General features: G+C 38.6%; 1 protein-coding gene and 1 pseudogene across 1 annotated transcript; one reads left to right on the top strand and one right to left on the bottom strand.

The window, feature by feature from the left end:
- Nucleotides 1-40,273: 40,273 nt before the first annotated feature.
- Nucleotides 40,274-59,629, bottom strand: LOC122010869 (annotated as a pseudogene).
- A 1,922-nt stretch (nucleotides 59,630-61,551) lies between these two features.
- On the top strand, nucleotides 61,552-63,110 carry LOC122010868 (cytochrome P450 71A1-like; the record flags this gene model as incomplete). The annotated part of the gene is made up of 2 exons (XM_042567338.1): nucleotides 61,552-62,400; nucleotides 62,493-63,110. Coding segments are annotated over 2 exons (1,467 nt in total), but the record flags the coding sequence as incomplete, so codon positions are not given.
- Between the last annotated feature and the right edge of the window lie 8,979 nt (nucleotides 63,111-72,089).

Raw genomic sequence — 72,089 nt, 5'->3', positions numbered from 1 at the left:
TGAAGCAACTAAATGTGCAGAAATTGTCAAGGTGAGTTGAATGCTAGAACAATTTTAGTAAAAGTTCTTAATTTATTAAATTGTAAATGAAAAAACATTTTAAGTATTTATCCTACTAATTTTGTCCATGCATTAGTAATATCCTACTAATTTTGTCCATGCATTGTTTCTATCTGGGTTGCAAGATGAGTTACTTCCCCCTTTGCAAATGCAGATGCTGCACTCTAAATCTATTATTGAAAATGAAATCCAAGAAACAACTTAGAATATTGCCCTGTAATAAATTCCATGAGATATCCAAGAATCGCAATTGAGATAATTGCCCAAGACTGAAAGGGATTGACCCACTTAACTTATTGCCATGAATGTTAAAGTTCAATAACTGAGATCCTTGTGGACATTTAGACAAACCATCAAGTATATTTGCTAGTTCTCCACCAATATTATTCAAAGACAAATCAAGAGTTTCCAAGTTGCATAGATCACCCAAACTCAATGGTATTTGCCCCATCAAGTTATTCATTGATGCATCAAAATACCTTAAGTTGTGAAGATTACCCATGTTTTCTGGTATTTGATCAGAAATATTATTTTCAGATAGTAATAACTCCTCCAAATAGATGAGATTGTACTCCCAAGTCTAACTCTCCTTAGTAGTTCTATCTGTTTCTTGCATAATTCTTAATCCAACTTTGCATTCATTATCAAATGCTACAAGACATTGCTTCCTGATGCATAATTTAATAGTTAACTTAGATTTGCATGCAGATTTGAGAACAATTTTTTGAAAGAAATAAAGACAAGCTATTGTTTCATGTCATCTTTCTTTGTTTCCGGGTATATCTTCTGACTATGCTACAACAATTAGTTGCTGATTTGTATTCTGAATCAGTCTGAGTCTCTAGGCTAATAACAACTGGCATTCTGGGGCCATCTCAACTCTCTGTGGTAGTTGTGCTATTGAGACGAAAGAAAACAATTTAAAAGTAATGCTAATAAAGTTCGTTTGAAATTATATCATATTCATATATATTATTTGTGATATGTTCAACGCATCTACCAAAATTCTTTAAGAAATAGCTTACGTTTGCCTTATTGTAATTTGCAGGCATGCAGTAGTGATGAAGATGGTTTGCTTGGTTTTGACGTACATAGTGATGGCCATGGCCAAAGGTGCTGCCTAAACTCATGATTTTTGTTTTGACGCCATTAATTCCACCCAATTCAACGGATATGGTGTTTTATTGCAGGCAACTAACTGTTCTAGCAAGAGATGAGCGAATGGAGATCACCTCAAGCATGAATGGTGCTCCTCTGTTCCCTCCAAAGAAGAAATATTTTTCTTGTATCGAAATGAATGGTTTTCTGCCATTAATAGTAATTTTGTCAATCTTCATTTCTTGCTCTATGTATAGTTGCCTTGATGTATCCTTACTATCTTGATTATATTTGGTTTGTCAGGTTATTACGTCTCAAGACTAGCTCGAGGTGACAAAATATGTTGGATTAGTCTGTGCTCAGGCCCATCAAGAAATCCTACAAGTTGAAGATTGTGATGGGACTTGGGTTGACAATAATTAAGTGCAATCCTACATGGCATGAATCACCATCACAAGTTTCTAGTATTTTAGCTATTGTTCATTAGTTGTAAATGGAGTTTATTTGTATTGGGATAAATTTTATTTAAACATGAGATATGTTTCTTCTTTTGTGATTGTAATTCTTGTATAACTAACATTTTGAATGATATTAATGTGGGGAATATTCTTTCTTGATTATGATTATTTATTATATATTTAAATTGAAATTTGATATATTGGTATTAAAAGATAATAATTTAAAAGACAACGGTTTAAAACTGTTATTTTTATCTATCACCCTCAAAGACAACGGTTAAAAATCGTTGTCGTAGCCCCAAAAATGGTTGTAACTGCAGTAAAAATGCTCTAAATAACAACAGTTTTAAACCGTTGTCTTTTCATTCAAAGACAACGGTTTAAAACCGTTGTCGTAGCCCCCCACTTTTAACAACACTGCCAATTACAACGGTTTTAAATGGCCTACGACAACGGTTGTTAACCGTTGTCTTTTAATGTTTTTGTTGTAGTGCCTATACTTGGTCGGCCCCCTTGTTCCAAGCCCATTACTTGGATAAGAAGTGAACTTAGTGGATACAAGGTTTTATAGAGGCTACAACAGGGACCAAGAGGACAAATTGGTTTTGGTCTCCCGATGAGCTTAAGCTTCCTGTGTTCGCCCCGAATACTTAACTCAAGTTCATCAATAATAACTCATACCACTAAAGAATTATTATTGAACTACCGCATCAATACTAAATTACATTATGAGCTCCTTCTTATTATGAGTGCATTAATCTCCCTGTGTTTAAGATATCGAATATCTATTAATTAAATGAGTTACTGACAACTCACTTAATTAATGTCTAGCTCCAAGAGTAGTACCACTCAACTTTATTATCATGTCAGACTAAGTCCACCTGCAGGGTTTACATGGCAATCCTTATGAGCTCCTCAAGGGGACATCATCAACCTAGATTACTAGGATACAGTTTCCTTCTATAACCAATAACACACCATATAAATAATATTATTTCCCAACCTATCAGGCCTTTTGATTTAACGAGCTAAATCTCACTCATTGATAAGTCAAAGAAATAAATACTAAGTATACGTACTTGTTGTTATATCGAGATTAAGAGTACACACTTCTATAATAACTGAGGTTCTGTTCTTTTATGCAGTCAGTATAAAAAGAACAACCTCAAATGGTCCTGCTCAATACACTCATAGTGTACTAGTGTAATTTTATAGTCTAGATAAACTAATACCTAATTACACTACAACCACTCCAATGGTTTATCCATTTCATCTTGGTTGTGAGCTACTATTTATAATTTATAAGGATCTGACAACATGATCTTCTGTGTGTCTCCTCACACCATGTTATCTATAATATAAATTAAATAGATAATCTACACTTAGCATAAATGTAGATATTTGACCAATGTGATTCTTATTTCTAAATAAATATTTATATAAAAAGCTAGGCTTTTAGTATACATTCCAACAATCTCCCACTTATACTAAAAGACTATGCTGCCATATACATTGTCATACATTTGATTCCCAACCCATCAACATGCCCATCAAAAGCTCTTGCCTTAAGGGTCTTAGTGAGAGGATCTTCCAGGTTATCATCTGATGCAATCTAGGCAACAACAAATTTTTCTCGTTTATACGATGTCTCATATTAGGTGGTACTTGCACTCAATGTGTTTACTTACCTTATGGACTCATGGTTTCTTCGAGTTTGCTACTGCACCACTATTATCACAATAAATTGTAATAATATTTGGGCGAACCAGGAATCATATTTAAGTCCATCATGAAGTTTCCGAGCCATATAGCTTATATGGCTGCCTCAGAGACTGTCATATACTCAGCTTCCATAGTGGAGTCTGAAAAAGCACCAATGCTTAACACTCCTCCATAATTATGGCTTCACCTCCTAAAGTAAACACAGAACTGTTGGAACCCCAAGGTTGTTTTGGTGTGATCAACAAGTTAAGTTAGGTCCTGTGTGTTTCTAACCTTGTGTCTGTTAGCTAGAGCCCTAGAGCCAATTATTTGATGATTATATTTTGGACTTGTTGTATTATATTCTATATAAATAAAGGCATTTGGTTTTTGGTTATTATACTTACTTGTATTGGTGCCAAATAAACTAAGTATAATAACGTCCTTGAGTAGACGGTTCTCACCTATATCAATCGGTTAGTTGAACCGATAGTGAGATGATATAGGGAACACTACTCTTCATCATTCCTAGTCGAGTATTAACATTCAGGGACAATGTTAATGCAATAAGACTAGCATGTAGGTCAACTCGATGACTTGATCTCACAAGTCATGGATATAAAGATATCAAGTTGACACATGGGTATGCATTGGAGAATGTATACTGAATGACCCGCCATGAGAAAGTATCATGGATCGTTATATGAGTGTCATATACTTTCTCATGTGGCTATTAGTATGACTACTGGTCCTTAGACCTGAAGTCACCATGGATCCCTACATAAGGAGTTATGTACTTTGGTTTCGTCAAACGTCACCCGTAACTGGGTGGACAATAAAGGCGATTACTGGGTATGTAACGAATTATGCAGAGGGATGTGAGTGATGTAGATGGGATCTATCCCTCCTATATGAAGGGAGCGACATCGATATTCTTGATAGAGTGAGACCACGAAGTGCATGGCCATGCCCAAATAAGTCAATATAGGATATTGAGCTCATTTGATTGAGTGAGTCTACTTGGAGTTCAAGATTTAGATTGATTAGAGGATGACACGGTCTATGCCTCACATTGATCAATCTAGATGTCTAGGATAGAAGGACACTTGTCATATTTCGTGAGGAGTCAAAATTAGTAGTCACAAGGTGATGTTGGATCTCAACATTCTTGTAACTTGGGTAGTAATGATGTGTTGCTAGATATCGCTCATTACTTATGCTCCTAAATGGGTTTAGGGGCATTGCCAACGTTACAAGAACCTATAGGGTCACACACTAAGGGCAATTAGATGGAGATTAAGTTCATTAGATGAACCTAAATGATTACGTTCATATGATGAACCAAATTGGATTAAGAGTAATCCAAAGTAGGCTAATTGAGTTGGACTCAATTTGGTTCATGTGTTAAGTGAGTCTAATTTGGACTTAGACTCATTTAATTAATTTAATTCAATGAATAGAGATTCATTAAATTAAAATTGACTTGAACCAATGGTTAGATTAGATCAACCAAGGGAGAGAAGTGGTCAAGTTTGACTTGACTTAAGTAGGAAGATGAAGAGTCAAGTTTTGACTTGACTTTGACTTGACCAATGCCACATCATCAAGGCTTCTTCATTTGGTCAAGTTTGACTTGACCAAATGCCACCTCATGGAGGAGATCAAGAGACTTGACTCTTGATATTCCATGGGGGTTACATACCTTGAAGTGGCCGGCCACTTTTAGGTGGAATGAAAATTTGATTTTTTTCATTCAAGTGGTTGTAACTCCATCTTCTTCCTCCTCCTAAGCTCTCTTCTTGCTCCTTCTCTTCTCTTGGTCGTGGGTTTCAAGCAAGGGAGAAGAAAGGAGAGTGAATCTAATCCAAGAAGAAAGGTTAGTGAAAGTCACATAGAGATTTTAGAGGAGTGTGTTCTCTTCTTTTCTTTTCTTCTTCTTCCAATCCCATCCGAGAGCATCAAGAAGTGCTAGCACACTTGTGGTGTTCTCTTCTCCATCCTTGTGTGTTAGAGAACACATCTTTCTCATGTGGATACTTCTAGAGAGTTGTCTACTTTAACAACTAGAGATCCGGCATCTCCTTGGACAAGCGGGACTCGTGAAGGGCACACATCGAAGGTATAAGATTTTCTCCATGTAGATCTAAGTGTAGATCTAGGTAAATTCGTACTCATAGTTTTTCGAAAATTTTTCTTTGCACGGATCCGTTGGCTAGGGAGTTTCAGGGTTTCCGCGACACTAAAAAGCGGTTTTCGCGGCCTGAAAAACCCAACAGTGGTATCAGAGCCACGTGCGAAGACGAATATGAGTTTATTTTGGTTTTTATGAAAAATAAACATTCTGTAATATTCTGTAAATTTATGATTTTTATAGTTTTTATGGGTATTTTTCTCGTAGAAGTGAAGCACAAGTGTTTCAACACTTGTAGGCTTCGACTACCGAGAAGTTTTTCCCAAAACGGCCAAGTTTCGCCCCAAAACTTTTTTGGACAGCGGGCTAAGGCGCTGTTAGATCGCAAAGGAACCCTCGCGATGGTTAGATCGCGGGTAGGGGCGCTGCCCCTGGCCCCGCAAGGGGATTCGTTCCGCGATTGCGCCCGAAAACTACTAAACGGGACCGCCGGAAAATTTTACTCATAAAATTATAAAAATTATGAAAAATTACAGAAAATTCTGAAAATGTATAATTTTGAATTATATATTATTTTTGTGATATCATGACCTAAAAAGACCCAATATGATTGGATTTGTGTTGTAATTTATAATACGGCCTGCGTGCCGTCATATGTTTGTGTGTGCTGTATTTGATACGCGACCTGTGCGTCGTGCCTCCCTATTTATATTCTGGTTGTAAATTAGATTTAGACTCGAATGTAACTCGAGTTTCAAAATTGTAATGTAAGTTTTGAAGCGGTGGAAGGTCCACTCGAGACGGAGTTACGAGGAGGGCGCAAGCAACACGAGGTGGTCAAAGGAAGGAGCTTGAGAAGCTGTTGACCTTAGGTTGACCATCCGATCTTCTCATTGGCTTGAGAAGATCGTAGTAGGGCCATGACATAATCACAAAATTTAATTAATTGCTTTTGTGTGTATGTGATGCATGCTAGTTAATTAAGTAATTAATTAGTGTCTAACGATTAGATTAGATCTAAGTCATGCACATGATGCACCCTTCGATTAGATTAGATCTATCGAGTATATGATACGCATCATCATTTAGATTAGATCTAAATCGTGACAACTCGTAATGCCTACCATGCCGTGATACCTACCACTACCTCGATCGCATGTTGTTGTTGAATCTGCCAAAGCAAAGCAACACATACTATCTTGGTAGGGTACGGAGGGACAATCTTGGTCCCGCCTATCAACGCATGGGTGAGTATAACTCAATTAGATTGAGTATTCCTAGTTAACTTGGTTGGATCGAGTATAACTATAGGCATTCTTCCAATGGTTGGAAAGTTAGGTCAAAATCACATATATATTAACTCTCGGGCATATTAGCCAAAGCTAACTCAAGTTTTAATATAAATGCGGATTTTGATTCTATAAACAAGAGTTGCATAGAGATGTAATTGGTAATCGTTACCTACCGATCATACTAAGTCTTGGGCGTACTAGCCAAAGCTAACTCAAGGGTTAGTATGATGTGGATCTTGTCCCACATGAATTATAGAATTCAGTGGGAGCATCATTTAGTTAAAGGCCTAATTAAATGATTAAGAATATGATATTTATTTCTGCTTTTATTTCTGTTGTAGATTACCATGACGTCAAATACGAACACCTTCTCCCTGCGATCTATCCTTGAGAAGGACAAGCTCAACGGAGCAAACTTCCTGGACTGGTACAGGAACCTGAGAATAGTTCTCACCCAAGAACGTAAACTGTACATTCTGGAGCAACCCATTCCGGAGGCTCCTCCTGCCACTGCCACGCGAGCAGACCGAGATGCTTACAAGAAGCATCAAGATGATGCATTAGATGTGTCATGTCTTATGCTCGCGACCATGAACTCTGAGCTTCAGAAGCAACATGAGTTGATGGGCGCTTACGATATGGTTGAACATCTTTGTCACCTATATCAAGGACAAGCAAGGCACTAGAAGAGGAACTCCAAAGAATACCTGGAAGATCTTACGAAGAAGAGAAATAAGATTTCTACTTCAGGTATACATGTTATAGAAGTCAACCTCTATATTTCTTCATCGTGGGTACTAGATACCGGATGTGCTTCGCACATTTGTACTAATGTACAAGCGCTGAGAAATAGCAGGGCATTGACGAAGGGTGAGATAGACCTACGAGTAGGCAATGGAGCACGGGTTGCTGCTATTGCTGTAGGAACTTACCATCTATCTTTGCCCTCTGGGCTTGTACTAGAATTAGATGATTATTGTTATGTGCCTGTATTAACTAAGAACATTATATCAGTTTCTTGTTTGGACAAGAAAGGTTTCTCGTTTACAATAAAGAACAAATGTTGTTCCGTATATTTAAACGATATGTTCTATTGTAGTGCACCTCTGATAAACGGACTCTATATTCTCGACCTTGAGAGCCTATCTATAACATAAATACCAAGAGGTTCAAGTCAAATGACATGAACCAAACCTACCTCTAGCACTGTCGCTTAGGTCATATAAATGACAAGCGCTTATCCCAGCTCCATAAGGATGGTTTGTTGGACTCATTTGATTTTGAATCATATGAGATATGCGAGTCATGCCTACGAGGTAAGATGACCAAGACTCCCTTTAGTGGGCACAGCGAGAGAGCAACTGATTTGTTAAGACTCATACATAGTGATGTATGTGGCCCTTTCAATGTTGCTGCTAGAGGCGGTTATAGATACTTCATCACATTTACTGATGACTTCAGTAGATATGGTTATGTGTACTTGATGACACATAAGTCAGAATCCTTTGAAAAGTTCAAAGAATTCAAGAATGAAGTACAGAACCAGCTTGGCAAGAGTATTAAGATACTTCGATCCGATCGAGGTGGAGAATACCTTAGCCATGAGTTCCGTGACTATCTAGCTGAGTGTGGGATTCTATCTCAACTCACTCCTCCTGGAACACCACAGTGTAATGGTGTATCCGAAAGGAGGAATCGTACCCTATTAGATATGGTACGATCTATGATGAGTCACACAGATCTTCCGACATACCTTTGGGGCTATGCTTTAGACACGGCAGCTTTTATACTCAACCGAGTTCCATCCAAGGCCGTGATAAAGACACCATATAGGATATGGACTGGGAGAGATGCCCAGGTGTCTTTCATGAGGATTTGGGGTTGTGAGGCTTACGTTTGACGTCAAGTCTCAGACAAATTAGGACCCAAATCTGACAAGTACTTTTTCATTGGATATCCCAAGGAAACTAAGGGATATTACTTCTACATTCCCAGTCAGCACAAGGTAGTTGTGGCAAAGACTGGGGTCTTTCAAGAAAGGGACTTTGTTTCTAGAAAGACTAGTGGGAGCGCGTTCGATCTTGAAGAAGTTCAAGATGCGAACAATAGCACTGATGCCTCGATGGAAATTGAACTGGAACCACAAAGTGTTGTGGATGATGTTGTTCCACAAGGAGTTGAGGAATAACAACCAGTTCAAGCAGACATACCTCTTCGCAGGTTTGATAGGGTACATCGTCAGCCTGAGAGATACTCATTTCTCTTGTCTGACCATGATGACGTTATGCTCATAGAGGATGAGCCTACCACCTATCAGGAAGCTGTGATGAGACCAGATTCCGAGAAATGGCTAGAAGCCATGAGATCTGAAATGGAATCCATGTACACCAACCAAGTATGGACTTTGGTTGATCCACCTGAAGGGGTAAAACCCATTGGGTGTAAGTGGGTCTTTAAGAGAAAGACTGACATGGATGGACTTATCTATAAGGGTCGCTTGGTAGCTAAAGGTTTCAAGCAGATTCATGGTATTGACTATGATGAAACCTTTTCTCCAGTAGCGATGTTTAAGTCCATTCGGATCATGCTTGCTATTACAGCCTACCATGACTATGAGATATGGCAGATGGATGTCAAAACCACATTTCTGAATGGAAACCTGCTCGAGGATGTGTACATGACACAACCTAAGGGTTTTGTAGATCCACAGCATACTAGCAGAGTATGCAAGCTGCATAGGTCCATTTATGGACTAAAGCAAGCTTCTCGGAGCTGGAATCTTCGATTCGATGATGCAATCAAACAGTTTGGTTTCATCAAGAACGAAGATGAGCCTTGTGTCTACAAGAAGGTTGTAGGAGATATAGTTGTCTTCCTCATATTGTATGTGGATGACATACTACTCATTGGGAAGAACATCCCTATGCTTCAGTCTATCAAGACCTGGCTAGGGAGTTGCTTCTCAATGAAGGACTTAGGTGAGGCATCCCACATTCTAGGGATACAGATCTATAGAGATAGATCTAAGAGATTGCTTGGCCTAAGTCAGAGTACATACATTGACAAGGTACTCCTACGGTTTGTCATGCAGAACTCCAAGAAGGGATTTCTACCGATGTCACATGGCGTGAGTCTTTCGAAGACTCAAGGTCCCTCTTCTAGAGAGGAGAGAGACCGCATGGATCAGATCCCTTATGCCTCAGCCATAGGATCGATCATGTACGCCATGCTATGTACTCGACCTGATGTCTCGTATGCTTTGAGCATGACGAGCAGATACCAGTCAGATCCAGGTGAAAGTCACTGGATAGCGGTCAAGAATATTCTAAGTACTTAAGAAGGACTAAAGAATATTTCTTGATATATGGAGGCGATGATGAGCTAGCTGTAAAGGGTTACAGTGATGCTAGCTTCCAGACCGATCAGGATGACTATAGATCGCAGTCGGGTTTCGTATTTTGCATTAATGGTGGTGCTGTCAGCTGGAAGAGTTCGAAGCAGGATACAGTAGCTGATTCTACAACAGGAGCCGAGTACATTACTGCATCAGAGGCAGCAAAGGAGGCAGTTTGGATCCGCAAGTTCATCACTGAACTTGGGGTGGTTCCTAGCATTGCTGACCCCATTGAGCTCTATTGTGACAACAATGGAGCTATAGCACAAGCGAAGGAACCTCGCTCACACCAGCGGACCAAACACATATTACGGCGCTTTCATCTCATTCGAGAGATCATCGAGAGAGGAGATATGAAGATTTGCAGAGTACCTACAGAGGCTAACATTGCAGATCCCTTGACCAAGGCTTTGGCATAGAGGAAGCATGATGGTCACACTAGGTCATTGGGGCTTAGAGCCTACACTGATTGGCACTAGTGCTAGTGGAAGATTGTTAGCTAGAGCCCTAGAGCCAATCATTTGATAATTGTATTTTGGACTTGTTGTATCATATTCTATATAAATAAAGGCATTTGGTTTTTGGTTATTATACTTACTTGTATTGGTGCCAAATAAACTAAGTATAATAACGTCCTTGAGTAGACGGTTCTCACCTATATCAATTGGTTAGTTGAACCGATAGTGAGATGATATAGGGAACACTACTCTTCATCATTCCTAGTCGAGTATTAACATTCAGGGACAATGTTAATGCAACAAGACTAGCATGTAGGTCAACTCGATGACTTGATCACACAAGTTATGGATATAGAGATATCAAGTTGACACATGGGTATGCATTGGAGAATGTATACTGAATGACCCGCCATGAGAAAGTATCATGGATTGTTATATGAGTGTCATATACTTTCTCATGTGGCTATTAGTATGACTACTAGTCCTTAGACCTGAAGTCACCATGGATCCCTACATAAGGAGTTATGTACTTTGGTTTCGTCAAACGTCACCCGTAACTGGGTGGACTATAAAGGCGATTACTGGGTATGTAACGAATTATGCAGAGAGATGTGAGTAATGTAGATGGGATCTATCCCTCCTATATGATGGGAGTGACATCGATATTCTTGATAGAGTGAGACCACGAAGTGCATGGCCATGCCCAAATGAGTCAATATAGGATATTGAGCTCATTTGATTGAGTGAGTCTACTTGGAGTTCAAGATTTAGATTGATTAGAGGATGACACGGTCTATGCCTCACATTGATCAATCTAGATGTCTAGGATAGAAGGACACTTGTCATATTTTGTGAGGAGTCACAATTAGTAGTCACAAGGTGATGTTGGATCTCAACATTCTTGTAACTTGGGTAGTAATGATGTGTTGCTAGATACCGCTCATTACTTATGCTCCTAAATGGGTTTAGGGGCATTTGCCAACGTTACAAGAACCTATAGGGTCACACACTAAGGGAAATTAAATGGAGATTAGGTTCATTAGATGAACCTAAATGATTATGTTCATATGATGAACCAAATTAGATTAAGAGTAATCCAAAGTAGGCTAATTGAGTTGGACTCAATTTGGTTCATGTGTTAAGTGAGTCTAATTTGGACTTAGACTCATTTAATTAATTTAATTCAATGAATAGAGATTCATTAAATTAAAATTGACTTGAACCAATGGTTAGATTAGATCAACCAAGGGACAGAAGTGGTCAAGTTTGACTTGACTTAAGTAGGAAGATGAAGAGTCAAGTTTTGACTTGACTTTGACTTGACCAATGCCACATCATCAAGGCTTCTTCATTTGGTCAAGTTTGAATTGACCAAATGCCACCTCATGGAGGAGATCAAGAGACTTGACTCTTGATATTCCATGGGGGTTACATGCCTTGAAGTGGCCGGCCACTTTTAGGTGGAATGAAAAATTGATTTTTTTCATTCAAGTGGTTGTAACTCCATCTTCTTCCTCCTCCTAAGCTCTCTTCTTGCTCCTTCTCTTCTCTTGGTCGTGGGTTTCAAGCAAGGGAGAAGAAAGGAGAGTGAATCTAATCCAAGAAGAAAGGTTAGTGAAAGTCACATAGAGATTTTAGAGGAGTGTGTTCTCTTCTTTTCTTTTCTTCTTCTTCCAATCCCATCCGAGAGCATCAAGAAGTGCTAGCACACTTGTGGTGTTCTCTTCTCCATCCTTGTGTGTTAGAGAACACATCTTATTTGTGTGGATACTTCTAGAGAGTTGTCTACTTTGACAACTAGAGATCCGACATCTCCTTGGAGAAGCGGGACTCGCGAAGGACACGCATCGAACTCCATGTAGATCTAAGTGTAGATCTAGGTAAACTCGTACTCGTAGTTTTTGGAAAATTTTTCTTTGCACGGATCCGTTGGCTAGGGAGTTTCGGGGTTTCCGCGACGCGAAAAAGCGATTTTCACGGCCAGAAAAACCCAACAGTGTCTAAGTGTGCAAGAGCTTAGGAGCACAGGTAGTTTAGTGGAAGATGCAGCTAGTGAGAAGGACGGCACGTGGTGCATCCAAGGGACGAGGTGCTGCGGAAGAATACACCGGCGGATGAGAAGGAAGCGTGCGGTGGTTCCGAGGGACGAAAGCCAGAGCGGAAGACTACTCGAGGAGCAAGAGACGCAGCTAGCGAGAATGATATGGCACGCGGTGCGTGTGAGGGACGAAGACTGCGGATGAGTACGCCGGCGGATGAGAAGGAAACACGCGGCGATTCCGAGGGACGAGAATCCGGAGCGGAAGCCCACTCGAGAAGACCGGAAGTTGGGTTCGGGTGAGCCCTTTTCCGGATGGCCGAGATCACCCAAGCGAGTGGATCCGAAGTTGAAGACCCAAACCAAGGCGACCAGAGCTGGAGCAGAGGACCCGGACTAAAAAAGTCAACTAGAGTTGACTTTTGGGTCCGGGGCGCCCGGAGCTGACCAGGGCGCTCAGACCCCTCCGGGGCGCCCGGAACGTACCGGGGCGCCCGGAGTTGACTTTTTCACAGGATCGAGTTTTGACTCGATCTGAACGTTGGGGGATAAATTTTATCCCCCCAGGGCGCCCGGAACTCTTCGGAGCGCCCCGACCAAGACTATAAATATAGCCTTGGTTCAGAAGCTTTTTAACAACTCAGAGCAATTCATTTCCAACGCTTGTATGCTTCAGTTTTAGATTAGCTTCTTTGTTTTGTGCTTTCACTTGTGTAAGAAACTTCTCCGCCCGAAGGAGATACTAGTGCGACATTCCTTGGATTAACAACCTCCTTGGTTGTAACCAAGTAAATCCTTTTGCCTCTTCCTTTCTTTAGTTTCTGTTCAATTTATTTTATGCAAGTGCTTTGTTGAAAGTTCGAGAAGGGTGTTTTTGTTTTATAGGGCTATTCAACCCCCCCTTCTAGCCGACCGCAACGGTCCAACAAGTGGTATCAGAGCCGAGGCGCTTCAAGAGGACTAACCGCCGAACGAAGCATCGAGATGGTCGGACCAAGCATCCACCCGCCAAAATTCGAAGGGGATTTCGCTACTTGGAAAAAGTTGATGCAGGTATTCTTTACCACCGATTTTGAATTAATGCTTACAATAGAATTTGGTTTTACAGCACCGGAAGGTAAGGAGAAATACAATTGGACGAAAAAGGAGCAAGCCGACTTCGTGGCGAACGGCAAAGCAGAATACCATCTGCTAAGCGTTCTTCCACCTCAAGAAGTCAACAGGATCGGGAACTACCACTCGGTAAAGAAACTTTAGGAGAAGTTCCTTGAGCTGCACGAAGGGACGTCCGAAGCTAAGCTCACCAGAAGAGATCTACTTCACAATCAGCTCACCAGCCTGCGACTTAGGGAAGATGAGACAGTTGCGCACCTGCACTCAAGAATCAAAGAGATCATCACCGGACTGTCGAATCTTGGAGAAAAGGTAAGTAACCGAGATTCGCTAAGGTACGCGTTAAATTCGTTTCCGAGAAATTCAAAATGGGCATCACTAGTAGATGCCTTTTACATTTCAAAAGATTTAGAAAAAAATTCATTAGAATAATTTTTCTTGACTTTTGAAGTACACGAATCAAGATGTGCAAGTTCGAAGGAGCCCAAGAATAACGTCGCCCTCAAAGCTTCTAGAGACGAACCTGAGTCAGAATCTTGTCTCGATGATGAGGAAATGGTAATGATAGTAAGAAGATTCAAGAAACTTTGTAAATCTAGATCTACTAACCATCCGCAGGGGAAAAAGAAAAGGATGATCCGATGCTACCACTGTGACGAAGAAGGGCACGTCAAGGACAACTGCCCCAAGCTGAAGAACAAGGAGAAGGGTAAGAAGCCTATCCAAAAGCGAAAGGCCCTAAAGGCGACGTGGGACGATACGTCATTAGAATCGAAAGTCGAGGCATTCTCCGGACTTGCTCTAATGGCAAGTCATCAAGACGACGACTGCGAGTCAAGCTCTTCTGAAATGAGCATCGAGAGCATCGATGAAGGGGGAGCCACGTCGGAAGAAAGCAGCAGTTCAGGGGAGAAACGGATAACGAGATCGACAAGGTAAGTGAGGTACGATCACTTCCTCCCAATAAACTCTTTAAGTTTGTTAAACTATTAACAAAAGACTATTGCAAATTAGCAAAGGAGATTAAAAACTTAAAAATAATTTTGGCTAAATCTTGTCCCTTAGAAGAATTAGACAAATCAAAATTAGAAAATGAGAAATTGAAATCAGAAAATTCAAGTAGTCAATTTGAAAAACCATGTATGCTCATCTAATTTTAGAAAATTTAAAAATTTAAATTGGTATTATAGATATCACCAAGGACAAATTAGGAATATTTCAAGAAAATATGTACCTAAGAAATATTTAGTTAATCCAGTAGGCTGGAACCTATATTGGGTTCCTAAATCTTGCTTAGTCTAAATTTTAAATGAAATTAGCGCTTTCAGTGAGAAAATTAGACATTGAATTTCTTTATAAGGCTTTGTCTAAGGAAGTGATTGTTGCTCCAATAACCAACAAGGCCTAGTGCCTAACCATGACCTGGAAGCCAAAATATTAAAATAAATGTTTAATTAACTTTCTGTCAAAGCATTAAAATTAGAATTAATTAATGCTTGTAAAGTTTTTCAAACATTTTTTTCAAAATATTTTTTTCCTTAGAAAAATTCTCTTTTACACTTAGGAAAAATTTTCAGAAGATATTTTTTTTGCCTAAGTTAAAAGTTGTTTTGAAATTAAAAATTTCTTCTTAAGTCTTTTTCAAAAAATTTTCAAAAAATGTTTTTGCAAAGCTGTCTAAGTTAGAATTTTTTTTCTTATAATTTCACTTAGAAAATTTTCTTAAAATTTTACTTAAAAATTTTTTTATAGAGACTGTTTATTATTGCAAAATTTTTTAAGGATCTCAAAATTTCTAAGTTTTTACCCTTAGATTTTTTCTTAGAACCCCATTTTTTATGTGATCAAAGGGGGAGAAGAAAAAGTATAAGTCTAGGGGGAGGTAGACCAAAATTTAACTTGTTTTATTTTTGCACTTAATTGTAAATTTAGTTAAGTTTATTTTATGTCTATTTTTACCCTAGCTTAACTTGGGTTTCTCACACCAAAAAATGGGAGATTGTTGGAATCCCAAGGTTGTTTTGGTGTGATCAACAAGTTAAGTTAGATCCTGTGTGTTTCTAACCTTATGTCTAAGTGTGTAGGAGCTTAGGAGTACAGGTAGTCGAGTGGAAAACGCAGCTAGCGAGAAGGATGACACGCGGTGTGTCCAAGAGATGAGGCACTGCGGAAGAGTACACCGGCGGACGAGAAGGAAGCGTGCGGTGGTTCCGAGGGACGAAAGCCGAAGCGGAAGACTGCTCGAGGAGCAAGAGACGCAGCTAGCGAGAAGGACGGCACGTAGTGCGTCCAAGGGACAAGGACTATGGATGAGTACGCCAGCGAATGAGAAGGAAACACACGGGGATTTCGAGGGACGAGAAGCTGGAGCGAAAGCCCACTCGAGAAGACCGGAAGTTGGGTTCGGGTGAGCCCTTTTTCGGATGGTCGAGATCACCCAAGTGAGCGGATCCGGAGTTAAAGATCCAGACAAAGGCGACCAGAGCCGAAGCAGAGGACCCGAACCGAAAAAGTCAACTAGAGTTGACTTTTGGGTTCAGGGTGCCCGGAGCTGACCGTAGCGCCCGGAACGTACCAGGGCGCCTGGACCCCTCCGGGGTGCCCGGAACGTACCAGGGCGCCCGGAGTTGACTTTTTCACAGAATCGAGCTTTGACTCCATCTGAATATTGGGGGATAAAGTTTATCCCCCCAGGGCGCCCGGAACCCTTCGGGGCGCCCCGACCAAGGCTATAAATATAGCCTTGGTCCAGAAGCTTTTTAACAACTCAGAGCAATTCATTTCCAACGCTTGTACGCTTCAGTTTTAGATTAGCTTCTTTGTTTTGCGCTTTCACTTGTGTAAGAGGCTTCTCCGTCCGAAGGAGATACTAGTGCGACATTCCTTGGATTAACAACCTCCCTGGTTGTAACCAAGTAAATCCTTTTGCCTCTTCCTTTCTTTAGTTTCTGTTCAATTTATTTTATGCAAGTGTTTTGTTGAAAGTTCGAGAAGGGTGTTTTTGTTTTTGTTTTACAAGGCTATTCAACCCCACCTTCTAGCTAGTCGCAACGGTCCAACAAATACCCTGAGGTTTTACTTACTATTGTCCCTATCAGATTGGAAGTCCGAATCTGTGTAACCCACAGGGAGCAAATCATCTGACTGGTATACTAGCATATAATTTGTAGTCCTCCTCAGGTACTTCAATATATGCTTTACAGTAGTCCAATGTCCTTATCCAGGATTACTTTGATATGTGCTAATCATGCCCACAATAAAATAAATATCCGGTCTCGTACACAGAATTGCATACATTCGGCTTCCGACTGCCGAAGCATAAGGAACTACCTTCATGTCCTCTATCTTCTTTGATGTCTTTGGAGACATCTCTTTAGAAAAAGCTACTCCATGCCCAAAAGGTAGAAAAAAAAACCTTTCATGGAGTTTTACATGTTAAAATGAGCTAGGATCGTATCGATATATGAAGCCTGGGATAAGCACAATGTTCTTTTCTTGCGATCCCTTATTACTTTGATCCCTAGAATATGCGTGCATTCTCCCAAGTCCTTCATATCGAATTATTTGGACAATCATACCTTTACTTCCGACAACACTTTAATATTATTTTCAACTAACAAAATGTCATCTATGTATAATATAAGAAATACCACTACATTTTCGTTACACTTCTTGTATACACAAGACTCATCCGGACACTGAATAAATTCATAAAACTGGATTACTTTATTAAACCGGATGTTCCAAGATCTTGAAGCTTGCTTCAGTCTATAGACCGATTTAGCTTACAAACTAGATGCTCTTTGCCCTTTGCTATGAACCCCTCTGGTTGCTTCATATGGATGTTTTCTTCAAGACTTCCATTAAGGAAAGCTGTCTTGACATCCATTTGTCAAACCTCATAATCCATATGAGCGGCAATTAATAAAAGAATCCGAATAGACTTAAGCATGACTACCGGCGAAAAGTGTACCCCTTCGCAACAAGCCTTTCTTTGAAGGTTTCCACCTTCCCATCTGTCCCTCTTTTCCTTTTGTAGATCCACTTACATTCAACGACTTTTACACCATTTGGTGGTTCTACAAGCTCCCGGACCTTATTAGAATACATAGATTCTATTTCAGAATTCATCATTCTTTTCCAAGATACTACATCTTTATCTTGGAGTGTTTCGTCATATGTCAGGGGATCAGGTTCATGTTCGCCAGGGATCAAGTCTGAAGACTCTCCCAAAAACATGAATCTTTCAGGTTGTCTCACAACCCTCCCACTACGACTAGGCATTGTCTATAATTGTGCATTATTTGTGACACGTGTTGCAGTTTCTTATGGTATCTCATCTTGTACTGTCTGTACTAGATTAGACGTGTCCTTTATTATTTCCTTAAGAATAATTTTAATCATGGGCTTGTAGTTTATTACCTAGTCCCCTTCTAAAAATCGGGCATTGATGCTAACAATGACCTTCTAATTTTTAGGACTATAAAATAAACCACCTTTTGTTCCTCAAGGATTACCCACAAATAAGCGAACTTCTATACATGATTCCATCTTATCAGTGTCTCCCTTTGTAACGACCCAATTTTCCCTATTTCAAGTTTTAAAAGTCCATAAAAATATTTGGAAATATTTTTAAAATATTCTAGAGATTTTTAGGAATTTTTAGAGTATTTTTACGTAATTTTTGGAGGTCGTTTAGTAGGGTTACAAAAAGAAAGAAGTTTTAAAAAAAAAATGTTGAAGGTGAGATTCGAACCCACGACCTCGGGTCGGATTGACCCAAGCAAAACTGGCCCAACCAGCTGAGCTACACGGTTTTGTTAACCTTATATGGAGAGAATTGAGTTTATAGCATAGTTTTGATTAAACCCGAATATAAGAAAGGGAATTAGGTTTTGGATTTTCGAAAAAATCAAAACATTTTCTCTCAAAATTCTTCTCCTCCTTCACGCGACGACGCTCCTCTCGGGCGGAAACACAGCAGCGGCTAGGGTTGGTTTTCCGGCGGCCGGCGAGCTCCCTTCTCCGCGGATTCTTCACAAGTTCGAGTTTCTCTCGGCAACGAGAGCGCGCGGGCACAAAGAAGAGCCGAAACCTTCATCTCTCCGCAAACCCTAGAAGCTGCCGTCGGTTGTAAGTCAAGGAAAGCCTAAGGTGAGTTGCTTCTCATCTGCAGTAGGAGTAGTTCCGAGCTTCGATTTGTTTTCCTTGCTTTCGGATTGTGTTTGTACAGAATTTAGTTGTTAGGGATTTAGCCCTCTTTTCTTGCTTGTTTCGGAACATGTAGATGATCTGATCAGTTTCAAGCTTTGATTTAGTTCTTCCTTGCCTACGAATCATGTTGTACAGAATTGAAGTTGATTAGGGATTTAGTTTCTTTTCTTGCTTCTGGAATATACCGTGCAGAATTTAGTTGATAAGGATTTAGTAATCTTCCTTTAGTTTTCGAAGCTGCTCTTGTTCCTCCTATTTCCTGGATTCTGTACAGATAGGTGTGGCTTGATTTGGTTGTTGCCTTTTTGGTTCATGAAATTTCGGATACATTATAGTAGTGTTCAAGCCTTGACCGAAGATGCTTAGTTGGTTCTATTGTTATATAACTGTTGATCGGATTATATATAGCCTTGAAAATTTTAGTTTTGTTGTTTAGGCAGTGAGCATGAAAGGAAATAGATTCGTTTATCTCAGTTTTGGATTTTGTTCTTTCTTTCTCCTTGCTGCAATGAAAGAGAACAGCCAAGTGTCAAGCAAATTCAGATTTTTGTATCAAACTTCTAGTTTTCTTTGTGTAGCAGTAGGCATGAACAGTCTTACTTTCTGTGGTATTTGCAGTAGATATAGACAACTCCAATTGGAGTATAGAATAGCCTTTCCTTGGTGTATTTCTGCAGATACGGGCAGTTTCATTTGGAGCTTAGAACAACCCTCCTCCTTGTATAGTTTTCCATGTTTCATTTAGTTCCTTAACAATAGCCTATGTTTGTTATCATGTGTACGTGTACAGAAGTTTTCATTGCTATCAGTTGAGAATGTGCAGCATCTTAGTTTTGATTCCTCCTTGCTAATTACCATACATGAACAACCCCTTATTTTGAGTAGATAGTTTAAGAAGTTTGTTAGTATTAACAAGCATGCATAGATTCTTATTATGTTAGTATGAATAGCATTTTAGTTAGATGTTCCTTTGTAATTAACTAGCACGAACAGCAATATTGTACATTACAAGTTTGGTTTTCTTGCTGGTTTACTAAGCATGAACTAGACAATTTGTATGAAAGTAAGCAGTTTAGGCTTCTTTAAGTTCCAGCAAGTTAAATCTTTTGTTACCATGCTAGTATTCAGTTTTAAGATCTTATTTTTAGCCATTTAATTTTAAGCAGGTAGAATTAGATTTTTTTTTTTTTATTGCTACTACACAAGCATGTTAAACTCTTCTAGAAGATTATCAGAAGTAATAAGTAAGAAAAGACCAAGGTCTTAAACCTGATCCTAAATTCCAGCATTTGAGGATTAGCAGCACGCAAGGTGTTTGAAGAAGTGCCAAGGCATTTTATATTAGAAGAGCTAAAAGAATAACAAGTATAAGGAAGTAATAGTTAAAAAGTAAATAAGTATTTTACTTTTTAATGGCATGTACCGGACACAAGGTCCAGGACACAAGGTCCATTGGGTGGGCTCCTAGATCGCCCCTAGGCACAAGATCACCTAGAAGTACCTTAGTAGTTTCGGGATTAGCTACCTCGACTCTTATTAAGGATGCGCGCAAATTGGTACAATGCCGTGCCCAAAAGAAGCTTATTATTATTTTGAAGTATTAAAGTATAAGTTTTGAAACAAATGAAACAAGCTTCAAATATGTTTAGAATTAGAAAGTTTAGTTTCTTGTTATTTGAAGCATGCAGTAGTAGTTTTATTTGTTGCTATTAGATTATTCAGCATGTCTAGCTTTATTTGTTTTCAGCATGCAGTTATAGTTTTATTCTTGTGAGCGTGAGTAGCTTTACATGTTTAGTAGCTTTACATGTTTAGTATTTCAGTTAGTATGATTCCTTTATTGGTTTATGAGCATGATTAGCTATACATGTTTAGTATTTCAGTTAGTATGATTCCTTTACTATTTATGAGCATGAGTAGTTTTATATGTTAGCATTCAGTTTTAGCATGTTTTTATTTATATACATGCATATCGAGTTTTTGTGAGTAGATAGCGCTCACTAAGCTTTATGCTTATAGACTGCATTTCCTCCTACTGCAGATAAAGGAAAGGAAAAGATTTAACAAGGAAGGCGACAAGGTGGTGGTGATGAAGGTGTGTGATGGCTGGACTATGGGGAGATCAAGAGTTTGCTAAGGAATTGTCAAGACTTTTCTGTTTTGAGTTCTTTTAGTTTTCTTTAAATGTTATTATGAGTTGAGATTGTAATTAAGTTTATTCCGCACTTGTAGTTGAGTTCTATTGATGGAATGATATAGTTGTTTGTTATTGCTAGAGTAGTTTCCTTCTTTTATTTGTGATATTATACTGCGTGGTTGTGAAATAGATGTTTCAGCCGCCTGTGGCTGAGTATAGTTTGTTTGTATTGTTGATTTGGTCACCGGTACAGGGGAGACTCTGCCGAAATTTTTCGGTAGGGATTCCTCGTGGTTTTTAATTATACCGGTTAAGTAGAGTTAGTAGTTAAGTAACGGTCACTCTTAGAGAGTAGTAGTAGTAGTAAGAAGGGTGGTCGTTACACCCTTTAGCACATGTGCTGGACTACCCCAAATCCAAATATACTTCAAACTAGGCTTACGCTCATTCCACAATTCTATTGGAGTAGAGGGTACTGACATAGAAGGTACCATATTCAGAATGTACACTGTTGTTTCTAAAGCATATTCCCAAAACGAATTTGGTAATTCTTAATAACTCATCATTAATCTAATCATTTTCATAAAAGTCATATACCTTCGTTCTGCCATACTATTCTGTTGGGGTGTACCAGGTGCAGTCAGTTAGGATTGAATCCCAGCTTCTGATAAGTGACTCCTAAACTCTCCTAAGAGGTACTTGCCACCACGATCTCACCGTAGTGTCTTGATACTTTTACCATGATGTTTATCCACATCAGTCTTGTAGTCTTTGAACTTATCAAAGTACTCAAACTTGCAGCGCATCATGTAAATGTATCCATATCTTAAATAGTTGTCTATAAAAGAGATGAAATATTCGAAACCTCCTCTTGTCTAAATAGTCATAGGTCTACACAAATCAGAATGAACCAGTTCTAACATATCTTTGGCTATATACCCTTAGTCTTAAAAGGCTTCTCAGTCATTTTTCCTTCCAAGTAAGACTCGCGGGTTGGAAAGTTTTCCACCACTAATGAACCCAAAAGTCCATCGGCTATTAACCTTTGAATCATACTCAAGTTAATATGACCTAGCCTTAGATGTCAAAGATATGTTTAGTTCATTTTCAAAGGTTGCTTTCTCTTATTAAAATTAGAAGATGTGTTATTAATTTTCATTTGTTGCATTGTGGTAGTATTGTGTACCTGAACAGATAACTGTTGGTGCGGGAAGCATCAGATGATCGAACTCAAGTTTTGATAATGGCAAAGGGTTCAAAGTTAAGTCATCTTGTGATCTAACAAGTTCATGGAGCTTGCAGGAAAGTTCTAAGTGGTACTTAGGCAAAAGTCTTAGCTGCGGTTAGGTAGGTGGAAAATCTTAGGGGGTGGTAACCCTAGGTCATAGGGGGTGGTAACTCTATGTGGAAAGTCTTGGCGAGTTGAGGGCTTCAGGCAAAAGTCCTAGGGGGTAACCCTAGGTGGAAAGTCCTGGTGTCACGAACCAGGTGGAAGACTAGACGAGCCGGGAAGCGGGAGTCCAGCAGAAAGTCCGAAAGCTTCGAACACTGAGAAAAAGTCCAATCGATCTCGAGGACGCACTGGCAACAGGTAAATCTCCTAAGTGGAGTAGGTGAGGATGTGTTCCCCATAGAGGGAACAGTAGGCGTCGGGTCGACCTAGGATTTCCAGTTAGAAATCCGAAGTCAGACTCGGACAGTCCGGAGACTATCAAAATATCATATTATATTTCTGTGCTAACTTTGTTTTGCAGGGTTTGTGTTTGGGACTAACACATTTTGTAAGAACAAAGAAGCACATTTGACCTCGGATGAACAGTGTCCGATGCGCCTCCATGGGGCTTGGAGGCGCCTCGGGTGCAAGTCGAAGCCAGCTGTCCAGAGAAGCTGGAGGCACCTTGGACGTCACTGGAGGTGCCTTGGACCAGGCGTTGGAGGCTCCTTGGAGCAGCTTGGAGGCGCCTTCAATGGGATAGGGCGCGACCGGATCAGCTCTTATCACCGTGGCGGACTCGGGGCTTGGAGGCGCCTCGGACAGGCTTGGAGGCGCCTCCAGCACTGTATAAAAGAGGGGTCGAGGCAGCAGCTCAATACAACAACTTTCGAGCAATCCTAATGCTACAAGCTGCTAACGAGACGATCCCGAAGTACTGGACCATCATCTCGATGACCCGGAGCTTCAGCTTTCATTTCCTTGTTGTCGGTATTACTTAATTCTATTGTACTTAATTCATATATGTACTATTTGCGATCTAATAGTGAATTTCCCAAAGTAATCTCTCAACGAGCGAGGGCCTTGGAGTAGGAGTCGCCCAAGGCTCCGAACCAAGTAAAAACACTTGGGTCTTTTCTGTGTTTGGTTTTTCATTTATTTCCGCTGCATTATTCTCAAACGATTTTCGAATATGAAACGAACGAAATATCCACGAGCGCTATTCACCCCCCCTCTAGCGCTTTCGATCCAACAATTGGTATCAGAGCGGGGTCGCATTGATCTGGTGCAACCACCAATCACGCAAACTTTTTCATGGTGTTTTCGATTTTACGGAGTCAATTAGAATCTAGCTTAATAGTTACATTCAAATTATTTTTTTTCGAATCAATTTTAGCTCGAAGATTGGTGCAACACCACTCAAGCTCGTAATCTTAACTTTATTTCCCGCACTGCTAATCCAAGACCTAGTCTTGGGATATTTCTGTTTTTCTTTTATTTTGCATACTATCAATGGCCCAACAAGAGGGATTCAGCACCATTCATCCCCCGCTCTTCACCGGAGAAGATTTCAGGTACTGGAAGGGACGAATGGAGACGTTCCTCAAAATCTAATTCGAGACATGGATGATCGTCAAGACTGGATTGCAACTACCAACCGACGAAGACGACAAGCCTACGCCCTGCGAAAAATGGGAACCGACCCTAATCAAGAAAGTGGAAGCCGATGCCAGAGCTACGTGCACCCTCCAGTGCGGACTGACCAAGGAAGAGCTCAACAGAGTTGGACTGTTCTCCAGCGCAAAAGAGCTATGGGAGAAGCTGATCGAACTCCACGAGGGCACCTCCAACACCAAGGTTAGTAAGAGGGATTTGTTATTTAATAAATTGTATAATCTAAAGATGCAGGACGGAAAGACAGTAAGTCAACTCCATGCTCGCATACAAGACATTCTCAACTCCCTTCATGTGATCGGGCAAAGAGTCGAGAATCGGGATATTATAAGGTACGCTCTAAATGCTTTTCCAAGGAGTACATTGTGGGCATCAATGGTAGATGTCTACAAAGTCTCCAAGGACTTATCTTCCATTAGATTAGATGAATTATTTTCTGAATTTGAATTGCATGAACAGACTAATACACAGCCAACTGAGAAGGGTATTGCTTTGGTTGCATGTACCAGTCGAACACGTGAACCAAGATCACAGCGAAGAACTGAACCGGAGGCGGAAGACGAACCCGACTCAGATGATGAAGACGATGAATTGACCTCCGAACTCATGAATCTCATGAAGAAGCTCTACAAGAAAAAGAATGGCTTCAACAAGAGAGATCTAAAGAAGACAGTACAGTCCAAGGAGGTTCAATCCAGTTCAAAAGTCAAGCTTGAAGTGATCTGCTACGGATGCAACCAGAAAGGGCACATCAAGGCCAACTGCCCTAATCAGAAGGATGCAAAGAAGCAGAGGAAAAAGAAGGTGCTAAAGGCGACATGGGAAGAGTCTTCCTCAGAAGACGACGACGACGAACTCGATCAGACGAGTCTCCTCACACTGATGGCCCTGGACCAGATCATTGTGTCTGAGAGCAAGAGCGAATCGGAAGCTGAGTCCGAATGAAGCCACGGATCCGTATCCGTTTCCGAAGGGCCTAACACCGCTGTAAGTATTCCTTGGTTAAATAATTTAATTAATTACTTACTACGCAAATTAGCAAAATCAAACCTTAAGATCAAGTCACTTCTAAAGGAAATAGCAGTCCTTAAGGAAGTGACTAACTCCAAAACCTTGCCTGACCCAGTTCAGACCAGAAATTCAACTCAAGTTCAAAAACTTGAGGATGAAAATTCTAGTCTGAAAACTCAGGTCAAGGATTTGAAGAAAACTTTAGAATGGTTCTCTTTGAGTTCCAAGAATCTTAACCTAATTCTTGGGACACAAAGAGTCATTTACAACAAAACTGGGCTAGGATATAAAACCAAAAAGAAATATAGATCTTACCTATCCTTAGTAAACAGACTAAATAGTAAATCAGTCCAAGCATGGGTACCCAAGTCCCACCTGATCAATCAGGTTGGACTTGGTTAATATTGGGTTCCCAAGGATCAAATACATTACCTCGATAGACCATATCGAGGTTATGATCCAGGGGGAGCTAGAAGAAAAACTGTATTAAATTAAAATTCAAATTAAATTGAAATTCAAATTAAATTCAAATTCAAATTAAATCAAAATTTAAATTAAATTAAAATTAAAATTAAATAAAATTAAAAATTAAAAAATCGAAATTCAAATTAAATTAAAACTCAAATTAAATTAAAATCAAAATTAAATTAAAATTCAAGATTAAAAAAAAACAAAATTCAAACCAAATTAAAATTCAAATTAAATTAAAAATTCAAAATTAAAATAAAATTAAAAATTAAAAATTCATAATTAAAATAAAAATTAAAATTAAAAATTAAAATTAAAAAAATCATAATTAAAATAAAAATTAAAATTTCCAAGGGAAGGCTCTATAATAGCTAGCACCTCCAAACTCAATTCACCCGACAAGGGTAACCAAGAGTAAACTACCCGACAGGGTAATTAAGGTTAAAATAAAAAATGGGTTAGGGTTAACTTGATTCACGGTACTGGTGAAGTATTGGATGATAGTACATTGGGGAAGCTTAGTCATCGCATGTCTAGGAAGATATGGCTTCGACCTGGTACATTTGGCTAAATGGAACTGACCGAAGCTACCCTTTATGGATCCTAACCAGTTAGACCAAGGTTTTGTACTAAGTTCAATGGGTATGACTATTTGAAAAACCTCGAAAGAATGGTTACTTTAATGATGTCCTTGTGACTCACCATAGCCCAGAAGTTTATCCGAAGAATGCCTATTTGCCGAACCCAAAGCTAAACCTGAATCTAACACAAAGTTAAACCAAACCCAATAATTAAACCATAAATCATTTCACAAAAATTATAGGATTCCCTGCTTGAAAATTTAGATCGGGTGAGATGACTAAGGAACAGAAATTAAAATCAATTTGAAATTCAAGATATAGAATTCAAAATTCAAATTAAAATTAAATTCAAAATTAATTTTCAAAATTAAACTAAAATTCTTAATTAAATATTTAAGTTAATAATTTAACTTAAAATATTTTTCAAAATCTAATTAACTTAAAATATTTTTCAAAATTAAACTAAAATTCTTAATTAAATATTTAAGTTAATAATTTAACTTAAAATATTTTTCAAAATCTAATTAACTTAAAATATTTTTCAAAATCTAATTAAATTAAAATATTTTTCAAAAAATTTAATTAACTTAAAATATTTTTCTAAAACTTAATTAATGTAAAATATTTTTCAAAATCTAATTAAATTAAAATATTTTCAAAAAATTTAATTAACATAAAAAATTTAATTAACTTAAAATATTTTCCAAAATTTAATTAACTTAAAACATTTTTCAAAAATTTAATTAACTTAAAACATTTTTCAAAATTTAATTAACTTAAAATAATTTTCAAAAAAATTAATTAACTTAAAATATTTTTCAAAAATTTAATTAACTTAAAATATTTTTCAAAAATTTAATTAACTTAAAACATTTTTCAAAAAATTAATTAACTTAAAATATTTTTCAAAAATTTAATTAACTTAAAACATTTTTCAAAAATTTAATTAACTTAAAATATTTTTAAAAATTTAATTAACTTAAAATATTTTTCAAAAATTTAATTAACCCAAAATATGTTTCAAAAAATTTAATTAACTTAAAATATTTTTCAAAAATTTAATTTACCTAAAATATGTTTCAAAAAATTTAATTAACTTAAAATATTCTTCAAAATTTAATTAACTTAAAACATTTTTTCAAAAAATTAATTAACTTAAAATATATTTCAAAAAATTTAATTTAAAACTTTTTTCAAAAATTTAATCAACTTAAAATAATTTTTCAAAATTAAAATGAATTAAATCAACCTAATATTTTTCAAAACTTAATTAACTTAAAAACAAATTAACTTTAAAAACAAATTAATATTTTTCAACTAAGTTTCAAAATTGGCTAAAGCTATTTTTCAAAAGTAAACTTTTTACTAGCCTTTTAAACTTAGTTGAAAGAAAATTATCTCTTTAGACATTTACCTAAGAGTTTTTCAATGCAAATTAATGCTAAGTGTTTGAAAAGTTCTTTAAAATAGCCAAATATCTTTTCTTTAAAGCTAAGTGTTTTCTTTAAAAGTTTTTTCCGAAACCTAATTCAATTTTGGTACTTAAGACCTTTTGTAAAGACTGGTGAGTTTTATCAAAAATTTTAATAATGTCTTTAAAAGCTTAAGTTTTCAAAATTTTGGATAAACATAATTGTTTTGCACTTAAACTATTTTCACTTAGCAAAATTTTACTAAGTATTTGTTACAAAGGTTTCCCTACAAGTATTTTTAGGCTTCAACATGTCTACTCAGTTTTTCCTACAAAGTTTTTGATTTATGGCAAAGGGGGAGAGTAGGACAAAAATTCAAAAAATTCAAGAGTAGGACAAAAAATTCAAGAGTAGGACAAAAAATTCAAAAATAGGATAAAAAATTCAACGTAAGGACAAGAGTTCTAGTATTAAGGGGGAGCCTTGTACAAAGGGGGAGCCTTAACTTTGAAAATTTTAAATTTACCTTAACTTCTATAAAGGTTAAAATTTCTTTAGCTTGTAATTAACTTGTTACTCAAGTATGCTTACGTTTGTGCTTAAACTTCTTATTTAAAAAGAATGCTTAGGTTTATTTATGCATTTTTATTACTTAACTTTGAATTTGAGTTGTGCAACGACCCACCTTCTACTAACTAAGCTGTAAGGCCGATCGTCACATTATGTTGTGCTAAACTATTCCCTGACCATCACTAAAACTAGATGCGGAAGCTATACTAATTAAAATTTTACTAAACTATTATCATTTCTTGGTTCTATGCATGCTAAGGTAGGTAAACTAACTATTCATGATATGCTTTACCTTCCCCATGGTCAAGGAACTGAACTTAGACATTTTCCCGCTGATATCAGACCTCCTAATCGATCCATTGATCGATTGGAACGTTGGATCGATCCAGTGATCGATCCAGCACGCTACTGTGCTCGGGGCAATAATTTGGATCGATCGGCTGATCGATCCAGGCTGGTCAATCGATTCATTGATCGATCCCAGAGCTCTCTGTTCGTGACAGAAATGGCTGGATCGATCGGCTGATCGATCTAGAAGCCTACTGTTCGCGGAACAGATTGCCCAATCGATCAGCTGATCGATTGGGAACTCCCAATCGATCAGCTGATCGATTGGGAACCCCCAATCGATCCACCGATCGATCGAGGTTTCTGATTTTGCAGCTAAACTCTGATTTCAGCACTGTTTCGTGCCTCAATCACATTACAAGTTCTAAAATAATTAAGAAACACTCTAACAATAACAACTAACATTCTAACATCATAAAAATAGTGTTCTAAGCATCATAAAGTGCATGGTTAACTAATTCGTAGCAATTAACATACTAAAGTGCGAATGATAAAATACTGAAAAGTTCCAATGCTTAAACAAAGCTTGCTAAAATTCCTTAGATCTTTATCCCAAATTCCTGCCCACACACATCTTCGTAGCATTGTCCTCCAGCCTCCGCTAGTCCATCTTTCCTTTACCTTTATCTGCAGTATAAGGAAAAGAAAGTATCTATAAGCTTTCGCTTAGTAAGAAATCATCTACCTCACTAAAACATGCATACGATGCATTTATGATTTTTTAAAACATGCTATTAAACATATGTCAAACTTGCTAAACATGGCATACTGAAATCACTGAACATGAACACTAAAGCATGACATATAAAGCTAATCATAAACTATCATGAGACCAATAAAGGAAACTGAACTGAACATGAACTGAGCTAAGCTGGAACTAAATTCAAACTCAACTGTCATAACTAATCCTTGTGAGTTTTGAAAAGCTATAATATAATAGATTAAAATACATAATCATACCACTAATGGGCCCGACAACTGTACATGCTATGCGCGCATCCTTAACTAAACTCGGGGTTGCAAATCCCAAATTTAGTAAGGTTTACTAGGTTATCTAAACCTAGGGACCGACTATGGGAGCTCAGCCCAATGGATATCTAATCCTGCACAATGCCCCTACTGAAAATAAAATACTGAATCATAGCTAACTAATTTATCTTGCTTTTACTAGGTTATCTGAACCTAGAGGCGACTGTGGGTGCCCACCCATTGGACCGTAGTCCCATATAAGCTGTAGCAAGACTAACTAAACTATTTAAATGCTTTTATTGCATTTACTGAGTTACTAAAAATGTCTACTGTAGCATTTTACTGAGCTAAGCATTTTATCGAACACTTAATGTGCTCCAACTCTCCTCTCTATTAGAGAGACCACCTCTAGGCACCCGACAACGTCTAGAATCTCCAACTGAAAGGAGGAAACGTGTCTGGCCCATCTAGAGGTGCTCAACTAGATCCCTAAACCTGCGAGGAGGGTTAAGTACACCCTATGCGTCAAAAAGTATGCATATAACTAATTTTAAAAAAAAACATAGAATCGTACGAAAAGCTACTTATACTGTAGGTGAGGGGTTTCTTACCTCCTATTCGAAGTTTCTTACGATTCTAATCGCTATATTTCCGGAGGAGATGATCCTTTCGACGATCTTCTTGCGTCTTCGCGTTCCTCTCGCGGAGGGGAGCGTCCTCGTGTCGAAGTCGTCGCCGGAAAGTGCTCTTGGGCGGAGCCCTAGCCTTCCTTGTGGTTGGCGCCGAAAGAAGGAGAAGGAGGAGAGGGAGTCAGCGTGGCTAGGGTGAGGGTGAGGAAAAATCACGTTAAGGGAAAATAACTCTTCACCTATTAATTCCCTATTTATATTAAGTGATAATTCCGGCCCAACTCCCACTTAAATAAAATTGTTTCCCCTTCCTTTCAGCACGACCCTGCTGGGTTCACTTGGTTACCATGGTTCACCATAAGGCATAGGATCCAATAGGTCTCGGGTTCAATTATCGCTTAAGATATTTTCGTTTTCTATTTATTTTTGCTACTTCCGCTACTCTAAAAATTCCATAAAAAAAATATTCTAAAATTCCAGAAAAATCATAGAATATTTCTAAAAATAGTTTTGAGAATTTTCGGGCGTTACAATCCCCCATACCTTATAAAAAGTTCATCCTCGAACTTAGAATAACTCTGGGTACTTCTGTCTCATGCTGGCTTCTGTCTCCCAAGTCGCCTCTTCTGCTGTGTGACTGTGCCAAATAACCTTGACTAATGGTACTTCCTTGTTCCGTAATTTCTTAACTGCTCGGTCTATTATCTGAATAGGCCGACTGTCATAGCTGAGGTCCTCGCGGATATGTACCGACTGGGGCTCAATCACCTGGATGGCGTCTGGGGTATGCTTCATCAGCATAGAGACATGAAATACATTGTGGACAACTGACATTTCCTGGGGTAGCTCTAGCTCATATGCTACCTTGCCAACTCTTCTGCTGATAAGGTATAGTCCCACATATCTGGGACTTAGCTTGCCCTTCTTCCCATAACGCATTACTCCCTTCATGGGAGCTACTCTGAGGAACACTGAATCCCCAACTGAAAACTCTAAAGGTCTCGGCTGTATCAAGATAGCTTTTCAAGGCTCTAAGCTGTCTCTATCCTCTAGCGGATCTGCTGTATAGCTGCTGTGGTATCTGCCACTAGATCTGTCTAAAGTTCTAGTTCTTTCTGTTCACCACTCTCATACCAGCAGATTGGAGATCTACACCTCCACCCATAGAGAGCCTCATAAGGTGTCATACCGATAGTGGTCTGATAGCTGTTGTTGTATGCAAATTCTGCTAGACTCAGATATTTGCACCAACTTCCCTTGACATCTAGGGCACATGCTCGGAGCATATCTTCGAGTACTTGATTTACTCGCTCTGTCTGTCCATCTGTTTGAGGATGGAAAGCTGTGCTGAACTTTAACTTTGTACCCAAAGCTGACTGTACACACTCCAAGAAGTGTGATGTGAATCTACTGTCTCTGTCTGAAATAATGGTTCGTGGGACTCCATGTAATCTAACGATCTCCTTGAGATACAACTGTGCTAGCTGTTCCATGGAGTAGGATATCCTGATAGCTAAGAAGTGGGCTGATTTAGTCAACCTGTCGACTATTACCCAGATGGTATCAAAACCATTCGTGGTTCTGGGTAATCCCACTATGAAATCCATAGAAATGTCTTCCCACTTCCATTCTGGGATCTGGATAGGCTGCAAAACTCCTCCTGGTCTCTGATGTTCCGCCTTGACCCTCTGACAGGTCAGACAGGTGCTAACTTATCTAGCGATGTCTCTTTTCATCCCAGACCACCAAAAACGTTTCTTCAAGTCCTGATACATTTTAGTGGAGCCCGGATGCATTGCATAAGGAGTCTTGTGAGCCTCATCTAAAATCTTTCTTCGTAGTTCCTCCTGATCTGGAACACATAATCTGTCGCCAAAGTACAACACCCCGCGAACTCTCCACTTTCTGTTTCTGCTAATCCTTGCTTGATTTTCTGAATTTCAGGATCCTCTCCTGAGCTGTCTGGAGATCACCAAGCAAGGTAGACTCTAATGTCATAGTAGAGAGCTGTCCAACTATGAGTTCAAGACCGAAATCTGTGATCTCTTTCTGTAGGGGTGGTGACATGGCTGCTAGAGATAATAGGGCAGCACTGGACTTTCTGCTAAGGGCGTCTGCTACCCTATTTGCTTTTCCTGGGTGGTAGAGGATGTCTATATCGTAGTCTTTGACCAGCTCTAGCCATCTGCGCTGTCACATATTCAGATCCTTCTGAGTGAAGAAGTATTTCAGACTCTGATGATCTGTATACACTCTGCACTGAGCTCCATACAAGTAATGTCTCCAAATCTTGAGAGCGAACACCACTGCTGCAAGCTCAAGGTCATGAGTAGGATAGTTCTTCTCATAATCCTTGAGTTGTCTGGAGGCGTAGGCGATTACCTTGCCATCTTACATCAGCACTGCTCCTAGTCCCAACTTAGAGGCATCACTATAAATATCAAAGCTGTCTGCGTTCTCTGGTAGAGTCAGAATATATGCACTGGTCAATCTCCTTTTCAGCTCGCTGAAACTGTTCTCACAGTCCTCTGTCCACTGATACTTTCTGTTCTTCCTGGTGAGAGCTATCAGTGGGGAGGCTATCCTGGAGAAGTCCTCTACGAATTTCCGGTAATAACCTGCTAATCCCAGAAAACTTCTGATCTCTCTGGCGTTCTTGGGTCTTTTTCAGTTGCTCACCGCTTCTATCTTACTGGGGTCTACCATGATACCATCCTTTGAGATGATGTGACCCAGGAAGGACACCTGATCTAACCAAAATTCAAATTTCGTGAACTTGACGTACAGCTGGTTCTGCTGAAGGGTCTGCAATACTATTTTCAGGTGCTCTGCGTGTTCTTCCTGAGTTCTTGAATAGATAAGAATGTCATCGATGAATACGATAATGAACTTATCTAAGTATTCTCTGAATACTCTGTTCATGAGGTCCATGAAAGTGATGGATCGAAAGCGCTAGAGGGGGGGTGAATAGCGCTCGTGGCTATTTCGTTTTTCAAAATCGTAAATCGTACGTGAAACTAATAGAGTAATAAGCAGCGGAATAAAGACAGTCAAACACAGAGACATAGGGAATTACTTCGTTCGGAGCCTAAGGTGACTCCTACTCGAAGGCCCGCGATCCTTGATCGCTTCCGGTGGACAACAACTATAATATCGTGAATAAGTACAAGGAAATAAGTACAACTGGAATTGAAATAATACCGACAACAAAATAATAACTGAAGCTTTAGGTCGTCGACGACTGTAACCGCACTTTAGAGTCGTTTCTTGAGCAGCACACAGCAGAAGGAAAGCTTGTCGAATCGTTGTGCTTTGGTTGCACCCTCAACCCTCTTTTTATATGAGGTTCCGGGCGCCTGGAGTGTGACGTGGTCAGCCAACTAGGTTGTTCCACGTGGTGAAGTCGCGCAGGGGATAAAGTTTGGTCCCGGGTGCCCGGACCACCTTTTTCCAGCAGGTTCCTCACCTGCAAACAAAGGTTAGTCCGAGCAAAATACCCTGCAAGATAGTGTTAGAATCTCATAAAACACAGTAAGGAATAAACGACAGTCTTCGGACTGTCCGAGTCTGACTTCGGATTCCCAACCGGAAACCCTAGGTCGACCCGACGCCTACTGTTCCCTCTACGGGGAACGCGTCCTCACCTACTCCCCTCGGGAGAGATGACAGACCGACTGGACTTTTCGCCTAGGGTTACCACCCCCTAGGACCTAGGGTTACCGCCCCTAGGGTTTTTCTCCACCTAGGGTTACCACCCCCTAGGACCTAAGGTTACCGCCCCTTAGGGTTTTTCTCCACCTAGGGTTACCACCCCCTAGGACCTAAGGTTACCGCCCCTTAGGGTTTTCCTCCACCTAGGGTTACCACCCCCTAGGACCTAAGGTTACCGCCCCTTAGGGTTTTCCTCCACCTAGGGCTACCGCCCCCTAGGACCTAAGGTTACCACCCCTTAGGGTTTTTCACCTGCCTAACCGCAGCTAGGACTTTCCTGAGACACTCATTCAAACATATTAGATCACACACTAACTTAACTTTGAATCCTTTGTCATTATCAAAACTAAGGTTCGATCGTCGGATGCTTCCCGCACCAACAGAAAGTAGCTGGAGCATTTGTCACGCCAAAGGGCATGACTACGAACTCATAATGTCCGTATCTAGTCCTGAATGCTGTCTTGGGTATATCCCCTTCTTTAACTTTCACCTGATGATAACATGATCTGAGGTCTATCTTAGAGAACACTGCTGCTCCCTTTAGCTGATCGAACAGGTCATCTATTCTGGGAAGAGGATACCTGTTCTTGATCGTGACTTGGTTTAGTGCCCGATAATCTATACACAGGCGCATGCTCCCGTCCTTCTTCTTCACGAACAATACAGGTGCTCCCCATGGTGAGTGACTAGGGCGTATGAAGCCTTTGTCAAGCAGCTCCTGTAGTTGCTCATGAAGTTCTTTTAGTTCTGCTGGAGCCATGCGGTACGGCGCTTTGGAAATAGGATTTGTACCGGAAATGAGTTCTATCTCAAATTCAATCTCCCTGTCTGGTGCTAGACCTGGTAACTCCTCAGGGAAGACTGCTGGGTAGTCACGTACGACTCGAACCTCTGCTAGCTGTTGGTCCTTGCCCTGACTGGTACTGACTACATGTGCTAAAAATCCCGTACATCCTGATTCCATTAACCTCTGTGCCTTCATAGCTGAGAGAAACTTCTTGGCCTTTCTCCTGGGTTCTCCAATGTACTCAAACTGCACTTCTGCTTCAGGTTGGAATATGACTTTCTGTTTACGGCACTCTATGGAAGCACCGTATCTGATCAGGAAGTCCATCCCAAAGATGACGTCATAGTCAGTCATGCTTAGCACTATCAGATCACAAAAGAGTTCTCTGCCTGCTATAATGACTGGCACTGCTCTGAGCCAGTGCGTGGATGCCATAATTTCTCCTGAAGGTAACGTCGTCAGAAACTGACTACTGAGTACCTCTGGAGGTCTGGCTAACTTCTCAGCAAATGCCCTGGATATATATGAATGGGTTGCCCCAGTATCGAATAAGACAGTTGTACTTTGCTGTAAAATACTAATCTGACCTGTAACAACTGTCGAGGCATTAGCTACGTCCTCTCTGGTCAGTGAGTAGATCCTCGCATTGGTCGTAGCTGGAGGGGCTTCTAGTCTGCCTTGGCTGATGTGTGGGTCATCTAAAGCGGCCTGCATCTGATGCAACTGTGCTGGCTTGGCTTCATACTGAATCGGCTGTGGTGGAGGAAAGCTGGCCTTATTCGGACACTACTTGGCCATATGCCCTTCCTGTCCGCATTCAAAGCATCCTCGTGTGCCCTTACGACAAACTCCAGGATGGAATTTCCCACAAGTAGCACACTTTGGATAACTAGGCTGCTTGCTGGTTGGCCCTCCTTTTGGGTAACTCCCTGGTTTGCGCTTGTTGCCGGAGTTCCCTTTCCAGTTAGAGCCATGGGAGCTGTGGCCCTGCTGTTTCTGAGTGTCTGAGCCTCCTTGACCTTTAGCTTCTGAGAGTACCTGCTTCTGCTGCTTGATGCTATTCTGGTAATGCTCAGTGATTAGAGCGCTGCTCACTAGCTCCTCGGTGGTTTGTGGCCTATGAACGCCACCAGCCACGTTCATTGCTATTTCCGGCCTCAGCATCTTGAGCATCAACCGGACTCGTTCCCTTTCTGTGCTGACTAATTCAGGGCATAGACGAGTCAATCTGTTGAATTTCTTCACAGCTTCCTCAACTGATAGGTTGCCCTGACGAAACTCAGTGAACTCGTCGTAGTGGCTGTCATTGGTAACTGTAAGAACCTCCTCGAAGAATTTCAAGTCCGCATGCATGTCTCTGGTTAATCAATTAATTCTCAGTGCATCTTAGTGTGAATAAGGCGGTTCACCCTTGGGCGGGCATCCTAATGGGGGTGCTCTTCAGTAGCATCCCATGGTTCACCGTGCTGATTCTCCAAGCGCACTCCCTTCCTCTGAACGATCGACGGCACTCTCGCCGTCTTCCACACCCACGGAGTCGCTGGAAGCCTCGGTGGCATCCTCACCGGGGTGCTGTGGGAGCCGCGCCTTAAGGTGACTATTTCCTGTTGCTGTTCAGCTAGCTGCTGCTATAACTGAGCCACTAGTGCTGTAAGGTCTGGGGTAGGCACTGAATTGCCTGCCTCATGCTGGGGCTCAGTAGCTGGTGCCCTTCTAGCTGGGCGTCCTCGTGCCATTTCTAAAGGAACAAAGGACATTCATAACTGCTAATATCATGTTTACATAATAACTACTACAATCATGTCAGATGCTATCTTATATAAACGTGTTCTAGTTATCTATAAACATGAGCTATAAGTAGAAAACAAGAAACGTAAATAGAGTGAGAGGTATTCTTACTTGGAAGCTGCAGGTTCAATGCTGATGTGTATGTAGGAAGTATGGGAACTGCTCTGATACCACTCTGTAACGACCCACCTTCTACTAACTAAGCTGTAAGGTCGATCGTCACATTATGCTGTGCTAAACTATTCCCTGACCATCACTAAAACTAGATGCGGAAGCTATACTAATTAAAATTTTGCTAAACTGTTATCATTTCTTGGTTCTATGCATGCTAAGGTAGGTAAACTAACTATTCATGACATGTTTTACCTTCCCCATGGTCAAGGAACTGAACTTAGACATTTTCCCGCTGATATCAGACCTCCCAATCGATCCATTGATCGATTGGAACGTTGGATCGATCCAGTGATCGATCCAGCACGCTACTGTGCTCGGGGTAATAATTTGGATCGATCGGCTGATCGATCCAGGCTGGTCAATCGATTCATTGATCGATCCCAGAGCTCTCTGTTCGCGACAGAAATGGCTGGATCGATCGGCTGATCGATCCAGAAGCCTACTGTTCGCGGAACAGATTGCCCAATCGATCAGCTGATCGATTGGGAACCCCCAATCGATCCACCGATCGATCGAGGTTTCTAATTTTGCAGCTAAACTCTGATTTCAGCACTGTTTCATGCCTCAATCACATTACAAGTTCTAAAATGATTAAGAAACACTCTAACAATAACAACTAACATTCTAACATCATAAAAATAGTGTTCTAAGCATCATAAAGTGCATGGTTAACTAATTCGTAGCAATTAACATACTAAAGTGCGAATGATAAAATACTGAAAAGTTCCAATGCTTAAACAAAGCTTGCTAAAATTCCTTAGATCTTTATCCCAAGTTCCTACCCACACACATCTTCGTAGCATTGTCCTCCAGCCTCCGCTAGTCCATCTTTCGTTTACCTTTATCTGCAGTATAAGGAAAAGAAAGTATCTATAAGCTTTCGCTTAGTAAGAAACCATCTACCTCACTAAAACATGCATACGATGCATTTATGATTTTTTAAAACATGCTATTAAACATATGTCAAACTTGCTAAACATGGCATACTGAAATCACTGAACATGAACACTAAAGCATGGCATACAAAGCTAATCATAAATTATCATGAGTACCAATAAAGGAAACTGAACTGAACATGAACTGAGCTAAGCTGGAACTGAATTCAAACTCAACTATCATAACTAATCTTTGTGAGTTTTGAAAAGCTATAATATAATAGATTAAAATACATAATCATACCACTAATGGGCCCGGCAACTGTACATGCTATGCGCGCATCCTTAACTAAACTCGGGGTTGCAAATCCTAAATTTAGTAAGGTTTACTAGGTTATCTAAACCTAGGGACCGACTATGGGAGCCCAGCCCAATGGATATCTAATCCTGTACAGTGCCCCTACTGAAAATAAAATACTGAATCATAGCTAACTAATTTATCTTGCTTTTACTAGGTTATCTGAACCTAGAGGCGACTGTGGGTGCCCACCCATTGGATCGTAGTCCCATATAAGCTGTAGCAAGACTAACTAAATTATTTAAATGCTTCTATTGCATTTACTGAGTTACTAAAAATGTCTACTGTAGCATTTTACTGAGCTAAGCATTTTATCGAACACACTACAAGAAAAAAGCTAATAGACAACACTTTTAAAGCGTTGTCTTTTTGCCTGAAAAAGCGTTGTTAAAGACACTGTTGTAAAAAGTCTGCTCAACGACAACGCTTTTAAAACGTTGTCGTTTGTACCAAAGACAACGCTTTTGCAACGCTTTAAAAGCGTTGTCGTTTTATGCAAAGGCAACGTTTTACAACGCTTTTAAAGCGTTGTTTTTGGTAGAAAAGACAACGCTTTTGCAACGCTTTAAAAGCATAGTTATATTTTGCAAAGACAACACTATTACAACGCTTTAAAAGCGTTGTTGTTTTTTACAAAGACAACACTTTTTTGCAACGCTTTAAAAGCATTGTCGTTTTAAAGAAAAAAATATAAAAAATTATTTAAAAATCATTATTTTTATATTTACGAAACTATTATTTTTCTTTTACCATGTCTAGATTCGAATTTTACATATAATCAACTCAGTTAATGATTTCAAACTCATAAAAATAATAGAAATCTGACGTTGAAGTAATATTAATAATTAATTACATGAAAAGCTAGTAAATATCAAAATTTACACTAATTTTGTTTCAAAGTATATAGTGATATTCACATATAAAACAAAAGAGCACAAAAAAAAATCTGTTTTGAACAGCTATAATCTGTTTAGCCAACAATCTGTTTACTGAATACTGAATACTGAATACTGAAGTAGCCAACAATCTGTTTACTCAAAATAGTACAGTAGTTACTGAATCCATACGCTAGTGTACTGATCAATTACTGAATCCAGACGCTCCTTAGTGTACTGATCTCGACTGTCCTGTATCCACCTACAAAAGTAGCAATAATATGTTTCAAGTTCATATATGAGCATTACTGATGGCTCTCAAAAGAAACAAAACAATCATCATGACTTTCTACCAAAAGAAACAAAATTTACACTAATCTTAATGAAGATTTTCAGATCCTTGATGTAAAATAGTTTTCAAATTGTATGCAGCTATCTGACTGCTTTATTAAACTGATCTCATGCAGCTTGTTCTTTGATCTACTAAGAGGCAAGCACATGATCTCCCAAGTTTACTTCCTCCCCTATAGTGAGATACACTTTGCATTTTGCATAGGAGACCACTACTAAAGGGCTTTCATTACTCAAATCACAATTGCAGCGGTGGTATTCATCCAGATTTTGCAGCTCTTAGCAGGTACACATTGATGTTCTTCTTGTTAATCCTCCCTCCAATCCAATCCGATCCTTGCATTTAAAAGTTACACTTGTTATTTTTTATTTATGCAGTTTTCTTGATACTGGGCCGATTAATCATAGCGCCTATGATAGTTTGGTTCTTGCTTAGTTACAAACTATGGAACAGGGGAGTCGCAGTTGACCTTATAGAGAAGTTTCTTCAGCGCCAGCAAACACTGATGCCAACAAGATACGCCTACTCTGAACTCATAGCAATCACAAGGCATTTTAGAGAGAAGCTCGGCCAAGGTGGCTTCGGCTCAGTCTTCAAAGGCTAGGGGATGGTTTTGTTGCAGTTAAGATGTTAAGTAATCTTCAAAGAGAGCTTTGATTTATGAGTATATGCCTAATGGCTCACTTGACAAGTACATTTTTGCTCCCAATGGAACTAATGGTCACTTTTTCACCTCAGAAAAACTCATTCAAACAGCAGTTAGTGCAGTTAGTGCTAAAATGAAGATTACTGATGGCTCTTCCTAATGTTTCTATTAGTCTAAATGCCCATTCAAATAGCAGTACTAATAGCAGTACTAATAGCAGAGTGCTAATAGTCTAAACTCATTCAAATAGCAGTACTAATAGATAACAAATATATTTTGTGATCAGACAAGTTGAAATATCAGAGTTGAAGGGGTGAGGGATAGCACGAGATAAAAGAAACTCCAGTTAACATAGTAAAAAATGAATTACGATACATTGACATGACGAAGAGTCATGAAAACACATTAACAATCAGACAATTCCTTCCAAAATAACTAGTTAGGAATCAAACAAACAAGACGGTGAAAACAAGGTAATTTCAGCCTTTATGTTCTTGACATACTTTAAATCACCAAATAATATTACTCAGTACTCACGCAATCCTCAATTAATTTGAAGCTAAAATAAGAGAGATTTTGAGAAACATAAAGAAAATAATAATGTGGAACCGAGAGCCATCTAGTTACCAGTCACCAATAATGAAGGTTCAGACTATCAGGGAGACTTCTGTGACCAACCTAAAAGCGTTCGCAATGATACATTTACTCAGAAACAAAATGGACCACTAAGGTTGCATTTCTAAAAATTTTTAGATGTCAGTTGAAGTACCTGCAAGTATTTACCAATGGGTCATATGGCTATTACTTTTTAGTGATAATGAGCATTGGACAACACAAGTCAGTACTGTCAGACATGCTAGTATGAGACCATATTTCAAAATATGCCACCAAAGCATCAGAGGTAAGGCAAATTTTCATACTTTATGTTCAACACATCATTCAACCATTACTAAAGTAATTATTTTCGCATCCATTTGCAGGTAACAAGAGAGTAACTAAGGTCTCACCAAACCAATTGCAGATCAAGATGTCCAAAATAATACTATCCCACCAGCACTCATTGAAATTTGGCAACATGTGGCGAAAAGTAAACTGCAATTGTTAGCAAATGAACTTAAAAAAAAACATTATTTAAGTAATTTTTGCAAAAAAAAAAGAAAAAAAGAAAAAAGAGGTAAAACAATGAAAATGAACCTCCATCAATTCGAAGCCAATTGACAACACCCACAGAAGGGGCTGGTTTCGTATCATTATTGCCTTACCCTACCATCCAAAAATATGAGCAAGAACAAACTCATCAAATAATGTATTCTGCAATAAACTAACACAAATTAGTGATGACAAGATCTAAAAAAGTATAGGTTCCTTGAAAGATCCAAGCAATATAAACTGAATGACAAAAGGTTGATGAATGAAGGAATCATACATAAACATTGATAAACCTGTTTTTTGGATTCTCTGGGACATAAATACGGCAATCAGCTCCATATGATCTTTCAGGTAATTCTGGAATGCACAAACAAAGATTCTGTTAATTTCTTTATCTATGAATATGCTATTTTCTAGAGGAAACCATAAAGCACCTAAATCAAGTGTTTACCAACTCCCAAATCAAGTGTTTACCAACTCCCAGAGTAGGATGGAGATATTTCATAAACTGCCTAGCATCATCACGATTCTGGAAATGAGAAAAAGAAACCAGAGGAACATTTGTCAAATTCACAGCAGAATTATTAGATGACTTTATTGATTATTTGAGGTCTAGATTCTACCAAAATCACAATAACAGATGAAGCAACAAAAACCTCAGTAGCAAAAAGTTTGAAGAACGAATCTTCTATATGTGAATTTTCATGAGAAATTAAAGCTGATGAAGTATCCAGCATCACATACTATTAGAATTATTACTCTTGGCTCAAATTTTATCCTATTTGAATCAATGGCAACAATTACTAAAGCACAATAAATAGGAAAATGGTTTCCAAAAACAACAAATGGAAAAGAATGAAACTGGATCAGATGCACTTGATAATCATCCTAATTAAAAGATAGAAACACACAAACCTGGAAAAGCAAAAATGTTAGGGCAACAAGGTACACAACAGCCATTCCATGAACTAAGCGCCAAATTGCAGGATGTGGCCTTATAAAAACCCTGAATAAAATAAAGTGTACAAACAAGTGACAATGCCCATAATTTATAGAAAAACTGCATTATTGCAATTCTTGATGGGGAAATTATTCCAGATACAAAGCAACAAATGCTCTTGAATGACCTTGTATAATGCTGAGATACATGCATCTACATCATAAAGTTATAAGTTCTGAGCTCTCAAAAATGGAAGCCATAGCTTACGTTGAAGGTGCTTGCAGCAAGGAATAGGCTAAAAAGACAGCAATCATCGCCCAGACACCTCTGCAAGAGAAAGGAATTCAAAGAATAAATCCCTCGGACACAAGAAACCCAAAATCCAGACAAAAAAGCTCGAAAAAGTGTTCCCTTTGACGAGGAACAGCGCGAAGGGGAGTGGAGAAAAGTGAAGACGCGAGAAATTGGGCATAAAGCAAACTATATCGTTGCACAAGCCTATGCTGGATTCCTCGGTGTTGATGCTGTAGAGGATGCCCTCGTATCTGATCTCGCTCTTGGAGGTCAAGCTTATGAGGCTCCCGATGTAGGAGTCCGCCGACGCCCCGGATCTGGAGGCCGGAGAGGAGTTTGCTGGAGAGGAGTTTGCCGGAGAGGAGTACGTGGGAGAAGGCCGCGCGAGATGAGGAGTACTTGGGAGAAGGATTCGGGACTTGAAAATGATCGGAAGATAGAAGTTGGGAGAAGGGTTTGGGTTTTCCACTCCTTACCTAGATTCAACGGTTTGTATTAATCAAGATTTAGATCCAATGGTTTGTATTAATCAAGGTTTAGATGAGATTTTAAACATAGACAACACTTTTTAAAAAGCATTGTCGTAGACACTAAAAATCAGTCTAATAGACAACGCTTTTTAGAAAGCATTGTCTTTGACCCGTAAAAATTACTAATAGACAACGGTTTTTAGAAAAGCATTGTCGATTAATAAGAAAATAATGAAATAGACAACGCTTTTCACTAAAAGCGTTGTTAAAAAAAAATAGACAACGTTTTTTATAAAAAGCGTTGTCGTTTAAGTGTTGTAGAATCCCAATTTTCTTGTAGTGACACTTAATGTGCTCCAACTCTCCTCTCTATTAGGGAGACCACCTCTAGGCACCCGACAACGTCTAAAATCTCCAACTGAAAGGAGGAAACGTGTCTGGCCCATCTAGAGGTGCTCAACTAGATCTCTAAACCTGCGAGGAGGGTTAAGTACACCCTATGCGTCGAAAAGTCTGCATATAACTAATTTTAAAAAAAAACATAGAATCGTACGAAAAGCTACTTATACTGCAGGTGAGGGGTTTCTTACCTCCTATTCGAAGTTTCTTACGATTCTAATCACTATATTTCCGGAGGAGATGATCCTTTCGACGATCTTCTCGCGTCTTCGCGTTCCTCTCGCGGAGGAGAGCGTCCTCGTGTCGAAGTCGTCGCCGGAAAGTGCTCTTGGGCGGAGCCCTAGCCTTCCTTGTGGTTGGCACCGAAAGAAGGAGAAGGAGGAGTGGGAGTCGGCGTGGCTAGGGTGAGGGTGAGGAAAAATCACGTTAAGGGAAAATAACTCTTCACCTATTAATTCCCTATTTATATTAAGTGATAATTCCGGCCCAACTCCCACTTAAATAAAATTATTTCCCCTTCCTTTCAGCACGACCCTGCTGGGTTCACTTGGTTACCATGGTTCACCATAAGGCATAGGATCCAATAGGTCTCAGGTTCAATTCTCGCTTAAGCTATTTTCGTTTTCTATTTATTTTTGCTACTTCCGCTACTCTAAAAATTCCATAAAAAAAATATTCTAAAATTCCAGAAAAATCATAGAATATTTCTAAAAATAGTTTTGAGAATTTTCGGGCGTTACAAGTTGCCATAATCAAAAAGGGGGAGATTGTTGGTGCGGGAAGCATCAGACGATCGAACCCAAGTTTTGATAATGGTAAAGGGTTCAAAGTTAAGTCGTCTTATGATCTAACAAGTTCATGAAGCTTGCAGGAAAGTCCTAGCTGCGGTTAGGCAGGTGGAAAACCCTGGGGGTGGTAACCCTAGGTTATAGGGGGCGGTAACCCTATGTGGAAAGTCTTGGCGGGTCGAGGGCTTCAGGCAAAAGTCCTAGGGGGTAACCCTAGGTGAAAAGTCCTGACGTCGTGAACCAGGTGGAAGACTAGATGAGTCGGGAAGCGGGAGTCCAACAGAAAGTTTGAAAGCTTCGAATGCTGAGCAAAAGTCCAGTCGATCTGGAGGATCGCACTGGCAATAGGCAAACCTCCTGAGTGGAGTAGGTGAGGACGTGTTCCCCGTAGAGGGAACAGTAGGCGTCGGGTCGACCTAAGGTTTCTGGTTGGAAATCTGAAGTCAGACTCGGACAGTCCGGAGACTGTCAAAATATCATATTATATTTCTGTGCTAACTTTGTTTTGCAGGGTTTGTCTTTGGGACTAACACATTTTACAGGAACAAAGAAGCGCATTTGGGACTAACTTTTATATGATGCTCGGATCCCTAGGGGGAGTCTCTAGTTGAAGATCCCTGGGACTGCTTGACTCTGAAGCAACCTTCCGAGTGGCATTCGGATAAATGCCCAGGGAAACTCCATTGGTTGTTTAGACTTGGATTCTCGCTCAACAATAGGTGGTGTTGGTGCAGTTAGCACTAACGGTCTAACTTAGGTTTTGATGAATGACAAATCAGGTTAAGTTAGGTTTGTCATTATCTAACACTATGATCGAGTGTGCAGGCTAAGTCTAGACAGGTCGACGGGCTGACCGGATCTCTGGCACGAAGCCCAAGCGGGTCAACAGGCTGACCGGACGCTTGGCGAGAAGTCCAAGCGGGTCGACGGGCTGACAGGACGCTTAGCAAGAAGTCCAAGCGGGTCGATGGGCTGACCGGACGCTTGGCACAAAGTCCAAATGGGCTGACCGGACATTTGGCACGAAGTCCAGCTAGGTCGACAGGCTGACCTGATAGCTGGCGAGAAGTCCAGACGGGTCGAAGGGCTGACCGGACGTCTGGTAGGTGAGTAAAGGTAAGTCACTGGAAGGGAGTGACTGTGAGGACGCGTTCCCAGGAAGGGAACTTAGGCGCCAATCTGACTTAGAACCATTTCGGAACTCTAAGTCAAGATCTTGACTAGATTCCGGTCTCGAAAAGACGGAATCTAAGTCATACTCTTTTTGTCAAACTATAAACTGTACTAACACTTTTTTTTGCAAGTTATAAATTATATATTTTCCTCGGACTAACCTTGTCTTGCAGGAGAAAGAGTTTTCTGGAGAAAGGTGGTCCGGGCGCCCGGAGGGGATTCGGGCGCCGGGAAGGGATCCGGGCGCCTGGAGGCAAATTTCATCCTGATCGTGGCGTCGACACGTGGAGTTCGCTGGTTGGACCTGCTACATCACACCAGGGTGCCCGAAAGGGATCCGAGCATCATATAAAAGAAGGGTCAGGGCTGGAGCTTCAAACACAACTCAGAACTGAAGAACTGCTCTCTTGCGCTCCTGCAACGCTGCGATCTCCGACAAAGTTTTCTTTCTCTGCTCTATTTCTTTTCATTGTCTGTATTTATTTTTCTAGCATTCCTGTACTTAATTATTTGTAATCGAATATTCAAATTGCTAGTGGATTGTCCAATGAAAGTACTCAATGAGTATGGGCCTTGGAGTAGGAGTCGACACAGGCTCCGAATCAAGTAAATCGACCGTGTTAGCTGTGTTCTCTTTTCTTACTCTTTTTCCGCTGCGTTTACTCATTTCGAACGTTTTTCAATATTCACCCCCCCCCCCTCTATCTATTCTTCACGATCCAACAAGTGGTATCAGAGCAGGTACCGCTCTGATTTGGTGCAACCACCAATTAGACAAGAGGGTAATCTGTTTTAAATTTTTTTTTTCTTTTTTTTCCTTCGGATTTCAGTTTTTCGTATAATTCCAAACTAGTATTATTACCTTTTTGGAAATCTTTTTCCGTTGCAATTAAATTGGTGCAATACCAATTTAATTCCTTTTATTTTTAATTCTTCCCGCACTACTAATCCAAGACCTAGTCTTGGAATATTTTGTCTGGTTGTTTACTTGTGTGCAGGATGTCTCAGATCGAAGGTTTCAGTACGGTGCACCCTCCTCTATTCAACGGAGACGATTTTCCGTACTGGAAGAAGCGGATGGAGGTGTATCTCAAGACGGACTTCGACCAATGGCTAAGCATCACAAAAACCTACAGAACACCAGTCGACAACTCCGAAAATCCACTAGATCCAGAATAGTGGACTCCAGACATGAAGAAAAAGGCATCGACGGAGAACAAAGCAATCAACACTTTGCAATGCGGACTAACAAGGGAAGAACTGAACCGGGTAGGACCGCACCAGAATGCTAAAGAGCTGTGGAACAAGCTGATCGAACTGCACGAAGGAACCAGCGACGCTAAGGTAACGAAACGCGACCTGCTATTAAATAAAATATTTAATATAAAAATGCAGGAAGGAGAAACAGCGAGTCAGCTGTATGCGAGGATCAAGGACATCCTCAACGGGCTCCATGCGGTAGGCCACCAGATGGAGAACCGAGATCTGATAAGGTACGCATTAAACGCCTTTCCACGTAACTCTCTGTGGGCATCCATCGTGGATGCCTACAAAATTTCAAAAAACCTATCTAAATTAAAACTTGACGAGCTATTTTGTGAATTAGAGTTACATGAACAGACTAACACTAGATCCGAGAAAGGTATTGCTTTATATGCAAGTTCCTCCAAGAAGAACAAGCATGAACCTGAAGAAGACTCTGACCAGAGCTCTGAAGATGAAGAACACCTGGTGAACCTGGTAAGGAAGATGTTCACCAGGAGGAAGAGAAGCTTCAGTTCTCCAGCCGATTCGAGGAACGTAACGTGCTTCGGATGCAATAAAAAGGGGCACTACAAGAACGAGTGTCCAAGACTGAAGAGTGACAAAACGAAGTCTACCAAAAAGAAGGCCCTCAAAGCGACATGGGACAACTCCTCAGATGAATCGAAGGCCGAAGATCAGAAGCACCAGAGCCACCTCGCGCTGATGGACCACGAAGCAGAGTCGGAAGACGAATCGGAAGACGGGTCCAAATCTGAATCGAGCCATAAGTCTGTACTCGTATTCGAAGGTTCTGAAGAGGTATTCCTAACCTTAAATCGAAAATTTTTTAAAATTATTTCTTGCTTGAATAGGAAATTAATTAAATTAGAAAGTGAAAACAAAATACTCCTTGAGGAAAATCAAATCCTCAAGGAATAAACTGTAAATAATAATCCAAATCAAGATCTAACACTTGAGGAGAAAAACTTATCACTAAAATCAGAAATTAATAACTTAAAAGATATGTTAGAAAAATTTACTACAAGATCAAAACATTTAGATTTAATCCTAAATAATCAAAAAGAATGTTATAATAAAACCGGACTCGGATATGAGTCAAACTCAAATAAAAATTTTAAATCATTAATAACCCAACACAAACCAACGAGTAAAGCCTGGGGTCCGAAAGCGTGTTTGACCACGCAAGAAGAACTTAACCAATATTACATATCTAAAGATAAAATATATTATGTAAATTCAAATAAACCAAATCAAAAACCAGAATACAAACCTAAACCAAAAAATTTAAAATCTAAATATTTTAAAACTCACAAAAAGTTAGACTATCACCAAGTAAATTATAACTATAAAAGAAATAGACATAAACCTAGAACTAAAAATTAAATTAACGACCAATAATTCAGGGGGGGATCCAAAATAGCTGGCACCTCCAAAACTAACCTACCTGACAGAGTAACCCTAACCAACCTACCCGACAGGGTAATTAGGACTAGTTAAAAAGGGTTCAAGTTTAACTTGAAAAATGGTACTGGTGAAGTTTTCGATGATAGTACGTTAAGGAAGCTTAGTCTATGCATGTCTAGGAAGATATGGCTTCGACCTGGTGCATTTGGCTGAGTGGAACTGACCGAAGCTACCATCTACGGATCCTAACCAGTTAGACCAAGGTTTTGTACTAAGTCCAGTGGATAGGACTATTCGTAAAGCCTCGAAGGCATGGTTACTCTAATGATGTCCAAGTGACTCACCATAGCCCAGCAGTTTATCCAGAGAACGCCTATTTGTTGAACCCAAAACTAAACCTGAATCTAACACAAGTTAAAAACAAACCCTAAAATTGAATCTAATTCATCTCACAAAATTTTAAGAATTCTTCATTGAAAACATAGATCGGGTGAGATGACTAAGGAATTAAAATTAAGTTAAATTAAAAATTAAATTTAAATTAAATTAAATTAAATTAAAATTAAATTAAATTAAAATTAAAATTAAAATTAAAATTAAATTAAAATTAAATTAAAATTAAATTAAAATTAAATTAAATTAAATTAAATTAAACTTTAATTTTAAAAATAAATTTTTAAGTTAAAAAAATAAGTTTAATTTTAAAAATAATTTTTTAAAAAAAATAAGTTTAATTTTAAAAATAAATTTTTAAGATTAAAAAAAATTTAAGTTTAATTTTTAAAATAAGTTTTTAAGTTAAAAAAATTTAAGTTAAAAATTTAAGTTTAATTTTAAAAATAAATTTTTAAGTTAAAAAAATAAGTTTAATTTTTAAAATAATTTTTTTAAAAAAATAAGTTTAATTTTAAAAATAAATTTTTAAGATTAAAAAAATTTAAGTTTAATTTTTAAAATAAGTTTTTAAGTTAAAAAAAATTTAAATTTAATTTTTAAAATAAATTTTTAAGTTTTAAAAAAATTTAAGTTTAATTTTAAAAATAAATTTTTAAGTTAAAAATATAAGTTTAATTTTTAAAATAAGTTTTTAAGTTAAAAAAATTTAAGTTTAAATTTTAAAATAAATTTTTAAGTTTTTTTTAAAAATTTAACTTAATTTTTTTTTAAAACTTAAAAATTTATTAAACTTAAATTTTTTTTCTTAAAAATTTATTTTTTTTACTTAAAAATTTATTTTTTTTTTACTTAAAAATTTATTTTAAAAGTTAAACTTAATTTTTTAACAAAAAAATTAAACTTAATCCTCTTTTAACTTAAGAATGTACTCTAATGAATCTCATTCAACTTACTTTTATCAAAAGTAAAGAATGACTATAAGACTAACCCCAATTCCTACCTATTGTAGGAAATCAAGTGGATTTTGGACAATGGTTGCTCCAAACATATGACTGGAAATCACATCAAATTCACTCAACTTACCTACAAAAGTCTAGGAACAGTTGCCTTTAGAAACAACAGCAAACTCAAGGAAATTGGTATAGGTATATCGAACAAAAAATGAATTTTATTATTACAAATGTTTTACTTGTTGAAAATTTCAAGTATAATCTCTTAAGTATCAGTCAATTGTGTGATACTAGGTATAAGGTTAGGTTTTTATCTACAGAATGCTTAATCAAACACCTAGACAACCCTAACATAAGCCTAAAAGGATTTAGAAAAGATAACATCTATGCAATCAACTTAGCCACTTCTTCAATTAAGTGTTACTTAACACAAAAAGAAGAAACCTGGTTATGGCATAGAAGAATGTCACACATAAATTTCAGAAACATAAGCAGACTAAATGGATTAGTTAGAGGACTACCAAAGTTACCTAACTTAGATTCAACCATATGTAATGCTTGTCAACAAGGTAAACAAACAAAATCTACCGACAAACCAACTAATCAATCACAAACCAATTCAATTTTAGAACTTTTACACTTAGACCTATTTGACTCCTACGGAGTGAAATCAATAAATGGAAACTTATATTGTCTAGTAATAATAGATGACCATTCTAGGTTCACTTGGGTCAAATTCTTAAAAAATAAAGATGAAACCTTTGAAATATTTACAAATTTCTGTAAATAAATTGAGAATGAAAAAGATATTAAAATTAAAAGAATTAGAAGCGACAATGGGGGAGAATTTAAAAACCATAATTTCAATAAATTTTGTCTTGAAAATGGATATCATCACGAATTCTCGTGTCCAAAAACCCCCCAACAAAATGGAATTGTAGAAAGAAAAAATAGAACCCTACTTGAAGCTTCCAGAACGATGCTAAATGAATATAATCTACCTAAGTATTTTTGGGGAGAAGCTGTTAGTACAGCCTGCTATGTGCAAAATAGAACAACACTAAATAAAACACACAATAAAACCCCTTTTGAAATCTAATATAACAAACAACCCAATATAAAATATTTTAGAGTATTTGGATGCCCGGTCTTTATCCTAAATACAAGAGAGCATTTAGGAAAATTCACCTCTAAAGTAGAAAATGGAATTTTTGTAGGCTACTCCCTAAATAGTAGGGGCTACAGAGTCTACAATAAGGTTACCTTAAGAATTGAAGAAACTACCAATGTGAAATTCGAAGAATCCAACTAAAACCTAGAACAACCTCAATTACAACCAATTGAATTTATTCAAGAGAACAATTCTGAAGGCACCAGCCAACCCCTAAATCATGAAGAAGAAGATCAACCTCAAGAGAATCAACATCCTATAACTATAAGAATCAACCCTAATCACCTAACTGATCAAATAATTGGTGATCCAGACCTAAGGGTTCAAACTAGGTCATCCTTTAGAAATCTAAGCCAAATATCTTTAATCTCAAAGATTGAACCCAAAACCATAGCTGAATCCCTACTTGACCCAGACTGGGTCATAGCTATGCAAGAAGAACTAGCTCAATTTGAGCATAATGAAGTCTGGGACTTAGTACCATCACCTAAAAATAAAAAGGTAATAGAAATAAAATGGGTGTTCAGAAACAAATTGAGTGAAACTAGAGAAATCACTAGAAATAAAGTCTGGCTAGTCGTTAAAGGGTTTAGTCAAGTAGAAGGACTTGACTATGATGAGACTTATGCCCCGGTAGCCAGATTAGAGTCCATTAGAATGTTACTTAGCTATGTAGCCCACAAAGGGTTCAGATTATATCAGATGGACGTTAAATCTGCATTCCTAAATGGACTAATAAAAGAAGAAGTCTACGTAGGACAACCACCTAGGTTTGAAAATCTAGAACACCCTGACTATGTCTACAAATTAAAAAAGGATTTATATATATGGACTTAAGCAAGCACCTAGGGCATGGTATGAAAGACTAACTTCTTACCTAATCTCTAAAGGATTCAACCAAGGTCAAATTGACCCAACCTTATTCGTTAAGTTAATAAAAGAAGATATTTTTATAGCCCAAATCTACGTAGATGACATAATTTTTATAACGACCCCACCCTCCTCTCTACTAGTCTGTGAGGGTGGGACGTTACTAGACTATTAACTTTACTTAACTAATCTTGCTCGCATGTTGATAGTAATACTTAGAACTCTTTGAAAACTCGAAGCATGCAATTTAGTAACAGCTGAAAACATAAATAACTCATCTCAACATTCTACTCTAGCATTTGTTCACAACTAAAAACATATCAATCTGCACATGCATGCGACAGTGATATAATTCAAATAATGGAACTAATGTGCATAGCAATTTAAATGGAAGAATTCTAAATATATAAAAATATTCTATGAATAAAACATTAACATAAAAGAATAATTCCAACAATGCAAAAAGGACTCATTCCACCTACATTTCACAAAATGTCTAATTACAAAATCTTAATAAATTCTTTAAGAAAACCCCAAGGCTTCCATAGTCCAGACATCACACATCCATCCACACCTCCTTATCGCCTTCCTTCACTATAGCTTTCCTTTTCCTTTATCTGCAGTAAGAGGAAATGCCACTATAAGCGGATGCTTAGTAAGCGCTGGCTAACTAACAAAAACACAATATGCATATACATTTAACAAAACTAAAACTGGATACTCAAAAAAAAACTAAATTGAAAGTTTAAGGAAATCCATGCATGCTCAATGAAAATGGCAATTAAACTAAATCTGCATTGCTACTTGCTGAATTTGCAATGAAAGAAACTAAACTTGCTGAATTGAACTTCTAAAACACTTGCTTCATTAACTTAAATACGTATAGTTTAATATTTCAAAATAATAATAATAATCTCTTGGGCCCAGGCTTAGTATCATTGCATGCTCCCTGATAGAAACTGAGGTAGCGAGCCACCAGTCCTACGAGGGTAAAGACCTTGGTCTTACCAGGGTCGAGACCTTGGAATTGGTCACTTGGATTTGTTTAACGACAACCTCGGAAGTTGGGTACTATGCTCTTCAAATAAAATACTTGTTACTTGTTAATACTTCTAATAAAACACTGCCTCAGAAATTAAACAGTAAGTTGAAAGGACTGTTCGTGCCCCTTTCTATAGCACAAACTAAAATCTACACAACAAGCTTAAGAAGGCTATTCGTGCCCCTTTCTTGGCACAAATCGAAACTGCACAGTAGCTCCAAAAGGGGTTGTTCATGCTCAATAATTCAACACAAAACTAAAACTGTAGAATGTTAAGTCTCATACTATAAAAACCTAAAACTAAGGCTATCTGTTCATGATACGTGCACCCAAAACCAAGGGAAAACCCACGGCATGCTCACCAAACATATAGCAGTTTATACATAATGCAACAAGTAAAGAATTCGCTACTGGAAACCAAAAAGACATAGCCATTCTTCATGTTCAGTGCCACGACAAAGGAACAAATAGACCAAAATGCCACACCTAGCCGGTCATTGCAGTAATCCACAAAACCAAACCTACATGCTCAAATAAACTAAACCCTTTCATGTTCATTGCCTAGCAGCAGAAATTCAAAACCTGTAAATCTCCATAAGAACCGATCAAGCCCATTAAAATCACAAACAGAAAGATTTAAATCAAAAAAAAATCTGAATTTCTAATTACAAGGCCTGAAGAAAAACAACCCACATGCTTAACCTATACCAATCATCCTCTTTCCTTCTTTGAGGTTCACGGCAGCAAGCACAAAAGCACCGCTTCTTATGGTATGCTTCGAACAGAAACAAGAAGAAACAAGGCTCCAATAGCTACTCCTACTGCAGGTGAGAAGCACTTACCCTTGATCTTGAACTTACAACCGAAATCAGCTTCTAGGGCTTCGAAGGAACTCAAAATCTTGGCAACTTCTTCACGTTTACGTGCTCTCCTTAACGGGGTGATCGTAAAGAAGTGGAAAGCCTTCGGATTTGACCCTTGGCCGGCCGCTAGAGACGAAGCCCTAGCTTCCCTCTTCGGTTTCGCCCGAGCAACGTCGTCGCACGCGAGAAGAGAAGAGGAAGGTTTAGGTCACGGGAAATAATCCCTAAGTTCTCTCTTAACCCATCTCCCTTTATAACTAGGGTATTCCGCGATTTACTACTGCTTAAATGGCTTCCGCCCCTTCCTTGATCAACACGGCTCTGCTGGGTTCTTGGTCATCTGAAACAACTTAAGGCTTTGCTTAACTAGGGGTCTCCGGTTCGAACCTTGGCCTAACCTCTTTTTGCCTCAAATTCGTTTCTTTTGGTAAAAATACCAAACGAACTCTAAAAATTACATAAAAATCCTCTAAAAATTTATAAAAATTTCTAGAATATTTCTAAAGCATTTCTAAATATTTTTAAGTACTATTAGGACTCGCAATGAGGAAATTTGGGTTGTTACAATTTTTGGTTCAATAAATTCAGAATTTTTAGATGAATTTACAAGCCTAATGGAACACGAGTTTGAAATGAGTCTAGTAGGTAAATTAACCTATTTTCTAGGATTACAAATCAAACAGATGAATGAAGGAAATTACATTTATCAATAAAAATATACTAAGGAATTACTTAAGAGATTTGGAATGGAAAATACTAAAGAAATAAAAATACCCATGGCAGTAAATACAATCTTAGATGATGATCCCAATGGAAAACTAATTGATTTAAAATATTATAGGAGTGTCATAGGTAGCCTACTATACTTAACTGTAAGTTGACCAGATATTTTATTTGCAGTCAGTATGTGTGCTAGATACCAAACCTGTACTAAAGAATCTCATTTGACTCAAGTTAAAAGAATCTTTAGATACCTTAAAGGAATGACAAATGTAGGAATTTGGTATCCCAGAACCAATAACTTTGAGTTGATAGAATATTCTGACTCTGATTATGCCGGATGCAAACTAGTCCGCAAAAGCACAAGTGGTGGATGTCAATTACTGGGTTCATCACTTGTCAGCTGGTTTAGTAGAAAGCAACACTGTGTTGCCCTATCCACAACTGAGTCAGAATATATAGCTATAGAAGAGTGTGTTGCACAATTATTATGGATGATGCACACCCTAAAAGATTTTAACTTGAACCTTACAAATGTAAAAGACTTAATTGATAAAATTAGCTCAATTAACCTAACAAAAAATCCAGTGCATCATTCCAGAACTAAACACATTGAAATTAGACATCACTTTATCAGGGATCATGTTACTAAAGGTGACATTGAACTCAAATACATTGAGTCCAAGTCTAATTTAGCTGACATATTCACAAAACCACTCTCTGAAAGTGAATTTAGCAATCTGCGTAGAAAACTAGGAATGTGTTTAATAGACTAGGATTTTCAAAATTCAAAACTGTTTTCAAAAATGATTATTTTAAATTCTAGGTTAAAATTGTTTTATTTTTTTTAAAACTTTCCTACTTTTAGAATTTCAAAACAATTTTAGCCTTAGACTAGAAAAATTCCCTTAGAATTCATGTTCCCCTAGGACTAGTATTTGAGCATCTCACCAACACCCTAGGTTTACCTTGCATGTGATTGACAAACATAGAAAGGGGTGAGATGTATAGGCCAGTTGCCTAGACTTAAGATGCTTGTGTTAGTGCATCGATATAAGTCTGGGCGTTAAATACCAAACATACAGTGATCAAGTTAAGTTACTCAGTTTAGTCAAACACTAACTTATTACAATGAATTTTCCTTGACTAACCAAGTGAAAGCTACTATCTTCTGATAGTTAGTAAGTACCTAATTGGTTAGACATCTATTTTGAATGTCAGGTTTAGGGAGAGGATTAATCATTTTCATACTCATTTTTTTCTGTTTTTGAAAATTTCTTTATTAAAAAGTTTTTAAAAATTGATAAACCTATTTTTGAAAACTAGCTTTTATAAAACTAAGTTATTCAATTGGATTTTATAAACTAAGGTTTTGAAAATTGAATCTTGTGCAAACTTAGTTTTAATCAATTTTAAAAAGTAAATATTTTTTTTCAAACTCAGCTTTTAAATTTTTGATTTTGAAAACTCATGTTTGAAAAGTGTTTCAAAATTGAAACATAGTTTGAAGATTTAAACCTTGATCTTAAACTTTGGTGTTGAAAACTCATGTTTGTAAAATGCTTCAAGGTTGAAACTCATTTTGAAAATTTAAAAACTTTAATCTTGAAACTTGGAACTTAAACATTTCTGTTTGAAAATTAGACTATCTAAACTTAGCTTTCCTAAACTTATACTTGAAAATTAGCTTTTAAATTTTTTTAATTCTCTTTGAGTTTGCAAATTCATTTAATTTTGCAAAAAAAATTATCTTTAAAAATTATTCAAAATGTACTAAATACTAAGTTATCTTGCTACAATTAGCTACTTTTCAAAACTTAGCTATTTTCTAAAAGCTAAAAGCTAATGCTTTAAACAAGTTTTCAAAAGTTTAAACTCCCCCTGTAACAACCCAAATTTCCTCATTATGAGTCCTAATAGTGGTTAAAAATATTTAGAAATATTATAGAGATTTTAGGAATTTTTAGAATATTTTTATGTAATTTTTGGAGTTCGTTTGGTATTTTTACCAAAAGGAAGAAGCTTCAAAAAATAAATAGGTTCAGCCGAGGTTCGAACCCGCAACCTCCGACCCGACCCAAACCTTAAGCGGATGCAGCTGACCAAGTGCCCAAGCGGGCGTTGCTGATTAAGGAAGGAGCGACTTTTATTTAAGAAGTAGTTGGTAACAGGATACTCGAGTTATAAAGGGAGAACTTAGGGATTATTTTCCAAAACTTAAACTTCTCCTCTCCTCTTCTCCCGACGGCACGCGCGGCGGATCTGTTGGGCGAAAATGAAGAAGACTTAGGGCTTCACTCCGGCGACCGGTTGAAGGGGTTTTTCGAGAGCCATCCACACCATCGCGATCACCTCGTCGAGGAGAGCGCATAGAGGTGAGGAAGTTGCCGAGATTGCAAGTCTCCGAGAACCTAGAAACCCTTCTTCCTGGCTGTGAGTTCAAGAACACAGGTAAGTGCTACTCACCTGCGGTAAGAATAGTTTCGAGCTTCGATTCTCTTTTTCTTTTGGTTTCGGAATATGCTGTTTGTTTGGAGTGCTGCCGTGAATCTCAAAGCAAGGGAATAAACCTACTACCTAGTTTAGGAGGTTTAAGATTTTCTGATCCCAGATTCTTGTCTATCAAGAAAACCTACTTCGTTTTTAGTTGGCAATTGAAGTGGTACAACTTGCTTTCTAGGTACAGACATGCTTTGCTTAGTTGGGAATAATTTAGAATGTGTAAGTGCATTAAGTGTATGTTCTAGTATATCATCATATTCACGTATCAACTTTTGATAGCAGCAGCATTATTTTAGTAGATGGCATTTCTTTTGCTTAAGCTAATTGACTTGTCTTTACTAAGAGGATTTGATTGTTCCTTTTAATTCTGTTGTAGCAAGAAGAATAATTATGTGTGAAGTTTAAGAGTAGCAAGTGTTCTTTGCTTTCCTTGCTTTCGGATTTTCTGTACAGCATTGGGATGGCTAGAAGTTTAAGAGTAACAAGTGTCCTTTGTTTTCTTTGCTTTTGGATTATACTGTATAGTATTGGGATAGCTAGAGGTTTTAAGAGTAGCAATCGTTCTTGGCTTTCTTTCCTTTTTAGTTCTGTTGTAACAAGATTTAAGATCCTGTTGCTCAATAAAAGTATAAGTATTGCAGTTTATTTTAGCATTGCAGATTTAGATTCTTTTGCAGTTAATCAGATTTCATTTAGCCTTGTAGTGCAGAAATGTAGTGCAGTATAGATCTCCTTGTAGTGCAGAATTTTAGTGCAGTTTCTTTAAGTAACTCGTGCTTTAGCAAGTGAAGATCATATTCGAGTTTTCTTTTGTTTTCTTTGCTGCTGTACAGAACCTAAACTGCCCTCTTATTCCGAGTGTATAGATAGATTTCTTGCTGATTAAACTAAATTGTTGTATGAATAGTTTCTTACCATGTTTTCGGACTTTTGTACATATGCATTTATGGGTAATTATAAGCAAGAAAAGACCAAGGTCTTGATTTGATCCCAAGTTCTAGAAGTTGAGGATCAAAGGCACGCTTAGTGCTTGAAGAAATGTCGAGGCATTATATATTAGAAGTAATAAAAGATAAAAAATATTTTATTTTAAGAGGCTAGTACCCGACTTCCAAAGTTATCGTAAAAGAAAATCCAAGTGACCAATTCCAAGGTCTTGGCCCTGGTAAGACCAAGGTCTGTACCCTCGTAGGACTGGTGACTAGCTACCACAGTCTCTATTAGGAAGCGCGCATTGGTACTAAGCCTGGGCCCAAGAGAAGCTTTATTATTAATTTCAAGTATAAGATTATAAGTTTTTGGAACAAATGAAACGAGCTTCACTTATGTTTAGAGTCAGCAAGTTTAGTTCTTTTAATTCGAAGCATGCAGTATTAGTTTTATTTGTTTTCTGATTAATTTATTGAGCATGATTAGCCTTGTCTTCTAGCATGCAGTTTTATTCTTGTATATCATGAGTATGCAAATTTTAGTGCTTTGCTATTAGATGAGCATGAGTAGTTTTCTTCTTACAGATTCAGTTTTTAGCATTGCTGTATTTATATGAACATTCGAGTTTTTGTGAGTTAGACAACGCTTACTAAGCATTCGCTTATAGTTTGCATTTCCTCTTACTGCAGATAAAGGAAAGGAAAAGCTATAGCAAAGGAAGGCGACAAGGAGGTGTTCGATGATATGTGTGATGCCAGGACTATGCGAGAGACTTGGGGCATTATTAAGTTTCCGTGTTTTAGTGGTTAAGAAACATTTGAGATTGTACCTTATATTCCATGTCATTTGAGATTATTCTTGTTTTAGATCGCATGCTAAGATGAGTTCAGTTTAGTAAGTAGGTACTTTTGTGTTTGCACTGAGATATAGTTTCATATGTTTCTGCTATTACGAGTTATATGTGCATGTCAGAATTTGGAGTATTGTATTGTATTCTAGTCCTGCTGAACTGCATATACTCTGTCGAAATTTTAAGTTTTCTGGAAAAAATTTAATGTACAGTTTGCTGTACTAGTTAAGTAAGAATCTATAGTAGTTATGTAATGGTCACCTTTAGAGAGTAGTAGTAAGAAGGGCGGTCATTACACCCCCAACTCAACTTGACATCATTTCTTGCAATTTTTTTCTGTATTCCATATTTACTTGACTTATGCCCTTATTTGATAAATGTCAAAGGGGGAGGGATAGGTGGTTAAGTTAGAGCAACTAAATGTCAAATTTAAAAACTAACTTAAAACTTTAAAAACTATACTTTTTTTTTACTTGCATATTTTTTCACTAACTTAATCAGGTTGTCATTCCATCAAAAAGGGGGAGATTGTTGGTGCGGTTAGCACTAATGGTCTAACTCAGGTTTTGATGAATGACAAATCAGGTTAAGTTAGGTTTGTCGTTATCTAACACTCTGATCGAGTGTGCAGGCTAAGTCCAAATAGGTCGACGGGCTGACAGGATGTATGGCACGAAGTCCAAGCGGGTCAACGGGCTGACCGGACGCTTGGCGAGAAGTCCAAGCGGGTCGACGGGTTGACCGAACGCTTGGCGAGAATTACAAGCGGGTCGACGGGCTAACCGAACGCTTGGCACGAAGTCCAAATGGGCTGACCGGACATTTGGCACGAAGTCCAGCTAGGTCGACGGGCTGACCGGATAGCTGGCGAGAAGTCCAGACGGGTCGAAGGGTTGACCGGACGTCTGGCATGTGAGTAAAGGTAAGTCACTGGAAGGGAGTGACTGTGAGGACGCGTTCCCAGGAAGGGAACTTAGGCGCCAATCCGACTTAGAACCATTTCGGAACTCTAAGTCAAGATCTTGACTAGATTTCGGTCTCGAAAAGACGGAATCTAAGTCATACTCTTTTTGTCAAACTATAAACTGTACTAACACTTTGTTTTGCATGTTATAAATTATATATTTGCCTCGGACTAACCTTGTCTTGCAGGAGAAGGAGTTTTCTGGAGAAAGGTGGTCCGGGCACTCGGAGGGGATCTGAGCGCCCGGAGGTCCAAGCGCCCGAAGGTCCGAGCGCCTAGAGGTCCGAGCGCCCGGAAGGGATCCGAGCACCCAGAGGTAAATTTCATCCTGATCGCGGCGTCAACACGTGGAGCTCGCTAGTTGGACCTGCTACGTCACACTAGGGCGCCCGGAAGGGATCCAGGCGCTCCGAGCATCATATAAAAGAAGGGTCAGGGCTGGAGCTTCAAACACAACTCAAAACTGAAAAACTGCTCTCTTGCGCTCTTGCAACGCCGCGATCTCCGACAAACTTTTCTTTCTCTGCTCTATTTCTTTTCATTGTCGGTATTTATTTTTCTAGCATTCCTGTACTTAATTATTTGTAATCGAATATTCGAATTGCTAGTGGATTGTTCAACGAAAGTACTCAACGAGTACGAGCCTTGGAGTAGGAGTCGACACAGGCTCCGAACCAAGTAAATCGACTGTGTTAGCTGTGTTCTCTTTTCTTACTCTTTTTTCGCTGTGTTTACTCGTTTCGAACGTTTTTCGATATTCATCCCCCCTCTATCGATTCTTCACGATCCAACAAGACTGGTGATTCTTCAGATGACATGGCAGGTGCGGTAGGTTTTTTGAAGGGGAGGGAACTGTTGCCTACTGCTTTTGCCCAAGCACATGCACTTTGGCTAGCACAAGCATCAAAATCTTCTTGCGACAAAATGACAATCACTCTTCCGGTGTCGTCCATCTTCACGTTCCAACTGAGGCGGAGAGGTTCCCATAGATGGCGGTAAATTTAATCCCGTTTGGAAGCGATGAGGATGGATCACTGGTGACATGGTGCGCAGATAGGCTGACTCCAAGAACCCTTGAGAAAAGGTGGAAACCATTAGTCAGCACGCTAAGTAGTCCCTAGCACAGCTACTCCGACAATCAAATCACAACCGGTGGCGACACAGAGTAAACAACAACAAGTAGAAGAAGACGATGCGTAAATGTGCATATGCACGTACCCGGGCCAACGGAGAAGGACCCTTTTATAATTCCCCTTATGATCTCCTCATTTTGATCTCCACGTTAATGAGGTATTATCCTGCAATCAATCAATCTATCACATCATTATGCTTATACGGCATCCATCAATCACATTAGTATGTAAGTAGTGTAAGTATCTGTATATGGATATGATCCTCTAACAACCCATGTGTTGTATTAATGACAATAATGTGGGCTTTTGGGCCGGGAGGCCTTTTGGGCTTCTAGCTAGAAGATGGGTTTCTCGAGAATCTCATTGATGTGTATGACCTAATTGGGTCGTAACGATACCCTTAAAGGGACCAGAGTTTTATGGTCGGTCTAGCAAGTTAACGTTGACTCTTTTATGGTCTATCTGATCGACCTTTCCGATTGGGAGAATACGAGTAGAGGAATAGAGCCTCGAGAAATCTGGTTAAAGACGGGAATGGGCCCCGCGAGAGAAAATGTTCAATCGGCAGGGTCAATTACAAGTGAGGGAGCTGAGTCCCTAGTAAATCCGGTTAGAGCCGGCAGTGGGTTCATAGAGGAATAAACCGGTCGACAAGACTGATCGAGTTTGGAGGAGTTGGGTTTCTAGTAAGACCGGAGCTGGGTTTCTAGTAAGACTGGCCCATGCCGAGAATAAGGTCCACATGGAACCTCTTCTATCAAAAATATAAATCCTGTAGGCCAATTGTTCAGTACTCTAATTTACCATGACTTTCACTATCACCTATACAAACTAATTTATCCCTGTTTTTTTTTAAGTCGGCCTTTTTCTATTTATTGTATGATGTAACAATGTCTGTATTCGACAACGTTAATTGAGCGGTAAATTTTTTAAATAAGTAAAACAAAAAAAAAACTTTTGAGAGCGAGGATATAATGGGAACGCGATTGGCATATTATAAAAAATATGTATGTAAATGAGAAATTTCAAATTCTAATGTGATTTTGATATTATTGCTATGATTTGATTATAAGAAGGCATATCCGTTCTCAGACAAGAAATGAGTCCTTCACTTTATTACCGCCCTTTACAGTATGTTTGGATAGGATAAAAGAAAGTTAATTATCATAGAAGAGAGATAAATGGGGAAGTTGAAGAAAAAAAAAAAAAAAAGAAGGGAGTAGAAATAAAGTATTTAATTTTTCTTGGTAGGAAAGGAGGAAAGGTTTATTAATATAATATATGTTATTTTATTTAGAGGAAACAAAAGGGAATATCATTACTTTTACATTAGATTTTTTATAATATTAATATTTATTTTATAAATATAAATTAGATATTTTTAACAATAAAATAATTTTTAATATTATCATTTAAATTAATTATTTTTAATAAAAATAATAATTCTTATATACTGTCCATAACAGAATTATAAATATAATAAAAAAAATTATTTTCCCTTCCCTTCATTTACACGCCAATTTGGATTGGAAGGGTATAAAAAACTCGCTCTCTCCATTGGTAAGTAGATGATTAAAACTTACCCTTATTTTTTTTTCTTTCCTTTCCTCACTCCTCCCCAGATAAAATTTAAAGTTCTCCTCTCCTTATTTCCCCTTCATTCCCCCTCCTTCACCTCCTCCCAAACCGTTAGCAACAACATGGCTTTCTTCTCTCTCTTCTTCCTTCTTCCCCTCTCTTCTCTCCTCCTCTTTCTCCTGCTGCGATCTGGGAAACAACTGATCTCCGGACGTACCAACCTTCCTCCCTCACCTCCAAGGCTTCCTCTCATCGGCAACCTCCACCAGCTCGGTCCCCTCCTCCACCAGTCCCTCGCCGCCCTCTCCCGCCTCCACGGCCCCGTCATGCTCCTGCACCGTGGACACATTCCCACCCTCGTCGTATCCTCCCCCGACGCCGCTTGCGACGTCCTCCGCCACCAGGACCTCGTATGCGCCGGACGTCCCACCTTCACGCCGGCCAACATCCTCCTCGAAGGAGACATATCCTTCGCCCCCTATGGCGATTACTGGCGGCAGCTCCGCAGGATCTGCAGCGTCCACTTGCTGAGCTCCAAGCGGGTGCAGTCCTACCGCCGCACAAGGGAGGAGGAGGTGGCAGCCATGGCGGCGGCCATAGCGGCGAAGGCCTCGACCACTATAAATCTATCCGAAATCATATATTCCTCCACCAACGACGTGATCTGCCGAGTGGTGTCGGGAAAATTCAAGCGAGCGGAAGGGCGGAGCCGAGTTTTCACAGAGTTGATTCGCGGGAACTCGGAGCTGCTGTCGGCGGTGTACCTCGGGGACTACTTCCGGTGGCTGGGGTGGGTGGATGAGTTGCTGGGTAACGTGACGAGGGTGAGGAAGCTCAGGAAGAGGTGGGAGGAGCTGCTGGATCAGGTGATCAAGGAGCATGCTGATCGATCGTCGTCAAATATAGACGGCCACGATGAGGAGGAGGAGAAGGATTTCGTGGATGTTTTGATGTCGCTGCAAGAAAAGAACGAGTTTGTCCTCGAGCCAGCAAACTTCAAGTCGCTTCTCATAGTAAATATCGATCTAGTCATTTTCTGATGATTCAAACCAGAACTGATCTGTTTTTTTTTTTTTTTGGATGTTTCTTTCTTCAACATTTGCAGGATGTTTTCGGAGGTGGAACAGACACATCTTACATTACTTTAGAATGGGCCATGGTCGAGCTCGTTCGCAATCCTCTCGTCATGCAGAAATTGCAAGAGGAAGTGAGAAGGATAGCGAACAGAAAGAGCCTTGTCAAAGAGGAAGACCTCCACCAAATGACCTACTTGCTGGCCGTCATCAAAGAGGTCCTTCGGCTGCACCCCCCAGCTCCATTAATGGTGCCGCGAGAAACGTTGAATGACTGCATCATTCAAGGCTACAGCATACCCAAGAAGATGAGAATCTTAGTGAATGCCTGGGCGATTGGTAGAGATCCAAAGCACTGGGATGAGCCTGAGGAGTTCAGGCCGGAGAGGTTCTTGGACGGCTCGGTGGACTTCAACGGAACTGATTTCCGGTACATGCCCTTCGGATCGGGACGAAGAATTTGCCCGGGACTGCAATTCGCCATTTCTTGGTTGGAGCTTGCACTGGCGAACCTGGTGCATCAATTTGATTGGGAGCTGCCTTATGGGATGGAGAAGGAGGAGTTTCACAGGAGGGAAGTTCCTGGACTACTAGTGCAACGAGAAGGGCAACTTCATCTTGTTGCCAAACCATGGAATGATTGCTCATAAGAGTAGCTATGCACCAGTTAGATAAATAAAGATGTCTCTGAATATGGTGATTCTTTTGATATTTTCAGACTCCTGAGCAAATAACAACAATCTATGTATGTAACCTAGTTTGTTGGCTATTATATCTAATTGGTGAATTTAATTATAAATTGTGTATATGAGTATAAATCGAACCTATTAAAGTAACCTAGTTTGTTGGCTATTATATCTAATTGGTGAATTTAATTATAAATCGTGTATATGAGTATAAACCGAACCTATTAAACTAATCTAACTTAGGCTTATTGGATTTCGGTTGTTGGATATAAACCTTGTATGTGTAGAACCTATAGTCTCATATATATTATTATCTAATAGATGTTCAGTATATATATGGACTTATAGTCCCCCATCTATTATTATCTATGGGCGGATAATAGATATCCACTATATATAGGATTTATCCCCTAAAGGTTTAGAATGAAATCTTGACAGAGTTTTTAGTTCTCTATTGACCTAAAACTTTTCAACGTCGTTACCCCTAAGTCCCTTAGAAGACATAGAGATTATTTCTGGAGACGCTAAAGACAAGAATGACTCTTCAATCTGGTTCCTTGTCATATTTGCGTATCTATTTATTTTTCTTATGCCATGTTTTCGATAAAACGAAGATCCATGCTCATATGTTCTTGTATTTCTTATATACGAATTCTTATACGGTTTTTAGAATTCATGCGGCTTAGGTTTTACAAGATCTATAAATTGGTATCAGAGCCAAGTTTTTGTTTCATCGTTTTCATTGACTATAAAGTTTAAAGTTTTCGTCAATTTATTGTCTATATGTTAGATCATGTTTTTCTAGTTAATACAAATTTTTTATCATCATAAAAGAGAAAACTATGATAGACTTTTTTAACCTAATTTTAGGTAAAATTATGATTCAATCAATTACTTTGGTTGAGAAATTGATTACCGAGTCTAAAATTTTGAACAGAAATAATTAAAATCCAATCGATCAACAGTGTTAAAGTAGCGACTCATTCAATCGATTATTCTTTAATCGATCAAATTGCCTTGTCTACGTGAAACACATAGAATCAATTCATGGATTTACTGAATCAATTAAACGTCATTGTTTTTTTTATGCTACAGTTCATGGCAATGGCATTCATATTGATCCGGTGATAAAGGGGGTCCCACATCAAGGGTTCTGTGGAGGACATCTGGGCGGCCGTTCCTTAGCAAGGAAGATTATATTGGCGAGATACTTCTGGCCGGTCCTCCAAAAGAACGCCGCTCAGACAGTGGCTACTTGTTTGTCCTGCCAGAGGTATCATAGCCTCTTGCACCGACCAACCGAGGGGATGAAGGCGTCCACAGTTTTCTGCCCGTTCGACCAATGGGGTATGGACATCATTGGGTCGTTCCCTATGGTGACAGGTCAGTGGAAATTCTTGCTCGTCGCAGTGGATTACTTCTCCAAATGGGTCGAAGCTGAGCCACTGGCGAGAATAACCAAGCAAATAGTCACAAAGTTCATCTGGCAGCACATCATCTACCGGTTAGTCATCCCGCGCCGGCTCATCTCAGATAATGGAAGGCAATTCACCGGTCAGAAGCTCAGAGAATAGTGTGGAGTGTACGGTATTCAACAAGCATTCACCTCAGTGGCCTATCCTCATAGCAACGGGCAAGCGGAGGTCGCTAACCACGAAATTCTTCGAATCCTCCCCGCTCGGCTTGACTACGTCGGAGGAAGTTGGGTAGATGCACTACCCAAAGTGCTGTGGGCGATCCGCACAACTCCCAAAGAAGGGACCGGGGCCACTCCTTTCCTCCTCGTTTATGGAGGTGAAGCAGTCGTCCCCGTCGAAGTCGGAGTTGAATCCGATCGGATACAACACTACAATGAAGATAACGTCGAGCGGAGGCTACTGGAGCTAGACTTTGTTGACGAAGCTCGTGGCAAAGCTGTCGTCCGACTGATGGCGTACCGCCAAAGGATGAGGCAGAACTACAATCGGAGGGTGATCCCATGGTTGTTTCAGGTCGATGACTTAGTATGGAAAAAGGTGAAGTCGGTCGGTGACGTCACCAAGTTGGAAGCCCCATGGCCGGGGCCCTTCAAGGTCGTGGAGAAGATCCGCTCGGGTGCTTACTACTTAGAAGATAAAGGGGGGCGACGACTAGAGCGACCGTGGAGTGCAAATCATCTCTAGCCTTACCGAGTCGGGTGAAAGGTTCGCTAATGTAATAAGCAATGTATCTGTCATTATGCTCCTTGAATACAGGATAGGAATAAAAATGAATTCCCCAATTCTGTGTCGATCGGCATATATCAACCGTCGAGCGGCGACGTTAAACGCGGGCATATATCAACCGTCAAGCGGCGACGTTAAACCCTTGAGAAGATCGTCGAGTGGCGACGTTAAACCCTTAAGAAGATCGTCGAGCAACGACGTTAAACCCTTGAGAAGACCATCTAGTGGTGACGTTAAACCCACGTGAAGACCGTCGAGCGGTGACGTTAAACCCTTGAGAAGACCGTCGAGCGACGACGTTAAACCCTTGAGAAGATCGTCGAGTGGTGACGTTAAACCCATGTGAAGACCGTCGGGCGGCGACGTTAAACCCTTGAGAAGACCGTTGAGCGACGACGTTAAACCCACGTGAAGACCATCGAGCGGCGACGTTAAACCCACGTGAAGACCGTCGAGCGATGACGTTAAACTGTTGAGAAGACCGTCGAGCGGTGACGTTAAACCCACATGAAGACCGTCGAGCGGTGACATTAAATCCTTGAGAAGATCATCGAGCGACGATGTTAAACCCACGAGAAGACCGTCGAGCGGCGATGTTAAACCCACGTAAAGACCGTCGAGTGGCGACGTTAAACCCACGTGAAGACCGTCGAGCGGCGACGTTAAACCCTTGAGAAGATCCGTCGAGAGGCGACGCAAAACCCTTGAGAAGACCGTCGAGCGGCGACGTTAAACACAAGGTATACGGTGATAAACACCTGTTGGTGCAAATTGCACCAGAATCAAACTTAAGTTTTGATGTTGTCAAAGGTTCAAGTTAAGTCTTGTTGTGATCTAACAAGTTGACTGAGTGTGTAGGCTGTTTACTCAACTGGGAAAGACTTAGTTGGAGGCTAGGCAGGAGAAATCTTAGTAGATCGTGGAACCCAGGTGCAAGTCCAAGTGGGTCGAGGGGACTCGATGCTTGGCGGTGCGATCGAGAGGTCTGGAGGACTGAAGATCAAGGAAAAAGTCCTGGCGAACCGATCAAAGCTAAGTGAAAAGTCCAAATTAGATATGGAGGATCTAAGTTTGGCAGGTAGGTTGAGGTAAACAACTGGAGGAGCGATAGTGAGGTCGGGTTCCCGAAGGGAATAACCTTAGGTCGCTGATCCAACTGAAGAAACCAGGAAGGTTTCAAAGTTGAGATCAAGACAGTTCTACTGTCTTTTATATTATTCATGCATTATAATATTATTACTGTGCTAATATCTATTTTTCAGGTTTATTGTCTAATACTGTTTTATAGGTTTGGCTAGATCGATCGACTGAACCGGATAATCGGTCGGCCGAACAAGAAGAGATCAAAGCAGTGTTCAGATCAGACCAGAACAGACCGAGTCCGATCAAGCCATGATCAGTCAACCGAACAGTAAGATCGGTCGACCGAACCCTGATGACTCAGCACAGAATCAGCACCGATCAGAAGCAGAAGGAAATTGAGTTGATCGATCGACCGAACCAATGAACCATTAATGCACAGTAAATGCGGATCTCAGTAAATCTTGACGAACAGGGAAGGAACCTGTTCTGTCAATTGAAAAATGGGATCGGTCGACCAAACCCTTAATGAGAAAATTGATGCCAGAGATCGAGCCAACGTCAGACTCCAGCCAGAAAGGAAGGGAGCTAGTTCGTCCGACCGAACAGAGGGATCGATCGACCGAACGTCCATTACACCTATAAAAAGAGGCTCGAGGTTTGAGGTTGAGTAATACTTTCTGATCGACTGAAGTTCTCTTCTGCAAGCTGCTCGTGCTCCAAGTCTTCATCAGCTCTGCAAGTCATTCCGTCCGATAGTGCCGACCAAAGCTTCAATTCCATTACTTGTCGGTATATTTTATTAGCTTGCATTGTAATTAACTTAAGCAAGATAGTAGGTTGTTACTATCTTGCTCATTTTGTACATTCTGCTTCTTTCCAAGGATTATGGAAAGAAAGTTTATAGTGGATTACCCATCGGTGCGATCAATGATCGCGGGCCTTCGAGTAGGAGTCAACCTAGACTCTGAACTAAGTAAACAAGCTTGTCTTTCTTTTTACTTTCCGCTGTGCACGACTCTGCTTTCAAAGAAAAAGAGAAGTTTTAAAAAGGCGTGATTTTCACCCCCCCCCCTATCATACCCATTCGATCTAACAATTGGTATCAAAGCCTCGTAAGCTTTGAAATAAATTAACAGTTTTTCAAAGCATTTTTTTTAACTTTTTCTTTTCTTTTAGAATAATTTTTTGTTATCTCTATTTTTCAAGCTCTACTAACCCCAAGACGAAAGTCTTGGAAACATATATTTTTTTAATTTCTTTCTTGCAAGGATGTCGAACTCGTATCAAGAAGGTTACAGTACTGTCCGGTCTCCACTATTCAAAGGAGAAAATTTAAGTTATTGGAAGAATAGGATGGAGTGTTACTTGAAGTCCGATATTAAGCTTTGGTTCACGATCTTGAAAGGCTACACCCCTCCGACGAAAGACGGAACATTATTAGAACCAGATGAATGGACTCCCCCAATGATCAAGAAGGCACAACTGAACTACAAGACGATTAACACCATCCAGTGTGGGCTCACAATGGAGGAGTTGAACCGAGTCATCCCCTATGACAACGCTAAAGAACTGTGGGATTCTCTAGTCAAACTACATGAAGGAACCAATGAATCTAAGGTAAATAAATGAGATTTACTTTTAAATAACTTGTTTAATATTAAAATATTTCCCGGAGAGACGGCCTCGCAACTACACGCTCGACTGAAGGACATCCTCAATGGCCTCCATCTGATCGGACACAACTTGGAAAATTGCGACATAATAAGGTACGCGCTAAATGTTTTTCCGAGGAATGCTTTGTCGGCATCAATTGTAGATGCGTACAAAGTTTCTAAGGATCTTTCAATTCTTAAGTTAGATAAGTTATTATGTGAATTGGAATTACATGAGCAATCTAACGTAAGCCATGTCGAGAAAGGAGTTGCTTTGTATGCAGGTCTGAGCAAGGAAATAAAATCAAAAATAAAGATCGAGTCAGAAAGTGAGTCAGACTCTGACTTGACAAATGAAGAAGAACTTGTCAACATGGTTCGGAGACTTCTGATGAAAAAGAAATTCAGAAGAAATGCCAAAAAAGACACCTATCAACCAGACCCAAAACAAATCAGAAGTGATTTGTTACGGATGCAACAAAAAGGGGCATTTAAAAAATGAATGCCCAAATCGAAAGGAAGAAAATCCTAAACAACAAGACGAAAGAAATCCCTCCAAGCGACATGGGACGAGACCTCTTCCAACGAATCTGACACTGAGCAAACAAAGCATTCGAGCCATCTTGCATGTATGGCAAGAAACGAAGATTCCGACTCCAAGTCTGATGAAGAGTACGAGTCTGAGATCGACATCGAGTTCGATAGAAGCCACGGATCGGAAGATCAAAATATAGTAACGATTTATTCTAAGTCTAATTTGCTTAAAGTAGTTAAATGCTTGTTTAAAAAATTGTCAAAATATGAAAAACAAAATAACTTGTTACTTGAGGAAATAGACCACCTCAAGCAGCAAGTTAACTTGAGTAACTTGACTAACCAAGTTCAAATCGAAACTTCAACTCAAGTTGAAAAACCTGAGGAAGAAAATTTCGACTTGCAAAGTCAAGTCGAGCGACTCAAGAAAATGTTGGAAAGGTTCGAATTGGGGTCCAAGTGTCTAAACATGGTACTTGGATCACAACAAACCGTGTACAACAAATCTGGACTCGGTTACAATCCTAAACAAACAAACAAATCATACTTGGCATTAATTAGTCAAAATGTTAGAAGTCAAGTCCAAGCATGGGTCCAAACAAAGCATTTAACCAAACCAATTAAACTGAACTTATACTTAATCCCTAAGAGTGAAATTCATTACTTAGATAGACCTTATCTAAGCTATGACTCAGGGGGAGTAACTAGAAAGACAATTCAACCAAGATGATTAGCCAAACTCATACACTTAGGATTAGGTTTACTTTATGCTTAGAACGGTTAGATAAAAAAGGTTTACCAAACCCTACAACATAGCATCGGAATGGATTGGGATGATAGTACGTCAAAGAAACTTTGTCGAAGGCATGTCTAGGCTGGATCTTGTGTATTCTACCTAGTGCACTAGACTTAGTAGATCTAACCGAAGCTACTCCAGTCAAACATGGACTAGTTAAACCAAAATTTAATATTAAGTTTTTTGAGCGGAAATAGTTTGGAAAGTCTTCAGCAAGTAGTCCACCGTTGATACACAAGAAGGTCATATGCCTTGCCACTGAACTGAAAACTTATCCTTAGGAAGCCAGCTTGATTAACCCAAAGCTAAGTTTGAATCTAACATGGGTTCAATAATCTTTTTCAATAAATAAATAAATTAAAATTAATTAAAAATTAATTAAAAATTAATCAAAATTATTTTTTAAAAAAACTTAATTAGAATTATTTTTAAAATTAAATAAAATTATTTTAAAAACTTAATTAATATTATTTTTAAAACTTAATTAAAATTATTTTTAAAAACTTAATTAAAATTATTTTAAAAAATTTAATTAAAATTATTTTAAAAACTTAATTAAAATTATTTTAAAAAACTTAATTAAAATTATATTAAAACTTAATTTAAATTATTCTAAAACTTAATTAAAATTATTTTTAAAAACTTAATTAAATTATTTTTAAAAATTAATTAAAATTATTTTTAAAACTTAATTAAAATTATTTTAAAAACATAATTAAAATTATTTTAAAACTTAATTAAAATTATTTTAAAAACTTAATTAAAATTATTTTAAAACTTAATTAAAATTATTTTAAAACTTAATTAAATTATTTTAAAACTTAATTAAAATTATTTAAAAACTTAATAAAAAATTATTTTAAAACTTAATAAAAACTATTTTAAAACTTAATAAAAAATTATTTTAAAACTTAATAAAAACTATTTTAAAACTTAATTAAAATTATTTTAAAAACTTAATTAAAATTATTTTAAAAACTTAATTAATATTATTTTAAAAAGTTAATTAAAATTATTTTAAAATCTTAATTAAAATTATTTTAAAACTTAATTAAAATTAATTTTTAAACTTAATTAAATTATTTTAAAACCTAATTAAAATTATTTAATACTTAATTAAAATTATTTAAACACTTAATTAAAATTATTTAAAAATTTAATAAAAAATTATTTTAAAAACTTAATTAAAATTATTTTAAAACTTAATTAAAATTATTTTAAAACTTAAAAAATTATTTTAAACTCAACTTAAAAATTATTTTAAACTTAAACTTAAACATTATTATAAACTTTAATTTTTTTTTTAAACTTAAAAATTACTTTAAACTTAAACTTGAAAATTATAAAAATAATATTTAATTAAAAAATTATTTTAAACCTAATTAAAAATTAATCATTTTAAAATTATTTAAAAGTCATTTTAAACTTAACTAAAAATTATTTAAAACTTAATTTAAAAATTATTAAAAAATCATTAAAAATTATTTAAAACTTAATCATTAAGAAAATAATTTTAAACTTAATTTAAAAAAATGATCGGTCGACCGATCATATTTACCGGTCGACCGAACAGATGTTGTTTTTGAACCAGTCAATTATTTTTTTAAAATCGGATGTACAATAAATTCATTGGTCGACCGATCACCTTTTTCGGTCGACCGAAGACTTTATGATCCATCATCCACTTTGTGTTGGTGCACAAGAAACCGTGCATCTTGAAGTTATCGGTCGATCGAACCCTTAGATCGGTCGACCGAACATCCAACATTCGGCTTTGGATGACAGCAAATTTATTGGATCGGTCGACCGAACCGCTTATCGATCGACTAATCGAGGTCTATATAACACCCACAGAACCAAAATCTTTCATACAACTCTCCTTTCCTATTTCTCCACATCTATCCAACGATTTTCGAATTTCTGCATTCACAAGCCATACCTCGGTATGAATTGAAGTTTAGTTCTTTCTTTTCGCACATTTACTTATTTTTTATTGTCTTTTTTAGTGAAAAACTACGTAAACTTGCCCAAAAGGAGGCTAGCTCCTCCAATCCCAGCCAAGACCCTAGGTTCTCCACAGAGGACTTGCATCAATCTTTTTCCAACAAGACTTTTTTAATTGTGGGTACTAGATGCCTTGATCTACCATTTTATCAAACCTATTGTCTTGAAATAGTCGATATTATACACCATTACTCGTTAGATAGTCTGGTTCTCTGTAGACATGCATATAATCCCACACTTTGCACTGAATTTTATCATAATTTATGTGAGATTAATGCATATTATTTTAAAACTAGAGTTGTTTCGAGGGATATGTTGTTTGATTTTAATATATTTTCTCGCTTCTTACGCATGCGTCCCTCAACTACCTGGATCTTTCCATATCCATCGTATCCTGACATTTTGCCCGATCCGTTTTCTCATCACTAGACCTCATGTATGCCGATTTCTTCTAAGGTCCTCGACCAAGGAAGATGTCTTCCGTCCCACTGAGCCCAAATGACAATGCATTATACAAAATGGTCGTCTCATGCATTCATCCTCTTTCATCCAGAGATCAGGCAGTTCTCCGTCCTGTTCATCTTTTTCTGATGTATGTCCTTAAGCATAAACTAGATATAGATTTTGCTTATTGGGTTTTTAAGTCCATAGTCTACTACTCTGGTTATAG

The sequence above is a fragment of the Zingiber officinale genome, chromosome 8A (genome assembly GCF_018446385.1).
Source record: "Zingiber officinale cultivar Zhangliang chromosome 8A, Zo_v1.1, whole genome shotgun sequence".
NCBI lineage: Eukaryota > Viridiplantae > Streptophyta > Magnoliopsida > Zingiberales > Zingiberaceae > Zingiber > Zingiber officinale.
Note: the sequence above shows the minus strand (reverse complement) of the source record. Positions and strands in the feature narration are given on the sequence as shown.